Source organism: Podarcis vaucheri (assembly GCF_965113315.1).
Source record: "Podarcis vaucheri genome assembly, chromosome: 3".
NCBI lineage: Eukaryota > Metazoa > Chordata > Lepidosauria > Squamata > Lacertidae > Podarcis > Podarcis vaucheri.
The window spans coordinates 116,929,351-116,990,298 of record NC_138761.1 but is presented as its reverse complement, the minus strand read 5'-3'; the positions used below and the strand labels follow the sequence as shown (position 1 = coordinate 116,990,298).

Genomic DNA, 60,948 nt, shown 5'->3' with positions numbered 1-60,948 from the left:
AACAGTAGCACCAATTTAAAGGTACATAGCAAAGTCTGCAGTGTAGACATATTGGTCCTAGGTTTTCCACCTGGCATCTTCAGGGCGCAAGAAAACAAACTCACTTCAAGTGTGCAATTGAGGCTTTGTAAGTAGAGCAGATTGTTTTAGAGTTACTAGGGAAAACGACATTGTGATAATCAAGACATTCTCATCATTAGAACTACAGTGGTGCCCTGCAAGACGAATGCCTCGCAAGACGGAAAACTCGCTAGACGAAAGAGTTTTCTGTTTTGGAGGTGCTTCGCAAAACGAATCTCCTATGGGCTTGCTTCGCAAGACGAAAATGTCTTGCGAGTTCCTGCAGGTTTCCCCCCCCCCTTTTTCTAAGCCGCTTATCAGCTGATCCGATAAGCTGATAAACCGCTAAAAGCCGCTAATAGTGCTAATCCGCTAATCTGTCAACGGGCTTGGCTTCGCAAGACGAAAAAACTGCTAGACGAAGAGAATCACAGAACGGATTCTTTTCGTCTTGCGAGGCACCACTGTAAATGCTATCTACTTCACAATACATTTTGGTCAGCATCAACTGGGAACCTGAAGGATGGAATATTAATATATAGAAATGATGTGATGTTTTTAACACCATTAAATTACATGGACACAGGACATGTAATAAATATTTTTTATATAGCGAGTAAGGAAATAAACAGTAACATTTTTAGTATATATATTTTTGCATAAAAATCATGTCAAACTAAACTAACCGTTTCGACTAAACAATCAGAAGCACAAAAATAATATTGCCTTTCTTCAGAATGATTTGCTTTAAACTTGAGATTCATTTGCTTGGCCCGATACCAATTAATCCCTCTATTTACTGAAAACTTGGCATCCATGCAACCCTTTGGACCATAGTGCATTTATTTATACATAGTAGTTTATGTGACCATCGGTTTCAACACTTCATTCTTGCACATGTTGAAAAAGGGTATTTCAATAGCATCCTTTGGGATATATGTGTCATAAACTAACTTAAGCAATTTTCTCCGTAAAATCCCCTACCCCATATCTGCATCCCTACAGCAAACTTTCTAGGATAAACCAGCAGAGTTGGAAAACCTGATCAACAGAGTTCTAAATTGCCAATTCCATATCTAATACTGCAACATGAGGATGAATCCTAAGTATGGAAGTGACAAATATAAAGTGGTACCTTGGTTCTGAAACGCCTTGGTTCCCAAACGCCAAAACCCCTGAAGTGTTTCGGTATTGGGATGTTTTTCGGAAGCCGAACGTCCAATGCAGCTGTCGGCTATTGTTTCCGGGGCACCGGCACCAATGAGAAGCTGTGCCTTGGTTTTCGGACATTTCAGAAGTCAAACGGACTTCCAGAACAGATTAAGTCTGGCACTTGTGTTTTTGCTATTTATTTTGTGTTTTTGTTTTTGAGGCTTTTTCAGTTAATTTGTTTTTGTGACTGTGTGGAACCCAGTTAAGCAACTGATTGATTGATTGTGTGACAGTGGAAATGGATAAAAGCCCCCCATCGAAACAATGACTATCATCATTACAGGTAAGAAGAATTTTTTTAAAAATTTTTTATCATCTACAATTCTGTCTTATTTATTTTATAGTACAGTACATTGATTATCGCTTTCATTTTATGCATCAATGGTCTCGTTGGATAGCAAAATTCATGTTAAATTGCTGTTTTAGGGGTTACTTTTAAAAGTCTGGAAGAGATTAATCCGTTTTGCATTACTTTCTATGGGAAAGCACGTCTTGGTTTTGGAACGCTTGAGTTTTGGAACACACTTCCGGAATGGATTAAGTTTGAGAACCAAGGAACCACTGTACCGCATTGATGATTGTCTTGTTAAGAGACCATGATAATTTAATTCCAAACCAGTTTACTTGGAACTAAGTCTCACTGAATTCAACAGAATAAAAAAATTCATTCCAGTAGCACCTTAAAGACCAACTAAGTTAGTTCTTGGTATGAGCTTTCGTGTGCATGCACACTTCTTCAGATACACTGAAACAGAAGTTGCCAGATCCTTCTATATAGTGAGAAGGTGGGGAGGGGTATTACTCAGAAGGGTGGTGGGAATGGGAGATTGGCAGATAGCTGAGATGAGCCTGTTGACGACTCTTAACGACTGCAGTAGGTCTTACAGGAAAAGGCAAGGGGTGAGAAGGTGAGAAATGGCCTAGTCATGTATAATGAGACAAGAATCCAATGTCCCTGTTCAGACCCGGTCTCTCCATGGTTTTAAGTTGGTCTTTAAGGTGCTACTGGAAGGATTTTTTTTTATTTTGACTATGGCAGACCAACACGGCTACCTATCTGTAACTGAATTCAACAGAGTTTACCTTCAAATACGCAAGCTTAGAATTGCAAGCTTGGTGTAGTTTCTCCTGAGAGCGCCTAACAAAAAAAATGCCAGTATTGCTTTGCGTGTTTAGGTAAACTACACTTATTTAGAAATTATGTGCATGAAGTGACCTTCTGAAACATGAAAATGCTATTAAATAATAAAATGCTGCACATACATAATTAGTTGAGATTGTAATTATGACAGACTCTACCTGTAACAACGCAACAACAATCAATTAGCTATGGTCTAGCTGTCTTTCATGGGAACATGGAGAGGTCAACTTCTAATGCTTTAATCTCATGTACCTGAAAAATAAGCCACACGGCTAAGGCATTGTACAAGGATGGTTTCAGAATCAAATCAAGAAGCGTGACCATGTTATTTCTTTTGCTACTTTAATTGCATGAAAAGTGCACTTGGTGCACAACTGAACCCTTCCCAAGACGTTTAAATTTAGACTTCTCAATTACACATCATTTTAATTGGTTCTGTTAAGCTTTTCTGGTCGCATCATCTCAGATTATCAGTATTTTTGCTATATGTTAAATGTGCACATTAAAGCAATTCTAGCAATTTACCCAGCACCTAGTAGTTTTAAAACTTAATGCGTTTTATGCACTTGAGTCGATCTGGCTTATGTTCAGGACAACTTGGATTTGAGCAATGCTGTCAAGATGCAACTAGAATTTTGACCTCAGCATGTTTTGAACTGACACAGCACAGGGTTTCTGAAGATGCCATAGCTTAATACACACATGGTTGGCCTTTGGAACTCAAGATGGGTTGGGCTGCAAATCTCATCATCCCTGAGGCTGTGCTGGCTACAGGTAATAGTTCTGGTCTAACCAACACAACAAGGAGGTCCACCTGTTCCCCGCTCCTGATTTAGTGCAATGAAGGACTTTAATTCAAGGTGCTCTATTGGCAAGAGCCACAGGATGGGCATTGTGACACTATGTATGCTTGTTACTGTTAGTTTAAACCTACCACTTAGTTACTAGAGAGGTAGTTAACCTGTGGCCCTCCATATGTTGTCTGGAGTCCAACTCCCATCAGCTCCTATAGGTAAGATGGGAGTTGTAGTCCAACAATATCCTGAGAGCCACAGGTTAGCCACCCTTGGTGTAACAGAATGATCTCTTGCCATGTCAGCTGATCGTATCCAGCAATTAGCTGCCATTCATTCTCTGCTCTGCATTCCTTATTCTCTTAGCCTAGCCATCCAATTATGCTGCCACTAAATTGCTTTTGTTTCACCCTGTAAGCTTAATTCACTCCAATGCATTGCAGAGAGCATTTAGGTAGGGTGACAACAGTCACGGCTACACTGAAGCTATATTTACACAGCTATACTACACTGATCAATATATGGGATGTATGAAGTCAGTAAACATTCTTAAACACTTAGAAACAAACCGCTGTTCATTAAATAAATCAACTGAAATCATTAAGGCTGTTTCTTTCAGCATTATGTTTAAGCGGTTGCTGCAATCTAAACCTTTTTAAATCAAATGACTATTTTGGTCATCAAGAATAAGTGATCATCTGCAAGTCACTTCAGGTATCATCCATTCTTTTAAACTAAGCAATGTTTTCTAATTCTGCATCTTCCTTGCGCTGGAATGCATTTTAGGTATCAACATAATCAAAGTCACATTGAGTAACCTGGAGAGCCTCATATATGGTCAGAGAACTAGGAAGCAAATTCACCTTACAGACAAGTGTTTGGGCAACCCACATGGAAGCCTGATACACTAACAACAAGAAACAGATAGTGCATATTTTTAAAATGCTTTTTCTAGACAAGTCAGCACATCCAAAATAAAATTTGTAGGTTTATAAACTTACACTATTTGTGGCACTGGGAGCTGTGCTGTTTACATGTTGCAGATGTGCACTAGGCAACTGCAAGTACCGTATTTTTCCGTGTATAAGATGCCCCATTTTGGGGGACTCAAAATTAAGAAAATGGGGGGAGATTGTCAAGACTTGTTTTTTGGGTGGGGTTGCTGAAAAATGCTCACCCAACTCAACACCGATTAAAATAAAAAGCGACGCAAAAGCTGCCAATCACCCGCCCAATTGACGCAGGGGTAGCTAATTGACAACAGCCCTTGACACGCCCACAAATCAATTGCCCAATAGCTGTTGACAATCTCCTGCTCGCGACTGCAACCAATTGCCCGTCCCCCCTCTGCACTATCCATGAATAAGACAACCCCAAATTTTTAATATAATTTCTTAATAAAAAATCCTCGTCTTATACACAGAAAAATATGGTAAGCACCTCCGATGTGTTCTTGTATGCAATCTATGCATTCAACCACTTCAAAAATAATGGTGTACTGCATGTATATGAAAGCGAATTCTTCACTGATAATAATGGAAGCTGCCTTATATCTAACGAGGAACTACTATAGGGTTTTAACAGAAAGCTTTGAATTACATGGCTGACTAGCTTGTGCCAACAAAGACCAAAGCATGCCTTAGATTAACTAAAATCTGTAAGCACATACTACTGAAACACAAAAATTGTATCTGTGTACAGTGTGCCTTGCCTAGCCAAAAGTTAACACCTCTCATCGACACCATCCCTGCATCTAGTACAAAATCAAAGTTACGTGATTGTCATGGCTTCAATCTGAACATTAAAAAAGTATCTTCCACAAATTACTGGCCCTAAAGACAATGACAGCAAGCAGCCTTCCGACACAAAGCACGGATTTAGCTGTAACAGTTTACAGGTCAAGCGTTTGGCTTCAGCTGCAATCAAGGATGGTCCCCGATGCTTCTTTGGTCCAGATAAAAGTACATACACAGCTAATTGCACTATAGTCCATCAGCCTCCCCCTGGTTTTTACGTTGCCTTAGAGAGCTTTGCTCCACTTTGTCAGGTGCACAGTGCTCAGAGTCATTTTCAGTCTCGGATCCTTCAACTGCAGAGTCCTCCGAAGAGTTTCCCTGAGACTCATCTTCCTCATCTTCTCCATCAGACAAACCTTTTTCTGCAACTGGTTCTTCGGCTATATGCTCTACTGTCTCCTGTTGCTCCTCTGTTTTATCATCACTGCGGTCCACCAAGTCTGTTGGCAGGAAGAATTGAGAAAAAAAACCCTGATATACATTATGTTAAAGTTGCTGTTACACTTAAAATCTTCAAAAGCCTCCATCTGGTGGCTCTCCTATATTCTGTCATTCTTCTTATGTTTGCTGTAAAGAAGCAGACTACATGTATTTGCTAATGGGATTACATGTTAACTGCATCAGCTTGTATCAAGGCCTTCTGGGAAACGATATATAACAAACTGAAAAAGGTACAGTTTCAGGTTAAGTACGGACCTCCGGAACAAATTAAGTACTTAACCTGAGGTACCACTGTAATGTCTTTTTAAAATGCAGATTATTAATGTGCCACAGATCTTGAATATCCCAATTGCCCAAGCAAACTATTTACCTTCAACTCCACTCTATTTTTATAAATGCACACACTTCTTCATACTTGGTTAGGAAGACCCATTACACATTTCCAGTGTCACCAGCCCAATAGCTGTTCTCATGCTGCTTACAGTACTTGAAAAACATTGCACCAATTTGGAAAAGGACTCATCTCTTCACAGGCCCAATGTCACTTGCTTAATATAATTAACTGGTATCCCACAATTCAAGTACTATTCAAACCTTCATATCAAAACCTGGCCGTGTCAACTCCTTTAACACTTGTATACAGAAATCTGATCACTTTACATGGACAGCTGAAAACATTACATTTTAGGTTATCTATCTTTAATTAATGATGCAGTTTGCCTTGCAAAATTGTACACTGAGCTTAGTTTTTTATTACATGCTTACCAGAATCTTCCAATTCGGGCTTAGGTGGGAAAATGCAGTCTGTAAGTAAAACCAGTATCTGAAGGAAAGGAAAAAGTATTACAAAGGCAACCCACAAGATCTCCAGCCATAACCAGGTTTCTTCATGTCTGAATGCTATTCTTTAAGAAGTTGTTGGAGTTTTACCATTCACCTCTATCTAAGTGCTACATATCCACAGAGGTGCAATGGCTGCATCTTTAGCACACTTGTAATTTAATTTTATAAGGGATGCAGGTGGCGCTGTGAGTTAAACCACAGAGCCTAGGATTTGCTGATCAGAAGGTTGGCAGTTCGAATCATAGAATCATAGAATTGGAAGAGACCACAAGGGCCATCGAGTCCAACCCCCTGCCAAGCAGGAAACACCATCAGAGCACTCCTGACATATGGTTGTCAAGCCTCTGCTTAAAGACCTCCAAAGTAGGAGACTCCACCACACTCCTTGGCAGCAAATTCCACTGTCAAACAGCTCTTACTGTCAGGAAGTTCTTCCTAATGTTTAGGTGGAATCTTCTTTCTTGTAGTTTGGATCCATTGCTCCGTGTCCGCTTCTCTGGAGCAGCAGAAAACAACCTTTCTCCCTCCTCTATGTGACATCCTTTTATATATTTGAACATGGCTATCATATCACCCCTTAACCTCCTCTTCTCCAGGCTAAACATGCCCAACTCCCTTAGCCGTTCCTCATAAGGCATCGTTTCCAGGCCTTTGACCATTTTGGTTGCCCTCCTCTGGACACGTTCCAATTTGTCAGTGTCCTTCTTGAATTGTGGTGCCCAGAACTGGACACAGTACTCCAGGTGAGGTCTGACCAGAGCAGAATACAGTGGCACTATTACTTCCCTTGATCTAGATGCTATACTCCTATTGATGCAGCCCAGAATTGCATTGGCTTTTTTAGCTGCCGCGTCACACTGTTGGCTCATGTCAAGTTTGTGGTCAACCAAGACTCCTAGATCCTTTTCACATGTACTGCTCTCAATCCCCGCGACGGGGTAAGCTCCTGTTGCTCGGTCCCTGCTCCTGCCAACCTAGCAGTTCGAAAGCACGTCAAAGTGGAAGTAGATAAATAGGTACCGCTCCGGCGGGAAGGTAAACGGCATTTCAGTGCGCTGCTCTGGTTTCTCCAGAAGCCGCTTAGTCATGCTGGCCACATGACCCGGATGCTGTATGCCGGCTCCCTTGGCCAATAAAGCGAGATGAGCGCCGCAACCCCAGAGTCGTCCATGACTGGACCTAATGGTCAAGGGTCCCTTTACCTTTAATTTAATTTTATTCAGTTGCTGGGGGAAACCATGAGCACAACTGACAATTATGCACATTATACTGTGCTGTTGCTTGCCCTTATGAGCATGACATTTTCAACTGCATACAGATTGGGATGCTCTGTTTGAACAAGCTTCCATCAAATTGCCGGTGTTACAAGAATGAGCCATGATGAGCCCTAGGCTCACATGACCTCCACCCTTTTGCATGCAACGGGAGGTGATCTAAAGCATTCCCCTTAAATTGTTCCATTTTTTGCTGGGTTTTAACAACTCCAGGTGCATCAGCAAAAATTAGATACAAACCAAGCTTACCCAAATCCCTACATATTAAAAATGCAAAAGTTCTACTAATTTTAGCCTTCATGCGCCTTACTTCTGCAACAGAAGAAGAACATTAACATTTGTGAAAGCATTTTATGGTATCCTCTAGAGAGGAAAAGTGGGGGTTTTACAGGAATGAAGCAACATAACATTAAATCAGGTACATATGACAAGGACCACAGGAAATAAGGAGAAATGATTCATAGTAAGTGGAATGACTTATTCTAATGTGCAACTCACAAATCAATTCCTGCAGACTACTCCTGTAGAAAAAGTTTCCACAGGCAGAGTAAGCTGCCTCCTTCCAACTTCGCCCTCAACCTCATGGAAGATGGCAAGCAAAGGTAAAGTAAAAAGGTAAAGGACCCCTGGACGGTTAAGTCTAGCCCAGGCTTCCTCAACCTCAGCCCTCCAGATGTTTTTGGCCTACAACTCCCATGATCCCTAGCTAGCAGGACCAGTGGTCAGGGATTATGGGAATTGTAGTCTCAAAACATCTGGAGGGCCGAGGTTGAGGAAGCCTGGTCTAGCCAAAGGCGAATATGAGGTTGTGGCACTCATCTCGCTTTCAGGCCAAGGGATCCAGCGTTTGTCCATAGACAGCTTTCCAGGTCATGTGGCCACATGACTAAACCGCTTCTGGTGCAACGGGACACCGTGACGGAAACCAGAGCTCATGGAAACGCCGTTTACCTTCCCACCGCAGTGGTACCTATTTATCTACAATGCAATGGTGTGCTGTCGAACTGCTAGGTTGGCAGGAACTGGGACAGAGCAACAGGAGCTCACCCCATCGTGGGGATTCAAACCGCCGACCTTCTGATTGGCAAGCCCAAGAGGCTCAGTGGTCTAGACCACAGCACCACCCGCATCCCTGATAAGATGGCAGACAGAGCAATGCAGAGGGTATGGCTCGCAGTGTGTTTGTCCCTTGCTCTCGTGTAGCATTTAGAGGCAAGCATCCGTCTGGCATCAAGAGCAAACTTCCCTAGGGAGTTTCTAAGTAGGAATGTGGCAGTACAGTCAATCCTAGTGGTGCACCAATCAACTCTTCAGTGCTGTCAGCAAGCCCTACTTGCCAAGGAACAATGAGGAGTGCACACTCCTTACTGTTCCTTTGCAGCCACATCTTCCATTGCCCCACCCAATGTCACATATGACTTCAGGTGTGGGGCAGGTGGGCCTGGCTTAGGGGAAATGGCTTCATGGGCCAAACTGACCCCCGCTGTACCCAACTTGGCCTGCAAGCTGGAGGGTGCCCAAGCCCCCTTGAACTCTCCTGAAAGGCTACACTTTGCTTTAAAATGGTAGGCTGAATAATTTGCAATCCTATGCATGCTTATTTGGGAAATAGTCTGACTCGTTTTTTAGGGGGGAAATGAACACAGGATTCAGTTGTTAGATGTCAATTTAAGGTGTTCTAGCCTGGAGTTTGCCCATTTTGTTTCAGGGACAGCACATGGGGAAAGTGTGTCAAAACTGTCTCAAGCCTGTATCTGCGCTTGATCTTCTGACATTTCTTGTGACAAGGACCAAGTGCATGGAATCGGCCTTTCTCTTACTCCCCTAATGAACTGAGGATCTCTTCTTCCTCTCTAGTAAAGTGTCAGTATTCTAGACCTCATGTATCTTCCACAATTCTTATTTGAATGGTAGGATGGAAGGTGAACCGTAACACTTAAAAATCACAAATGGCTAAGCCCACTACAAACTTCCAGGTTGATGTGACTGCTATATTATCTACAGTAAAGACTGCCTACAATTCTGTTTAATAGTATATATAAAAAAATCTTACCAAGCCCAGGATTAGACCAATCAATAAAGTGGCCAATATGAAGACTGCGTAAGAACCCCAAACGTGAATTCCAAGAGTGACTGTTAAGTAGTTGTGGATTTGCTATAAAAGGAGACAAACAAACAGCTTAAAATAAAAGTGGAATTTTAGTACTGGACATGACATTCAGACAAATCAATTGATCGTCTTTACTTTCAAAAAAATCCTTAGTCACTAACCAAAAGAGAAAACAAATTCTTACTAGTCTGAAGCAGTTTCAAATGAGTTGCACACAGTCTGAACATCCATTGAAAACTAATATTTGCTAGGATGACTGCAAAGTAATGTCATTTTGGCATTTCTGTGATGCAAAGCCTATATACTTTGCAGACAGAGTGGAAAACCAGTTCTTTTAGACCAGAAATACAAATTGGGACTCAGATTATATGCAAATCTATTCTTTTTTCTTCTGGGTCTTTAGTCTTTTGTCTCCCTAACGAGGCTTTTTGATTTTTTAAGTAATCCCTGAGGACTTCATTCCCCCCAATTCATCATTAACAATTAATATCAATCAATATCAAGCTGACCATCTCCATCCTAAGAAACAATCTGAAGTAGCAATTCATGTGGTTACAGAACACATTTGTAGAATTCCACATTCCCTCTAACTTAAAGCGGTTTAAATGCTATCTCACAGACAACAGGAAACATAATAGTATCAATACAGCTGGTGTTAGTATTCATCATCTTACTCAATATACAAATGTGCAGCTTATAGGTAAAATGCTTCCTTACACCTCATCTGTTGTACTATGGTCCAACCGTTCAACACCAACTGGAAAACAAGCTGATCTAAACCCTGAATTTGCATGCAAGCGCCATCACAGTTACAATTTGCCAGAAAATTAATCTGACCGTAGGCAGGCCAGAATGATGTAGTGGTAGATTTCTCTATCGCCTCAGAAAGCAGTGACAAGCTCTGCACTTATTATAATTATAATTTCATGCCATGCAATTTTGCCTTCGGGCCTGTCTAAAAATGTCACATGGTTTACATTCCACAGATAAGAATAGAAACCATATATATTTACTGATATTTCCCATATTATGTTTTGGATGGATGGCAAGACTTCTTTCACAAAAACAGCTATCACAATGAAGTCATCTGAATAAGCATTTCTGCTTGCTGGGGGGGGGGGGGATCATGACCATGTTTTCCGTTGCAACTTTAATAGTACAAAGAATTCTAAATTTAAACCCCAGGAGGCAGTGGAAGACAGGAGTGCCTGGCGTGCTCTGATTCATAGGGTCACGAAGAGTCGGACATGACTAAACAACTAAGCAACAACAACATGCAGTAAAACATACATTGTGCGTGGAAGTACAGTTAGCAGGTCTAGCAAAACCATGCAGTCCAAGTCCATGCTGCTCAGATATAAATTTTACTATTGTTATCATACAGACTTAACACATCTCTGCTGCCGAGGCTTTAAGGATGGCTCACATTAGCAGACAACCTGTGCTGAAACCTACTTGTGTAACAAGACTTCCCTTTATTCTCCCAAATCTGTGGAGGGGTTACAAGGGCAGGGCTGGAAGGAGAGGACAGGAGAGGAAAGGCATTTTTTTCCCCACTCGTGGATTGACATAACTGGCTATACCCACATTTTTTAACTTACCGTATTTTTCCGTGTATAACATGCCCCCATATATAAGATACCCCCTATTTTGGGGGACTCAAAATTAAGAAATTGGGAGGAGATTGCCCCCATGTATAAGACTACCCCCCTTTCTAAAGATATTTTTTTAGTAAAAAAAAAACCTATTCATACACGGAAAAGTATGGTAAATAATAAAACCTAAGCTACTCTATCTGGATGGACAGCTGCTGTGTTAATTTGCATGGTTTATTTTCTATTTTTTTGCAGCATTGTCATCAACAACAACATCAACACTCCAGTCTTCCTTTCTCAGAGTGCAACATGATAAAATGTAATACAGCAATAATATTATTTTAAAAAATAACAACTCAACAAGCAGCTAAAACAGCAAAAGATAAACAACAGTCTCTGTAGTAAATTCTTGCCTACATTATCTACCAAGAGCCTGGAAAAACAGGCATGCCTTTAATTTCCACCTAAAACCTAACTATGTCAGGACTACCCATGTCTCCCCGTGATTGTTTCTTACAGCGCTGTTAGCCTTCCTGGGAACATAAACTTACACTGAAGGTCACGATATAAATTATGAAAATAAATGCAGTTTGGTAAAAAATTAAAGCCAGTTACAAAATAGTTAATGTCACTGCACACTGTAATTATCAGAGTGGAAATTGTACTTCTTGCTTTTTTAAAAAAAGCCTCTTGCAGCATATTCTGGTGACTAGAATTTAAGCATGCAATATGGTAAGTAAGAGTCCTTTCCAAGGGTTTGCTTGTGACAGCCTCATAATTTTCCCATTCCAACAGCTAGTGTTAATTACTAGAGTACAGACATCCTGATATGATAACCCGCCACCGTTTTGAAACTTACTATATAGCTGAAATAAAGTAAATCAACCAACAGCGTATGAACTGAGTTCTGAAAAGCACAAAAGCTTCTCCACGAGATACAGAGCTAACCTCACATTTCATTAGCATTAATCATGGGGTTATACCATTAGTTTCATGACAATGCCATTGACAATGCATTGTGCAAGCTACTTATGATATAGAATTAATTGGGGAATATTTACTCACCCTGATCCATGCAGATAAATGGAAGAGTCCTGCCATTCCATGCATCCTAATAAAGAACAAACATCCGGTTTATACCAATGTCAATGGATAAAGCACGACAAATTAAGTATTCTTGCATGTTCTATGTCACATCCTTCTTGATCTGCACAAATCTTTGACCATCTACACCATAATTTAACAGTGTAGTAGGGGATAATGACAGAAATTATGTGTTTTGACCATTATAAGAGCTAGGCCCCCTTCATGGATCACTGCCTTGCCATGGCAAAGGGGCTTGAATAACTCAGAGAAGCTATGAGCTATGCCGCGCAAGGCCACCCAAGATGGACAGGTCATAGTGGAGAGTTTTGACCAAACGTGAGCCAACTGGAGGAGGAACCGGCAAGCCACTCCAGTATCCCTGCCAAGAAAACTCCATAGACAAAAACAACAGGCATATAAAAGTTATGATGCTGGAAGATGAGCCCCTCAGGTTCATCTTCTTTTCTTGGAAGAAAAGCAATGACAAACCTAGACAGCATCTTAAAAAGCAGAGACATCACCTTGCCAACAAAGGTCCGTATAGTTAAAGCTATGGTTTTCCCAGTAGTGATGTACGGAAGTGAGAGCTGGACCATCAAGAAGGCTGATCGCCAAAGAATTGATGCTTTTGAATTATGGTGCTGGAGGAGACTCTTGAGAGTCCCATGGACTGCAAGAAGATCAAACCTCTCCATTCTGAAGGAAATCAGCCCTGAGTGCTCACTGGAAGGACAGATCGTGAAGCTGAGGCTCCAATACTTTGGCCACCTCATGAGAAGAGAAGACTCCCTGGAAAAGACCCTGATGCTGGGAAAGATGGAGGGCACAAGGAGAAGGGGACGACAGAGGACGAGATGGTTGGACAGTGTTCTCGAAGCTACCAGCATGTGTTTGGCCAAACTGTGGGAGGCAGTGGAAGACAGGAGTGCCTGGTGTGCTCTGGTCCATGGGGTCACGAAGAGTTGGACACGACTAAACGACTAAACAACAACAACAACAAGAGCTAGGTGATGTGCTCTAAAGACAGTCATTTGACTGTATGTAATAGTTCATAGATCACTGTAGAAGGTTCTTACCATCCTATGACAGTTTCGCGCAAAGAGTTAAACATATTTTCACAGAGAAGCGGCCGGTTTCTCAGCTCTTACATAAAAACTGCTACAACGGTGCCTCATTACTCAATTGTGCTCTACTGTGCTTCATATTTTATCATTACCATTTTATCACCATATTTTATCTACATTGGGTCTCACTACCCAAAATTAATACACTTAAAGGTAGTAAAAGAATTTTGGGAAATGATATATAATGAATTGAAAAAAATGTTTAAAATAACTTTTTCTAAAAAACCTGAAGGCTTTCTTTTAGGAATTCTAGGTGCCAAAATCCCAATGGAGCAAAAAAGATTATGTATGCGACCACAGCTGTGCGGATGTTACTGGCCCAGAGATGGAAAGAAGATAAAGTCCTGGCTACATAAAATGGCAGATGGATTATGCCGAAAAGGCAAAAATGACTGGAAGAATCAGAAATCAGGAAGACCAAAATTTTAATAAGGAATGGGGGAAAATTATAATTTATTTTAAATACCATTGTAACAGTTAAAATTGATAGCAGGAGTGGAATAGCACTTGTAGTTTAATGGTGAATTTTAAATATAATGGAGATGTAAAACATTTGGATTATAATAAAAGATGCAGCAGAAAATAATTAACAATAGGAGCCACAAAGGGGAGGAGGCGAGTCCAGGGGATTCTTTGACATCTTGTTTTTAAGATGTATGTTGAATATCTGATTGTAAAACTTTAATTTGAAAAACCAAATGAATAAATTTATTAAAAATAATATTAATCCACTTAGTTGCTACAAGCACATGGCTACTGTCCGATCAGCAAGTGAACGTTCAAATCACTCATTCCATGACATCTAGAACAATTACCTCTTTTCTGATGTCACAAGGGCGGCACATTCCCTACCAGTGAGTGGTAGCCAATGATATGGGCTGGTAAAATACACACCACAGAAAGTCACCCTAAATGTTAAGGAGCTAAACCATGGGTAGGCAAACTAAGGCCCAGGGGCTGGATCCGGCCCAATCGCATTCTAAATCCGGCCTGCGGACAGTCTGGGAATCAGTATGTTTTTACATGAGTAAAATGTGTCCTTTTATTTAAAATGCATATCTGGGTTATTTGTGGTGCTACCTGGTGTTTTTACATGAGTAGAATGTGTGCTTTTATTTAAAATGCATCTCTGGGTTATTTGTGGGGCATAGGAATTCGTTTATTTTTTCTCCTTCAAAATATAGTCCGGCCCCCCACAAGGTCTGAGGGACAGTGGATCGGCCCCCCCACTGAAAAAATCTGCTGACCCCTGATTTAAACCATGGGTAGGCAAACTAAGGCCTGGGGGCTGGATCCGGCCCAATCGCCTTCTAAATCTGGCCTGCGGAGGGTCTGGGAATCAGAATGTTTCTACATGCGTAGAATGTGTCCTTTTATTTAAAATGCATCTCTGGGTTATTTATGGGGCATAGGAATTTGTTTATCCCCCCCCAAAAAAAAATATAGTCCGCCCCCCCACAAGGTCTGAGGGACAGTGGACCGGCCCTCTGCTGAAAAGGTTTGCTGGCCCCTGAGTTAGAATAATTAAAGCTAGTTTTCAACTCCCCCACCCCTGCAAAAATATATAAAGATGCAATTTCAACAAGACAAAGTGCTGTAACGCAATTACGTGATAGATGAGGGGGACTTCCATCCAGCCACAGGTTCTACAGCTTCCCACTTTCTCTCCAGGATATAGGTTTCTAAATCCTCCAGCGTCCTCAAGCCACGGTATCTTCGAAACACTCCATCCTTTGCGCTGAAAACAAAAACAGGTATAATAGTATAATTATGGCGCCGCACCTAAAACCAAAACACACAGAAGGAGCCATTGTTGCCCACCTTCCACACATGGAAATGAATCTCGTGGCAGTCATAGAATCATAGAATCATAGAGTTGGAAGAGACCACAAGGGCCATCGAGTCCAACCCCCTGCCAAGCAGGAAACACCATCAGAGCACTCCTGACATATGGTGGTCAAGCCTCTGCTTAAAGACCTCCAAAGAAGGAGACTCCACCACACTCCTTGGCAGCAAATTCCACTGTCGAACAGCTCTTCAATCAAAGGCCAACAACCACACCTTGGGGCCCCCTCTCACTGCCCATGTAAACCAACAAACGTACAGAAGAAAACCTACCCAATTGATGCTGACATAAAAACCTCACACATATAGCAAGTTGGAAAAACACGGGGGGGGGGGGGGGAATAGTGTGCAAATTTATCACCCACTCTCTCCTTCTACCTCTGGATATCATATTATCTTACATTGAAAGTAACCAAAAGACTTTATAATCTGATAAAAAAGAGAGAGAGATTGCATGTTCTTTTGTAGTTCATGAAAATCTTTAATAAAAATCATTTTTTGAAGAAGGAGGAGGAACTATTGTGTCGCTTCATCTGCAGTGTTAATAGAAGTTGCTGCAGGGAGAATCATTTGTGGTCCCTCATTGTAGCACAGTGAATTCAGTGCTGCCTCATCTTCACATAGCTACTTTATTTAAAGGGATTCTTGTTTTATCTGCACCAGGAACTGTGGAGAGAACAGTGCACCTTTGAACCTGAAAAACCTTTAATTCCAACACACCCAGAGCCTCAGCTATAGTTCCAATGAGGAAATGATAATGATAATAATAATAATTTATATATACCTCACCCTCCCCGGCCAAGACCGGGCTCAGGGCAGCTAACACTGAATATAAATACATTAAAAATAAAAGAGTTGATCAAAATATAAGTTAGAATACAGTTTAAAATGCAGCTTACAATGCAGCCTCGTTTTAGTGGTAGCCTATAGATCAAAGCCAAAAGGGGAGAAAACGTCAAATATTCACCGGGGCCAACTATCCATGCTGGTCCTACATGGGTCAGCAAAAAGAGCCGAGGGAAAATTTATATACAAAATCCCATATAAGGGGTTCCATCCAAAAAAATAAAATAAAAAATGAGAGGTGGGTTTAGACTGAGTCCAGCCCAGAGGCCAGGCGGAACAGCTCCATCTTGCAGGCCCTGCGGAAAGGTGTCAAATCCCGCAGGGCCCTGATCTCTTGCAGTAGGGCATTCCACCAGGCCGGGGCAGAGCTGAAAAGGCCCTGGCCCTGGCTGAGGCCAATCTAACCTCCTTGGGGCTCAGGACTTCCAAAGTGTTGTTATTTATGGACCTTAAGGTCCTCCGCGGGGCATACCAGGAGATAGTTGCTACATTCTCCAGAACACCAACAGTTGGCCCACGTTTTTCAATGTCCTCTGTTGTTCTGCTTATCCTCACAATATCCCAAACCCCCAAAACTGGCACAGACAGATACTGTCTTCCAATAGCAAACAGTTGCCATTTTCAGAGAAATGAAATGAGATACTTACTGGTAAATAGTGGGGAGTGTCGTAACGAAGAAGCGACCGCTTACGCCTAAGGAAGTAAAAAAGTATTTTCAGTAGTTTCCCCCCAGGACATTATTTTGCTTTCCTAAACACAGTCGTATAACAAACCAAATTAATACTGTCACTTTACGCTGTGTGTGAAACTGGTCCCCAAAAATAGTTGTCCATTTCGGTTTCCAGCCTGCGGATGATTGAGCATAACTACTGTTTAGTACATCAATACTGTAACACGGGGACGCGGGTGGCGCTGTGGGTTAAACCACAGAGCCTAGGACTTGCCGATCAGAAGGTCGGCAGTTCGAATCCCCGCAACGGGGTGAGTTCCCGTTGCTCGGTCCCTGCTCCTGCCAACCTAGCAGTTCGAAAGCACGTCAAAATGCAAGTAGATAAATAGGTACTGCTCTGGCGGGAAGGTAAACGGCGTTTCCGTGCGCTGCTCTGGTTCGCCAGAAGCGGTTTAGTCATGCTGGCCACATGACCTGGAAGCTGTACGCCGGCTCCCTCGGCCTGTAAAGCGAGATGAGCGCCGCAACCCTGTTGGACTATAATGCAACTTAAATAGAAAACTGTCTTGAGAAAGATTTTTTCCTGTAAAAGCATTTTATTTTAAAAATTCAATTTAAATCAAAAAAATCTGATTTAAAATTTTAAAAATCTGGTTAGAGTCAATCAGTACATTATAGATTTGTATGGGCTGACTTAAAGCAGGCCACACAGATTGCTATTAAACTGAGCGACAGCAATTGCCTTCCAAAGGAGGGGTGGAACTATAGCTGCAGCTACTGCACATCTGGTTTTATCTCTACAACAAACGGAACAACAAATCTCATAAACAAACGGAACAAAAAACTAATAATTAGTGACATGAAGTGGAATGGCTGAAAATGTTAATCACCATCACCCAGGGAGGAGCAACAAGTGAAGTTGGAGCATGAATAACCAATCACTGAATTAAATGCAAAGATGTTATCAGTATGTGTTTTTGTGAGCTACCTGCAGCAGCATGTATGGCTAAGGGAAAAGACAGGCACACCCAGCAAGAACTTTTGCTAATCAAAACTCTTTTAGCTTCTCTTGAAATTCATACTGATTTTTTGCCCAAGCCTCAAAACCTCACTTATAATTAGGTGACAACTCCTACTTTTCAGATTCAATTATTTCCTCATTTTAATGGATAATTTTTAAGATGTCCTCCAGCAAAACCCTGAACATCCTCTAGTTAGCATGCATAAAAGCACTGCTAACTTTAAGTGAGCAGATGAGCAGTAGCACAACTCAGGTCAAGGGTAGAAAATTTACATAAAGGGTTCCCAGACCTCTTGCCATCTGGGGCAAATTGAATACATCAAAGAACACCGTGTTCCAGCTCGTCCAGCCAAACGCTCAAGTTAACTTGTAGTTAAGTTATCATATTCCCACAATAGCAGCAATGTTCCAGTACAGACTTAAAATATGTCTAGTTAATAATGCATGCAGTAGTACAGAGTTGGGGACCTGGCTGCTTCCCCCAACCGCAGCATGCCACTTTGGACAGTTGGATGGGGGCCTGCCCACCTGTCAATCACGACACTGCTTTGAGGCCAGATGACCAGTTTGTCCTTTGCAATATGGCTGCAAAAGAAAAGCCAAGTCAAGAAAGCCTATCAAATCATCGCTGGTGAATTTAAGCCTGCAAAAGTTCTCCGTGCATCAATTGCCATTGCACATTCAAAAGGGCACTTTAAGGTTCATGATTGCATATTTGCAGTTGCATCTCTATCTGCCCCAGTCTAATTTGTCAACGCCTAAATGATATTGAGTGTCAGAACAACTGGGCCACAATATGGAAATTTAGCCCATGGTGTGGCCATTTTCTGTCCTCCCAATTTGACTCTCTGGCACCCTATCTGTAAAGGTAAAGGGACCCCTGACCATTAGGTCCAGTCGCGGACGTCTCTGGGGTTGTGGTGCTCATCTTGCTTTACTGGCCGAGGGAGCCGGCGTACAGCTTCCGGATCATGTGACCAGCATGACTAAGCCGCTTCTGGCGAACCAGAGCAGTGCACGGAAACGCCATTTACCTTCCCGCCGGAGCGGTACCTATTTATCTACTTGCACTTGACATGCTTTCGAACTGCTAGGTTGGCAAATATAAACACGCATGACTGAATGTATTGCCCTCGGCTGTACATGAGGGACGATTCCAACAGATGCCACACGAAAAATGCTTATGTCCCTGCGGAGATGGCAGTACCGAATCAGTGGCACATGCCCTCCTGGTGTGCACTCTTTACAAAGACCTGAGGAATGAGATTACCACCCCTCTTTTATTGTCCATTCTGGGTCGCCCAACCACTGTCACAGTGTCCTTTCTCCTGGCAGATCAAGAGGAACAGATGACAGCAAAGGTTGCAAGGTTTTTAGCTGGAGCAATCAGAACAAAGTCCACTATTTGACGGCTGATTCAGGACCCTAAACTGTGTTTTATATAAGCGACTTTTTATTTTGTTCTGTGTATATCACAGTGTTCTTTTGTTATGGCCAATGGCTGACGCAAAGAAAGTTTCATTCATTCATTCTATTGGCCCCACCTATGACAAAAAAAGCAGCTGTGGTTTGGGAGAAATACGCTCCCAGGCCAGATGGGAACCCATGTCTGCAGCTACAGGTTTGCCACACTGACTGAAGAAGTAACGTCTAGAATTTGACAGCAAATGCTGGATTTTCAGTTCCATAAATTGACAATGCATAAGGAATACCCTATTGAAAACAAGCATGTAAATATATTTGTATTAAAGTTCCCCACTAAAAAGATAATTTTGGCTTACCTGGTTCTTGAGTGACATCCACCTTGCCCACACTGAGTTCATGGTCTTTGCTGTTTTCTGCAAAAGCCTCCCATGCCGATTCCATCTCTTGACAAGCGGGACACCAAGGGGCATAGCTAAGGAAAGTGACAACATGATTTAATGATTGCACACATTTCCATATCTGGAAAGTCTGCAATGTATCACCAATGGGAAATTCCCTGAGGAATATCAGTCACAGGCAGAGAACAATTTAGGCACGCCCAATGTGTGCGCTACATCACACCAAACCTGGAAGTGGCCCGAAAACATCACAAAAATGCCACAAAACGAGATGGAGTGTGGTGTTTCAAATATATGCGATCTCACTTAAACGCACAGTGCTTTGGAACATAACCCCCGCGTAAATTTGGAGCAGTCTGTATATTTCCGCCACATTACTCCAGACTACGTTACTGTCATGTTTGCTGCCTTTAAAAATAGTCCTAAAACTGCCACCTGGCACAAAATGCTTCCTGGCACTAGAAGCAAGAAAGCAAGCAATTCCAGTCTTGTATCACCTGAATGGATTGCCCATTTGTTTCCTGGCCTGTTTCAAAGCCCTGGTGTTTGCCTTTAATGGCTTTAGACCAGGCCACCTCAGAAATAATCCCATAAGAACCTGGCTGGCCTTTTAGGCTCAGCTGTGGTGTCCATTCATATAAGACTGGCACAAAGGGGGGCAATGTGTGACCCTCCAGCTGTTGCTGGACCATCATCACTGACCCATCTCCCATCATCACTGACCATTGGCCAGGCTGGGGCTGATGGGAATTGAGTCTAACAACATCCAGAGGTTCCCCAGCCTGAAAAAACGAGATCCCACAGGCAGGCACAAGAACAGGGCCATCTCATTGGTGGCAGCAAGACTGCAAATCTCCCTCTTGATGAATATACACTTGGAGCCCTATTTGCCCATCTTCAGACTGTTAGCAGCTGCCTCTCACATATCAAAAGCTATCTATTGGATTTTTTAAACTAAGTTGCTGTATTCTAATTGTTTCCACTGCGGCTGAATCTAGTGTACATAAGAGAACGATAGTTAGAATTCTTGTTTTGGTGTAATGTAAGCCACTTTGTCTTGACAGAAGAAACGTATATGGTAAGCAAACTACACAAGCTAAACTAAACAAACAGAAACATAACTTTCTCTGCCTTCTTTCTCTACACGCACTCCCCATGCAGTTCTTGGAATTTCCAAAAAATAAAGGATGGGAAATTTATTTCTAGGTCATTGTATCGGCATCCAAGACAACTGACTATTTCTATGATGATGACCCATGGCCTGGGCTCTCTTCCAGACCCAAAATGTCAACACTTGTTTCAGACGCTATTATTATTATTAGTTTCTACTGATTTATTGGTTTGTTTGTTGCTTGTATAGGATATTTTGTTTTTCAATGTTTGGTGTTTATATAGTATGTATCTGGGGCCAAGTGGGCTGCTGGGTGACGTGAGCACGACCAAATCCTCATATGCTCAGTAATGTACAGTTGGATAATACATGATGGGCTGCTGGTAGGGTAAGGTGAAACAAGACCTGGGAAATAAATGTATGAAAGAGCATGCATGCTCTCAGCTACACATTGCCAGAATACAGATCAGTGGCATCCACATACACACCTGCAACGTGCTTTGCTGCAGACGTACATTCTGTGAGCTCTAGCAAGGAGGGTTTCTACTTTGAAGCAAATTATTGAGAAAGTGTGTGAGTGAGAACACACGCTTATGAATTGCTACAGTCTCGCCTGGATTGACCTTCAACCATAGTTACCATTGTGTATCAACAGAAGCAACACTGATTTGGTAGGAGTACCATTGTGGGAGGCAAGCTGAACTGGCAAATTCATGTCTTTTAGACTGTAACCCTGAATGCTGAGAATGTCTTTGTTATTGATCTTTGAGAAACCTTTCGGCCAAAGAGCATGCCAAAGATTCCTTTGACTGAAAAAGAATTTGAGAATAAATAGTGGGCTCCCAATTTTAACCTTTCAGCTTAAGGATATTAATGTCGCCCTGAAAATTTTTAATGAGCAAAGCTATCCCCCTGCTGCACCAATACATCACCATTTTGCAATTCTTCCTTTACATTCATTGAATTAGACAGTTCCCACCTCCAAATTCCTCTTCTTCAGTATATATCCCACCAAAATTGCTAACATCTGAAGCTCCCTACCCATGCAGAAAGTGTCAGGATAATATGCTGCTGGACAGAGGCCAATGTTAATGTCCCCTTAAGGCCAACTATTCTGTTATAATATAATAAAATAAATAAATAAAGAACATGCCTGTCAATATCCTCTTTGTGTACAAAGTAAACTAACATGAGTTCAAGTTTACCAAAGGATTTACTGCTATTTAATACCAGCGTTTGTGTTGCACACACTTTCTAGGAACTGTCCATCTAGGAATAAAGACAAATTTAGAGGACAACTGCAGCAAACTTTGGATTCCAAACTACAGCCGCTTTCAGTGCCTTAAAAACTGGTATACAAAAATATAACTCTGGGCAGTCTAACTAGATTCAGTTCATAGATCCTGATCCAAGCAGGAACACCATAAAGGGGCCATATCCTCTTTATACTCATAAAACACATTTCTTCAGATGTGGTTGTCATTTCTTTGCTAGAAAACAGCTAAGTTCTTGAACGTGTAGCTTCTAACACAGTATTTTATTTTTTTTTGCTTTTAAACTGTAGTAGATCCCTCTCTTGAATTGCTATTATTCAATTTATCTTTTTTTAAAAAAAAATTTAAAAATCAACGGGAGCTGTAAGCAGATTGTCAGTCTTCCAGTTTCTGACAAGTGGTTTTACAACACTTCAGCAGTTTCCATACACATTAGATTCCATCCTATGAAGGCCTAAAATTTGCAAAAGGAAGCTCTGCTCGAGTTACCAGCTGCCATGTTAACAAACATCCTCTAGAAAATGTGTATGCAAATGGTTCAGCTGAAACATTTTTTAAGCTGTCTATTGCTCTCTTTTTATTTTTATTTTTAAAAAGTTATCTATGCCTGCATGGCCTAAACTAAGCCTTCTGTGTCCCAGTCAGATATACACAATGACCAGTTATAGCACAGATCTCTTAAAGCAGCAATCTCTGCCATAAATTCATAAAGTAAGTGGCCATTTGCAGACCCGCCTTTCTTCGTCCGTCTAACCTCTAATCTGCAATACAGAGATATAGTTATTTACTTTACAAAGTTGGCAGAATGACTACAGAAGCTCTACATACAGTTACACCCTAAATGCAAAGAAAAAGAGAGAGAATGTGGAGATCAATGGTTTCTACTCACAGTAGCAGAGGCAGAATATGCCTTTGACTACTCATGACTGGGGAGCAAATGGGGGTGGGGAGTGCTGTTTCTTTCATGTCCAGGGGTTTCCCATAAGCAACTGGATGTCACAGTGGGAAACAGGGATGCTAGATTAGTTGGACCATTGGCCCGACCCAATGGGGCTCTTCTGTAAATTCCTAAAAAGGTGTCTCCTTTTTCAATACGCCTCCAACCAACCTACCAAGGCAAGAGAAAAGCTGTGCCGCATTATTAGGTAGCTAAGAAGCTATGGGAGACGCAGGTGGCGCTGTGGTCTAAACCACAGAGCTTAGGACTTGCTGCTCAGAAGGTCGGCAGTTCGAATCCCCGTGACGGGGTGAGCTCCCGTTGCTCGGTCCCAGTTCCTGCCAACCTAGCAGTTCGAAAGCATGTCAAAGTGCAAGTAGATAAATAGGTAGCGCTCCGGCGGGAAGGTAAACGGCGTTTCTGTGCGCTGCTCTGGTTCGCCAGAAGTGGCTTAGTCATGCTGGCCACATGACCCGGAAGCTGTACGCCGGCTCCCTTGGCCAACAAAGCAAGATGAGCGCCGCAACCCCAGAGTCGTCTGTGACTGGACCTAACAGTCAGGGGTCCCTTTACCTTTACCTTCAAGAAGCTATGGGTGGGATTTGACATCCCTAAAATTAAAAAAGCCATGGGCATACACATCTCTAAATGCCATGAAGATTCATAGGCAGGACTGGCCTAATACATTGAGCACCTGTGGCAATTGATCCCCCACAAAAGAGCACCCTCCCCAACAGGGAAGAAGGAGCGAGTGAAGATTTACATCAGGAACACAGGCGGGATGGTGAGATTGAAATTGGGAATTGCTGTCCCTGTGGATGCTACTGTCCTGAGGCCATCACCTCACCTGGCCTCCTGAGTGGGCCAGCCCTGAGATGGGTGCACAGGTAAGAAACGCAAGCCATCCCACCAGGTGAGAGGGATGTTGCCTGATAATCAGTGACCAGCAAACAGAACAAGACCAACAATGCACCATAAAAAACCCTGGAAGGGCAGGATGTGAGGAACATTTGAGGGAGTTACCTGTGTTTACCCTTGAAAAGAGGTGAGATAGGATAGCCATCTTCTAGTATCTAAAGGGCTGTCACATAGAGGATGCAGCAAGTTTGCTTACTCCTGCTCTGGAAGCTAGGGCCTGAACCCATGGATTTACAAGAACGGAGACTCCGATTCAACATCAGGAATAATTTTCTGACAGTAAACGCTGTTCGACGGTGGCAAGGACCCCCTTACAACTCTACAATTCTATGACTCTAAGTTGGACACCTCTTAGAACCCTAGAACTGTAGAGCTGGAAGGGATGAAAAAGGATCACCTAGCCCAGCGATGTCCAACCGGTTGACCACAATCAACAGATAGATCCCAGAGGGATCTTGGTCAATTGTGGTATCCTAATCAACCATGGGATTAAAAGCCCCACCCCCACACTCTGTCCCTAAAGGTAAAGGGACCCTTGACCATTAGGTCCAGTCGTGGCCGACTCTGGGGTTGCGGCGCTCATCTCGCTTTATTGGCCAAGAGAGCTGGCATACAGCTTCCGGGTCATGTGGCCAGCATGACTAAGCCGCTTCTGGTGAACCAGAGCAGTGCACGGAAACACTGTTTACCTTCCCGCCCAAGCAATACCTATTTATCTACTTGCACTTTTTGAGGTCCTTTCGAACTGCTAGGTTGGCAGGAGCAGGGACCGAGCAATGGGAGCTCACCCCGTTGCGGGGATTCGAACCGCCAACCTTCTGATCGGCAAGTCCTAGGCTCTGTGGTTTAAGCCACAGCGCCACCAGCGGTATCCTAATCAACCATGGTATTAAAAGCCCCGCCCCCACACTCTGTCCCTATGTAGCGTCAATAGGGTGATCTGTTTTAGTTTGCTTCCCCCCCCAAAAGCTCAAAATCCTCCCTCCTTCAATCCACCCACCCCACCCCCCTCCCTCCAGTGACAATGGGTAGATCACTGCCAGTTTTTTTATACACTACTGGGAGTAGATTGCAGTCTCTTGGGAGTTGGACGTATCCGATCTAGCCCAACCCTCTGCAATGCAAGAATATGTAGCCATCCCATACAGGGATCAGAACCTGCAACTTTGCCGTTATTAGCACCACGCTCCAACCCACTGAGCTATCGAGGCTGACTTGTCGGGACGGATTCCACAGTTTTCTTCTTTTAATCCCCAGCAGCCAAACAAGAAAACTATGAACCTTTGTGCCCACGCCACCTAAAGGAAAATGACCTTAACTGTATTGCAGAAGACAATCAGAGAGTCTGAATCAACTCCAGAAGAAGGGTCTAGTATGGTTTTGAATCGCATGCGGGCCGGCATCTTAAGAGCCCTGCAGGGCAGTGGGGAGCGGGCTGGACTAGATGACCTGCTGCGGTCCCTCCCATTCCACCAGGTATAAATTTAATCAATGTTTTTTTAAAAAAAAAATGTGCCCGTTGAAGGCCAAAGGAGCCAGAGGGAGGGAGCCTCCAAACTGCCACCCACCAGGGTCCAGCTTCCTCCATTGAGATCCTGAGCAATTCTGAGACCAGCCTGCTTGGTGGTGTCCCCGCCCTGCCCTTCCTGGAAGCTTTGGACTACAACTCCCAGCAGCCCCGGAGGGCCGCGCACGCGCAGGGGCCGACGGGAGTCGTAGTCCGAGAGCCCCCGGAGAGCCGCAAGCGACGCCGCCGCGACTCACAATTGGACCATCCACTGGCCTTGCAGCAGGACGCTCCAGTTGGACCCGCTCAGCTCCCTCACTGGCCGCCCCGCCGCGCCGGGGTCCTGCGAAGCCGAGGCGACGGCGGCGACGGCGGCCGCCAACGCTACCAAGGCCGGAGCGGCCGCCGCCGCTGCTCTCCTTCCCGCCGTCCCGTCCCAGCCAGAGCGGCTGCGGCGAGAGCCGAGCGACTGAGGGAAAGCCGCCGCCATCTTGGGAGCAATCAAACCGCCGCCAAAAAAAACCCAAAACCCCGTAGAGTTCCGCGCTCCAGCGACGCAGTCCCCCTTCCGGTTGCCATTGGGCGGCCTCCGCCATGTGCGGGGAAGCGAGTGGCGGAAGTGCCTATTCGTGCGATGCGCTTGGAGTGAGGGGGGAAAAAGGGGCTTGAAGAGCAGCGCGCCTCTCCTCTCTCTTTGTGAGGACCAGGCTCCTGCGCAATTAACTGCGAAGATCTAGCCCGGCATGGTTTTTTTTGGACGGTGGTATATAGGACCGTCGGCTGCGCATGGGTACCGGACGTCTCGGCGTTTGCGTGACCTTGGTGGCAGGCGGGGCTTCCGTGCTGTTACCCAATGCTTTCTTCCTTTTAATTTGATTTTATTTGCATTTTCAAGAATAGAGAGCGTCTTTAGTCCCCTCCCCGTGTCCCATTTGCAACTTCGTGCCAAATACATGATGTCTACATATGACTTCCCTTCCAGCCTTTTCCTGGTTCCTTTGCTTTTCTGCTAGTCCCTGTAATCCGCATCTTTTCAGTCATCCAATTCGTCATCTATTAAAAACTCTTATGTGTTTCAACTCGTCTGGATTTGTCATCTATTCCAAACTTATCTATTTCAACTCTTCTGGATTTCTTCGAGACCTGCTAAGCTATGTATTTGACTATATTGGTTCTTAATATATTCAATAAACATTATCCATTCCTCCTTGTATATTCCTCCTCATCTTCGTTTTCTCTTATCCTGTTCATCAGACCAGCCAGTTCAGCATGTTGTTGTTTAGTCGTTTAGTCGTGTCCGACTCTTCGTGACCCCATGGACCAGAGCACGCTAGGCACTCCTGTCTTCCACTGCCTCCCGCAGTTTGGTCAAACTCAATGCTGGTAGCTTCAAGAACACTGTCCAACCATCTCGTCCTCCGTCGTCCCCTTCTCCTTGTGCCCTCAGTCTTTCCCAGCATCAGGGTCTTTTCCAGGGAGTCTTCTCTTCTCATGAGGTGGCCAAAGTATTGGAGCCTCAGCTTCACGATCTGTCCTTCCAGTGAGCACTCAGGGCTGATTTCCTTAAGAATGGATAGGTTTGATCTTCTTGCAGTCCATGGGACTCTCAAGAGTCTCCTCCAGCACCAGAATTCAAAAGCATCAATTATTCGGCGATTAGCCTTCTTTATGGTCCAGCTCTCACTTTCATACATCACTACTGGGAAAACCATAGCTTTAACTATATGGACCTTTGTTGGCAAGGTCATGGCTCTGCTTTTTAAGATGCTGTCTAGGTTTGTCATTGCTTTTCTCCCAAGAAACAGGCGTCTTTTAATTTCGTGACTGCTGCAGTGATCATGGAGACCAAGAAAGTAAAATCTCTCACTGCCTCCATTTCTTCCCCTTCTATTTGCCAGGAGGTGATGGGCCCAGTGGCCATGATCTTCGTTTTTTTGATGTTGAGCTTCACAGCATATTTTGTGCTCTCCTCTTTCACCCTCTTTAAAAGGTTCTTTAATTCCTCCTCACTTTCTGCCATCAAGGTTGTGTCATCTGCATATCTGAGGTTGTTGATATTTCCTCTGGCAATCCTAATTCCAGCTTCAAATTCCTTCAGCCCAACCTTTTGCATCATGAATTCTGCATATAAGTTTAATATGTAGACATGATGTCTACATATGCCATATGACTTCCCTTCCAGCCTTTTCCTGGTTCTTTGCTTTTCTGATAGTCCGCATAATCTGCATCTTTTCAATAATCCAATTTGTCATCTATTAAAAACTCTTATGTGTTTCAACTCGTCTGGATTTCTACGAGACCTGCTAAGCTGTGTATCTGTCTATATTGGTTCTTAATATATTCAATAAACATTATCCATTCATAGAATCATAGAGTTGGAAGAGACCACAAGGGCCATCGAGTCCAACCCCCTGCCAAGCAGGAAACACCACCAGAGCACTCCTGACATATGGTTGTCAAGCCTCTGCTTAAAGACCTCCAAAGCAGGAGACTCCACCACACTCCTGGGCAGCAAATTCCACTGTCAAACAGCTCTTACTGTCAGGAAGTTCTTCCTAATGTTTAGGTGGAATCTTCTTTCTTGTAGTTTGGATCCATTGCTCCGTGTCCACTTCTCTGGAGCAGCAGAAAACAACCTTTCTCCCTCCTCTATATGACATCCTTTTATATATTTGAACATGACTATCATATCACCCCTTAACCTCCTCTTCTCCAGGCTAAACATGCCCAGCTCCCTTAGCCGTTCCTCATAAGGCATCGTTTCCAGGCCTTTGACCATTTTGGTTGCCCTCCTCCGGACACGTTCCAGTTTGTCAGTGTCCTTGAACTGTGGTGCCCAGAGCTGGACACAGTACTCCAGGTGAGGTCTGACCAGAGCAGAATACAGTGGCACTATTACTTCCCTTGATCTAGATGCTATACTCCTATTGATGCAACCCAGAATTGCATTGGCTTTTTTAGCTGCCGCATCACACTGTTGGCTCATGTCAAGTTTGTGGTCAACCAAGACTCCTAGATCCTTTTCACATGTACTGCTCTCAAGCCAGGTGTCACCCATTTGTATTTGTGCCTCTCATTTTTTTTTGCCCAAGTGCAATACTTTACATTTCTCCCTTTTAAAGTTCATCTTTTTTGTTTTGGCCCAGTTCTCTAATCTGTCAAGGTCGTTTTGAAGTGTGATCCTGTCCTCTGGGGTGTTAGCCACCCCTCCCAGTTTGGTGTCATCTGCAAATTTGATCAGGATGCCCTTGAGTCTATCATCCAAGTCATTGATAAAGATGTTGAATAAGACCGGGCCCAAGACAGAACCCTGTGGCACCCCACTAGTCACTCTTCTCCAGGATGAAGAGGAACCATTGATGAGCACCCTTTGGGTTCGGTCAGTCAGCCAGTTACAAATCCACTGAGTGGTAGCATAGTCAAGACCGCATTTTACCAGCTTCTTTACAAGAATATCATGGGGCACCTTGTCGAATGCCTCCTGAAATCAAGGTAGGCTACATCCACTGCGTTCCCTTCATCTACCAGGCTTGTAATTCTGTCAAAAAACGAGATCAGGTTAGTCTGACATGACTTATTTTTCAGAAATCCATGCTGACTATTGGTGATCACAGCATTCCTTTCTAGGTGCTCACAGACTGTTTGCTTAGTGATCTGCTCCAGAATCTTCCCTGGTTTTGATGTCAGACTGACTGGGCGATAATTATTTGGGTCCTCTCTTTTCCCCTTTTTGAAAATAGGGACAACATTTGCCCTCTTCCAGTCTGCCGGGACCTCGCCTGTTCTCCAGGAATTCTCAAAGATGACTGCCAGTGGTTCTGAGATCACATCTGCCAGTTCTTTTAATACTCTTGGAAGCAGTTCATCTGGCCCTGGAGACTTGAATACATCTAAACTAGCCAAGTATTCTTGTACTATCTCCTTAGTTATTCTGGGCTGTGTTTCCTCTGCTGAATCATTTGCTCCAAATTCTTCAGGTCGGGCATTGTTTTCTTTATCGGAGAAGACTGAGGCAAAGAAGGCATTGAGGAGTTCAGCCCTTTCTGTGTCCCCTGTTTGCATTTCACCATCTTCTCCTCTGAGTGACCCCACTGTTTCTTTGTTCTTCCTTTTGCTACGGACATTCAGCCCTTTCTGTGTCCCCTGTTTGCATTTCACCATCTTCTCCTCTGAGTGACCCCACTGTTTCTTTGTTCTTCCTTTTGCTACGGACATACCCATAGAAGCCTTTTTTGTTGCTTTTAACCTCTCTAGCAAGCCTGAGTTCATTCTGTGCTTTAGCTTTTCTGACATTGTGTCTACATGTGCTGGCTATTTGTTTGAATTCCTCTTTGGTGGTTTCCCCCCTTTTCCATTTTTTGTACACATCCTTTTTTAATCTTAACTCGGTTAAAAGTTCTTTAGATAGCCACCCTGGCTTCTTTAGGCACCTTCCATGTTTCCGTCTCATTGGTATTGCCTGAAGTTGTGCTTTTACTATCTCCCTCTTAACAAACTCCCAGCCATCATGAACTCCCTTTCCTTTTAGTATTACTGTCCATGGGATCTCACCCAGCACTTCCCTAACTGGCACATTCCTCCTTGCATATTCCTCCTCATCTTCGTTTTCTCTTATCCTGTTCGTCAGACCAGCATATTTCAAACATTTTAACACTGCCATTCTTCCTTAGTGGGTACTAGACTTTTTCTCCATCTTTGTACCAATAAGGTTCTAGCTGCGGTGGTGGGGTATAGTAATAAACTCTTGTGCGGTTCTTTTCGACCTCCGTCGTCACCATCCCCAAGAGGAAAATCTCAGGTGTTTTGGGGAAAGTCTATTTAAGTCTCTTTTAAAATTCATTATATATAGTTTCCCGATATTCCTTAATTATTTTACAGGACAACCACATGTGGATAAATGATCCCTCAATTTCATTCCATTTCCAACATTCACCTTTTGGGTTTTTTTTAAAAAAAACATTTTCGCCAATCTGGTGGGTGTTAATTATCCGTGGGCTGTTTTCATCATATTTTCTTTTATCTCACAACTTGCCGCAAAATTCATGTTTATTTTCCACAACGTTTCCCATAATTGTTACTGTATGCCAGTGGTGTCCAAACTTTTCTCAAAGAGGGCCAGATTTGATGAAGTTGTTGAGCTTTTTTTAGGATTTTGCCCAAAAGTTGAGCTTTTTTTAGGATTGCTCCCCACACTTAGGTATTGAGGAGACAGACTTTGGACATGTCTGCTGTATGCTTTCTAACCAAATGCCAATCCTGTTTTAGTGCCCCAAGAAGTTCCCTGCTGAGCTGGTTTAGGCTTTCTAAATAATTATATTATCTTGACACACCCCCATCCACACCAATGGTCTGAATAAATTTTCTTTTTATTACCGATGAATTACTTATCAGATATTTATTCCATTTGATTAATTAGTTACCTTTTTAAATTATAATTCATTAAAGTTCATATGAATAATTCATTGTAAATAAAGTTCTAATGCATTATGTAAATGATCTTCAATCAAGGCAGATATTTAATTTTTAAGATATCAATTCAATTCTAATTCTAATTAATTTTATCACCAAATCACTTTAGAATTCATTAGTTAGTTCATTAGTTAATTTTCAGCATTAATCATATGTATTTCTCGCTTAGATAGTGTTAACATTGCATCCCCAATATGCAAAAGTTTAATATAGTCAATTCTTTCTTTAACTTGCCAACTACTCTTTCCTTTTCCTTTAAAACTTAGCACACACAGTTCAACCTTCAGCCCTCTTCTTTCCAAACAGCTTTCACTAATAGTAGTAGTAATAATAATAATAATAATAATAATAATAATAATAATAATTTATACCCTGCCCATCTTGCTGCGTTTCCCCAGCCACCCTGGGCGGCTTCCAACAAAAGATTAAAAATACATTAAAACATCAGTCATTAAAAACTTCCCTAAACAGGGCTTCCTTCAGATGTCTTCTAAACGTCAGATAGTTGTTTATTTCTTTGACATCTGATGAGAGGGTGTTCCATAGGGTGGGCACCACTACTGAGAAGGCCCTCTGCCTGGTTCCCTGTAGCTTCATATCTCGCAGGGAGGGAACTGCCAGAAGGCCCTCGGTGCTGGACCTCAGTGTCCTGGTTGAACGATGGGGGTGGAGACGCTCCTTCAGGTATACTGGGCCAAGGCCGTTTAGGGCTTTAAAGGTCAGCACCAACACTTTGAATTGTGCTCGGAAACGTACTGGGAGCCAATTTGGGTCTTTCAAGACAGGTGTTATATGGTCTCGGCAGCCGCCCCCAGTCACCAGTCTAGCTGCCGCATTCTGGATTAGTTGTAGTTTATGGGTCACCTTCAAAGGTAGCCCCACCTAGAGTGCACTGCAGTAGTCCAAGCGGGAGATAACTAGAGCATGCACCACTCTGGCAAGACAGTCCATGGGCAGGTAGGGTCTCAGCCTGCATACCAGATGAAGCTGGTAGACAGCTGCCCTGGACACAGAATTGACCTGCACCTCTTTGGACAGCTGTGAGTCCAAAATGACTCCCAGGCTACACACCTGGTCCTTCAGAGGCACAGTTACCCCATTCAGGACCAGGGAATCCTCCACACCAGCCTGCCCCCTGTCCCCCAAAAACAGTACTTCTGTCTTGTCAGGATTCAACCTCAATCTGTTAGCCACCATCCAGCCTCCAATCGCCTCCAGGCACTCCAGTTCTGTTGTTTAACCACACAGCATCTTGTCTTGCTGCCTCACTTATTTCCAGGGCAGTTTGCCAAAACGGCAATCCCCTCTGGCTTTGGTCCTCCAGCTGTGCTGGGTGCGGACAGCTGTCTGGATATTTATAGAAGCCAGCCAGGACCCATTAGGTAACACAAACTGAGTCTTCTCCTAGTTCCAGAGAAAGTCTTGTCCTGCTTCAGTGGCTGTGAAGCAGGCAGATGGTCACGGTTTCGCAAAGAGCAATTCGCTTGAAAGCGGCGCCAAACACCGGCAAATGGACCCCTGCAAGGTTTGGCAGTGCAAACCCAACATTTCACAGTAGGCTGTAAAATGAGCCCTTGGCGCCCTAATTTGAGAGGTCACTGTTTTGCCCAAATCCCAACGTGGTCCAATTCACTCAAAAGTGATGCCAAACACTGGCAAATGCCCCCCCCCCTGCAACGTTTGGCAGTGCAATCTGCACGTTTCGCGGTAGGCCGTAAAATGAGCCCTTGGCACCCTAACCCACAGGGTCACAAAACCCAACGTTGTCCAATTCACTCCAAAGCGGTGCCAAACACCAGCACATTGCGTTCTACAATGGGGGGGTTTGGGGGGACACACGATTCTCCTAACAGCTCTCAGCACCATTTAACAAACTACAGCTCCCAGGATTCTTTGGGGGGAAGCCATGATGTAGGGCCACAAGAACCCCTCGGAGAGCAAGGCTTTTTTCGTCTTTCTTAGATGTTACAGTGAAAATAGGCCTCTCATGGGCCTCTCAAAATGTTTATTGTTCAAGGTTGTAAAGAGATAAGCAGACTCAGGAAGGCACGCTGTCATGGTGTTCTGGGGCTGTTAAGTTGTGGGTGAACATGTCAGACGACACAGCAATTCTTCAAGCAGCTCTTGTTTATTCATAGGCCAGAACAGAACTGAACTGAAGGGTTCAGTCAGGCTTCTTATATAGAGCTCCAGTACAACGTAACTGTAACAATTTTCTAAAACTAGCCAATCACTGAATGTCACTTTTGATCCCTTATTTGCATAACTATCTACAGTATCCCCCTGCTGGCCCAGGGTGAGAACTTCAGTACATAACAGGGGCCATGGCAGGGAGGAGGGAGATTGCAGGAAGGAGGGATGCCAAGACCTTACATGGTAATAGGAACTAACTTTAACTTTCGATTTCCCAGAAATCAGGTGGTATTGTATTCTGTAAATGTATAAAAAGCTGGCACGCTCAGAATTGTGTGTGCAGATTGCGAGCTTATTGCGCTGTGCCTTTGTTCTGCACATGCATTTCAAATAAATCCTGTTGAATCCTGCAAGGTTGGCTGCCACTTTGTGTGAATCTGTGCTCCGGGGACCCAATAGCAGATAAGGAACAGGTCCTACAATGACATTGACGTGGTACAACATTGCTTTATCCCACGTTGCCTCTGGTTGGTCTAAGTTGGCCTCTAGGCTTTTTCTGGTACCTGGTTTGCTTTGCTCCCTCCAACTCAGTTATGGCAGCTGTTCTGTTGGGACTCACAGTTATATTGGCTATTTATGGTAATGCTAATAATCATCAGCCCCCACTGTCTCCTTCATCTAATGTGAGAGTAACTGGGCAAGGTTGTGAGCCCACCAAGAGCTAGCTGTAGGGCAAATTAACACTGAAACATTTGCTTTCTCCCTTGTAGGTCGGGCTGTTGTTTCACTGACTCTGGGCATGCCCTGACCTTAGTTTTGTTTCTGAAATGGCTATTACTTCTCATGTTTTTGTAGACACATTATAATTTGCTCCTCTGGAGTTTTTCTCCTCTTGAAAACAGGAAGATACAGGCCACTTCCAGACTGCCGCAGTTTTTAGGTGGGATTCAATCACATTTTGTCAAATTCTGAGTGTTCAGGGTCTCTCTCTCAGCCCTGTTGCCTGAGGTCCCTTTTCAAACTGGAGGTCCCAGGGATTGAACCCACACAATCTGACTGCTGTGTCCTATACCATGTGAAATATACTCGGAGTCGAGTGTGGATTTCATGTTCTTTATTCAGCTCATAGTAGTGAGGAATGAATGTTCCCCCACAATATCTGCTTTATATACATTATTTACACAATGGGCCGCACGTGATTGCCTAATTCTGGGATTCTCCTGTAGGCCAATCAGGTTGCGGATTCACTTCCACCTGGATCTGGATTGGGTGGCTCCTGCAGACCAATCATACTGCTGCATTGTTCTAGGACCAATTAGACTGCTACATTCTGAATCCTATTGTTCTAGGACCAATCAGACTGCTGCCTTTTGGATCCTATTCAACTCAGTACATAACACCATGGATATATTTTCCCCTCCTCATGTCTTGGGAGTATCCTCCTCCGTTGTACATAAATACAGCAGCAGCACTTCCATTTAGCTGCCTCTTCTCCAAATATTCAGGATGGCTTTACTTAGAATTTTCATTTCATGCTAATGACAGCTCTGCAAGGCATTTTGGACTAAGAGGTTGTGACTGCCTTAAGGTCACCCAACAAAGTGGGGAACTGAACACAAGTTTCACCCATCTTGTCATTTTACCAGAGTCCCCCCTGTTATTGCTCCTATGCCTTCTAGACTGGAGTTTCTAGGCAAGCAGTTGACTGCATGATTATATTTCCTCAGCATACTTGCTGGCAAATCACATTTTCCCTGCCATGTGACTATAAGAATTGTCTCCTCTAATTTGATAAATTAAATACTGGAGCTGAGCAATAATGTGAAGCCTTCCCCCGTTCCTCCTGCACACCCCACCCGTGCTTGGAGTCTATTAAATTTGCCAGAATTTATCTTGAAACTTCTTGGATCTAATAATTTTATTGCAATATAACCTAATTACACTCCAAGAGAAAGGAAACAAAACAGATATATTTTATACATTCAGAGCTTCACTCTGTATGCTACAGGAACAAGAAAAATACAAAATACATATCAGCACTAGTGTGTTTTCAGCTACCACACAAATGGGGGGGGGCAGGATGAAGCCTTGCTTGCTGCAGCAAAGTTTGTACCCAACTTTCAGACTTTTGGGTCCCTTCAGCAGTCTACATGAGCCGTGTCTGCCAGCAACCATTGCATCTATGCAGTGAAGCTGCTCAGAAGCTGATACTTAATAATGTTTGTTTGTTTATACCCTGCCCATCTGACTGGGTCTCCCCAGCCACTCTGGGCGGCTCCCAACAGAATATTAAAAATAGAATCAAACATTAAAAACTTCCCCAAACAGGGCTGCCTTCAAATGTCTTCTAAAAGTAAGATAGTTGCTTATTTCCTTGACATCTGATGGGAGGGCGTTCCACAGGGCAGGCGCCACTACCGAGAAGGCCATCTGCCTGGTTCCCTGTTGCTGTCATGTGTCCTATGCAAGCCACCTTGAGAGAGTTTTGCTTTGAAAAGCATTTGTCTGCTTTTTGAAAGGCAGTCTATTCTTTTAAATAGATAAATAAGATATATAGAGTAATTGGAGATCTCTGGCTTCTTGATTGTAACTGCTTGATTTTTTTAAAAAAAATTAGTGTATGACTCCTCATTATTTGAATATGAATAGCTCGTATGTCCTTTACCTTTCCAGACAGAGCAGCCAACAAGGAAGATTCGTTGTGAAAAGCTCATGTGTCCTTTACCTTTCCAGACAGAGCACCAACAAGGAAGATTCGTTGTGAATAATTTTGCCTGTTCTCTTTGCAATTTGCATCCTCCTTGTCCCTGTTGCCTTTGGTGGTGGTGGGAACATTTCTGCTAGGAACATATCACAATTCAGGGGCCAATACATACACATGACAAAGCCACTCTGTGCCAAACTTTCAAATTCTTCTACCTTTTGGTGTGCTATGCACAGGGCTGGATTTAGGTTTGATGAGGCCCTAAGCTACTGAAGGTAATGGGGCCCTTTCTATGCCCAGCTGTCCTTTGTCAACAACAAATTGCCGCTGTGTTTTGTGTTGAATATATGCTATATGGTAATTTATGGACCTAATAGGTATCTAAAACCATTTGCACATGTTGCCATGCAACCCGTCCATACAGAATGTAGGCACCCTATACAGTGGTACCTCAGGTTAAGTACTTAATTTGTTCCGGAGGTCCGTACTTAACCTGAAACTGTTCTTAAGCTGAAGCACCACTTTAGCTAATGGGGCCTCCTGCTGCCGCCACGCTGCTGGAGCACAATTTCTATTCTCATCCTGAAGCAAAGTTCTTAACCCGAGGTATTATTTCTGGGCTAGCGGAGTCTGTAACCTGAAGCGTATGTAACCTGAAGCATATGTAACCCAAGGTACCACTGTATATTAAAATGAGCAAACCAGTGATATTTTAGGGAGCAGGCTAGCAGGTGGAGCCCGTTACTTACATCATAGGAACCTACACAACACAAAACACTGTTGCTGTATGTAGGCTTTATTTTATTTGTTTTTTATCTTATATTTTGGAAATGTACATGGAGTTTTTTCCCCTTTAATTTTTTGGGGGCCCCCAAGAGAGTGGGGCCCTGAGCTATAGCTCGTTCAGCTTATATGTAAATCTGGCACAGGCTATGCATACACAAACTATGCTTGATCTTATCTCCATCGCTGTTTTTGGTGTGCTCATTTTGTTCCTTCTCAAGAAAGAAGCGTTTCAAATTTCAGCCGAAGTGCTAGTGACTGAGTTCAGTGGAATGGTGCTTCTCCCCTTTTTGGGTAAGAAATCGTAGCCAAAGTCTTCTAACTTGACCTCTTCCCAAAATAGCATCTTTTAAAGTATCAGTATGTGAGGAACCATAGGACGAGCATGTAGGCTATCAGGTTCAAACTCTGACATGTTTACATGCTGTTACTACTCCAGAGTCTGAATACTAAAAATACAGGAGACCTCCTGCCTTGATACCATCCATCACCAACAGGAAATGAAATGTATCTGCCTTGGCTTTTGCTGTGCCCAGATGTGGCTAGTTCTCTCGCTGAGCCCTGGCATGTTCTGAATCTGCCATTTGTGAATAGATAGCATCACCAACACATTCTGTCATTTGTGTTTTATATAGAAAGGTCTTCATCTGTTTCAAAGGGGGAACCTATTTTATCCATTCTGCAGTCTCGGTGGAGGGGGTCTGCTCAGAAGTAGGTCCCATGGAATTCATTGAAGCTTATTCCCTGGTACATTGGGTCAGGACTGCTAGTTTAAGGAATGCAGTGGTACCTCAGGTTACATATGCTTCAGGTTACATACGCTTCAGGTTACAGACTCCATTAACTCAGAAATAGTTCCTCGGGTTAAGAACTTTGCTTCAGGATGAGAACAGAAATCGTGCTCCAGCAGCGCGGCAGCAGCAGGAGGCCCCATTAGCTAAAGTGGTGCTTCAGGTTAAGAACAGTTTCAGGTTAAGAACGGACCTCCAGAACGAATTAAGTACTTAACCCAAGGTACCACTGTATTTGAAAAAAATATGTTAATATTGAAATCTTAGAATAGCTTTGGAAGTGGATATAGGCAAAGGGTTAGAAGTAGAAGATAGTGTATTTTATGTGATAAAATGTGAAGCTTTTTATGGTTAAAGTAAGCGTGTTAAAAAAAAAGATAGTTAGAAATTATGATACAGTGGTACCTCGGGTTAAGCACTTAATTCGTTCCGGAGGTCCGTACTTAACCTGAAACTGTTCTTAACCTGAAGCACCACTTTAGCTAATGGGGCCTCCCCCTCCGCCGGAGCACAATTTCTGTTCCCATCCTGAAGCAAAGTTCTTAACCTGAAGCACTATTTCTGGGTTAGCGGAGTCTGCAACCTGAAGCGTATGTAACCTGAGGTACCACTGAATATGTAAACTGCTAAAGATGAATTAAAATGAAAATCAGATAGGGGGGACTTGGGGAAGCCCACTTAACAATGTTTAGGAAAATAAGGATATGACAAGAATTTGTTTGTATTGTTTGTCTTTTCTGTTTGTGTTTTTTATTTGTGTTATAAAATGAATTTAAAAAAATTGGGGGGGGGGAGGACTGCAGCCTGTGCAGAGCAGCATCTGCGTTTGACGAAGTGTCCTGGATGTTGCTCTGAACATGAGCTCTCGTTGTATCATTGCTCCACTCACAACATGTTCTTGGGGTTCTTCGTGTCACATCAATGCTCAATTCCACCCAGCATGGAATGCATTCCTACCACAACTTTCCGGACTGCGGGACCTCAAAAAGTTTTGCAATCATGCCAATAAAATGCTGTAGGCGGTATCGTGACATCATGGCGGAAAGTGGTATGTTTTTGGGGTTGGTTTGTTTTTTTACGTTTCCACTTTTGGCTTCCCCCTTTTATGATGCATATTCTAGGCAGAACACAGATTCACAGAATTGCAAAGTTAGAAAGCACCATTAGGATAATCCTGTCCAGCCCCCTGCAATGCAGGAATCCTTTTTGCCCAACATACAACTCGAACCCATGTCCCCGAGAGTCTCATGCTCTTCCAACTGAACTACCTTAGGTGCTTAAATAACTAATAAGCTTAACATCTGCAAAGCCAAACAGTTTTTGACTGCTTTAGCTAGGCATTGTTTGCTTTCCCAAAGTCTGCTAAGAAAGTCTGTGGCTGTTCACTGAACAGTCCACAATATGCAGTTGTTTTCTGACAGCAATGTAGGCCTCTCTCTCTCTCTCTCCCTCTCTCTCTCTCTCCTTGTTCATTTGCAGAGAGGTACCAGTAGTTCAGGGACGCGGGTGGTGCTGTGGGTTAAAACACAGAGCCTAGGGCTTGCCGATCAGAAGGTCGGCGGTTCGAATCCCCGCGACAGGGTGAGCTTCCGTTGCTCGGTCCCTGCTCCTGCCAACCTAGCAGTTCGAAAGCACGTCAAAGTGCAAGTAGATAAATAGGTACCACTCCAGTGGGAAGGTAAACGGCGTTTCCGTGCGCTGCTCTGGTTCACCAGAAGCGGCTTAGTCATGCTGGCCACATGACCTGGAAGCTGTACGCCGGCTTCCTTGGTCGATAAAGCGAGATGAGTGCCACAACCCCAGAGTCGGCCACGACTGCACCTAATGGTCAGGGGTCCCTTTACCTTTACCTTTTACCGGTAGTTCAGCAAGGAACAGTCATCCTGTATTCATCTTGATTTGTTTGCGGAGTGTTCACACACCTTCCCATTAGTCATTTCTCCATCACTTTCCTAACAGGAAAAAGTTAGTATCTCTTTAAAAACAGATTTGTTGTGATTGGGTGACACAACACTAATTCACTTGAACTGCACAAACCCAATGTTCAGTTGTGAGTGAACATATCTGACGACACAGCGATTCTTCAAACAGCTCTTATTTTTTCACAGGCCAGAACAGAACTGAACTGAAGGGTTCAGCCAGCCTGCTTATATATAGCTCCAGAACAATGTAATTGTAACAACTTTCTGTAACTATCCAATCACTGAACGTCACTTTCGATTCCTTATTTGCATATGTGGACCTGAACTATCTACAGTATCCCCCTGCTGGCCCAGGGTGAGAACTTCAGTACATAACACCCACGTTTCTCAGTATGGACATAAATACCTCTTGCCAAATACTGACAGTCTGGAGGTGTCCTTAGAAGTAATGTAGAATGAACTGGAATTTCTAGTGCAGTGATCATATGTTTAAATTTCTTTGTTCACCCTTCTGCCATCCCTATGAAATGGTAACACTTCCACTAAACCCTGGCAATGTTAAATCTTCTGTTATAACAGGGCATCCTATTTTCTGGACCTCAATTTTTGCAGGTGTTTGAATCCCTATTGAGTATCTCTCGCCCAACAAATTCTGGATATATGGGTGCTAGCGTTATTACATAAGGCTTTCGGTTTAAAGATAAGGCACAACAAGGAAGCAGGGTATAGAGATGTTAACAGTAATTACTAGTAGAAATTACATGGTCTCCTGCTGCCTCTGCCCAGGGCTTCCTGCCATTTCACCATGCTTATTGATGTTTTTCCTGTTCGAGTTAATGCTACAATTTTTTTATAGCAAAATAAAATAGAAGGGGCAGGCTCTGCAGAAACGAAGTGAATTTAGAGGTTCCTGTTGGATGAAAAGGAAAGAAACAATCACAGTATGACAAGCAAAACTTCTCAGGAGTGCAGCCCTATATGGGGAAGTTTTTAATGTTTGATATATATTTTTTGCATTTGATGTTTTCATTTGTTGGAAGCCCCCCAGAGTGGCTGAGGCAACCCAGTCAGATGGGTGGCATATAGAAATATATTTTTGCCATGTGTCAGGGAACTGACATCAGAGGAAAGGGAGGTGGTAGGGCTCCCAGAGACTGGGAGAGAGTCAGCAGCTAAAGCAGGGACAAGGAGGGGGAGCGAGGGGTCTCTGGAGGAGGATCTCAGTAATGCTGAGAGAGACGCAGCAGCCCAGGCAGGAAACAGCAGGGGAGAGAAAGGGGTGAGAGACACTTCCAGCGAAAATAGCGGGGAGGTGTCAGAAGCAACTGCAGGGAGACCCATGCTTCGCCGGAAGCTGCCACGTCGTGAGTCCAGGAGACGCGTTTCCGTTAAGGAACTTCTTTGCTGGAAGCGCTTCCGCAGGCAGCCACTGTCAGACTCTACTAGTGACTAGAGCAGACATGTCTGAGGAGCTCTGTCACACACAGAGGTTTGTGGGGCCGCACAAACTCTGAAGGGGCACAATTTTAAGCACAAGCAGCTAATCATCCCCTGACACCATGCATTGAAACAATGGTTCTGTTTTGATTTTATGTATTTTATATTTTATGTGACCCACCCTGACACCTTTGGTAATAAGGCAATATAGAATTATTATTATTATTATTATTATTATTATTATTATTATTATTATGTCTTGCCATTCACTGGAATTGATTGAAACAGAAATAACATTCTTGGCAATACATTCATCTTCATAGTCAACACTACCTAATAGTGAAAGATTCATTCTATTCCAAATTTCCATATTTCTTTTAATATCTTCCCAAGTTTTTAAACAATTATCTTTATACAAATTTATATTATCTGCTGTTACCCATAGCCCTAAATACTTAACCTTTCTTTCAGTCTTTAAACCAGATACATCTTGTGATTTGTCTTTACTGTCATCATTCATATTTTTAACCAAGAGTTTGGTATTAATAATAATAATAATAATAATAATAATAATAATAATTTATTTATTTTTAGTCAGATGGGTGACATATAAATTGTTGTTGTTGTTGTTGTTGTTACACACTTCCTACCTTTTGAGTTTGGGTTTTAGTTTTTTAATGCATTTTTAAACACTGGGAGAGGATCCCATCCTCCCGTCCCTCTATTTCTTTCAGTTGGCACTGGAGAAGGCAGTGAGTTAAATAAGCTCTATCACATTCCCCACCTAAAGTAACATCATTCAAGATTTTCCTGTTCTTTCACTTTGTTCCATGACTCATTTATTTTTCTCCAGGCAAGGCAGAGTTCTAATTTCTTCAAAATAGCTTCAATTCTACCAGTGGTCAAGAACATCAAAAGAGCTTGTTTGCTTAGGCCAATAGCCCATCTAAACAAGCATCTTGTTCTCAAGGGGCAACCAGACGTGCTTTGTGGGAAGCCTGCAAGCACAGGAGCACCTTCCCGTCTGGCCGTTCTCAGAAACTGGTATTCACAGGCGTAAGAATAATAATAAGAAGAAGAGTTTGGATTTGATATCCCGCTTTATCACTACCTGAAGGAGTCTCAAAGCGGCCAACATTCTCCTTTCCCTTCCTCCCCCACAACAAACACTCTGTGAGGTGAGTGGGGCTGAGAGACTTCAGAGAAGTGTGACTGGCCCAAGGTCACCCAGCAGCTGCATGTGGAGGAGCGGGGAAGCGAACCCGGTTCACCAGATTACGAGTCTACCGCTCTTAACCACTACACCACACTGGCTCTCAATAACACTCAATAACAATGGAGGAAAAACATAGCCATTATGTCTAGCAGTTGTCATGGATGGGTTGGACACAGAGGAGCAGCCCCATTCTCCTGCAAAGCGTGTCAGCTCCCTAGTTCTGAGGATGATACAAAACAAAAGAAAGAAAAAGGTAAAAGGTAAAGGACCCCTGTACAGTTAAGTCCAGTCAAAGGTGACTACAGTGGTACCTCGGGTTACATACACTTCAGGTTACAGACGCTTCAGGTTACATACTCTGCTAATCCAGAAATATTACATTGGGTTAAGAACTTTGCTTCAGGATGAGAACAGAAATCACACGGCGGTGGCACGGCGGCAGCAGGAGGCCCCATTAGCTAAAGTGGTACCTCAGGTTAAGAACAGTTTCAGGTTAAGAACGGACCTCCAGAACGAATTAACCCGAGGTACCGCTGTATTAGGTTGCGGTGCTCATCTCACTTTCAGGCCAAGGGAGCCAGTGTTTGTCCATAGACAGCTTTCTGGATCATGTGGCCAGCAGGACTAAACCACTTCTGGTGCAATGGGACATCATGACAGAAGCCAAAGCGCACAGAAACACTGTTTACCTTTGCACTGCAGTGGTACATATTGCATTGACTTGCTTTCGAATGGCTAGGCTGGCAGGAGCTGGGACAGAGCAATGGGAGTTCACTCGGTCACGGGGATTCAAACCGCCGACCTGATGGGCAAGCCCAAGAGGCTCAGTGGTTTAGACCACAGCGCCATCCACATCCCTGGGTGATACAGTCATACCTCAGGTTTAATGTGCTTCAGGTTGAGCACTTTCGGGTTGCGCTCCGCGACAACCCAGAAGTAACGGCATGTGTTACTTCCAGGTTTCACCGCTCGCGCATGCACAGACACTCAAAATGACGGCATGCACGGAAGCGGCAAAACGCGACACGCGCAGACGCTCCGTCACGTCTTATATTCCATTCAGGATGTGAACGGGGCTCCAGAACGGATCCCGTTCGCATCCCGAGGTACCACTGTACAGTAACCTGTGTGGGATGTGGAAAATTTGCCACCCTGTAGACTGAGAGTTGTGTCAGGCTTCCTTGGTCTTAATTGGACATCAGGGCTAATTTGCTGGCAAAACATCTGTTGTAATGGCAGATGTTGTTGAAGGCAGGTCACCCATACAGCAGGTTTTAAGAGCTGCGCAGAACAGTATTGCTACTCCCCTGGCGGCTGTAACAAGGCTGAAATATTTTCCAGCCTTTTAAAATCCCACCTGAACTAGAAATATCAGCCTTCAAGCTCTCTTTGACAGTTTAGCAGCAGGTAAACATAACAGCAGCGGTACTCCTGGGGGTTGAGCAAAGCCTTTATGATTGGCACCGCATGTGCTTGAGGTCTCACCTTTCATTTAGGCTCCCAGGAAAAATGTGGTTAGAAGTCAGCCTTCAGAGGACTGCCTGGGAGGACAAACAACTTGAGAAAAAAACACCTGAAAGCAAATGCATGGCAGTGAGTAGCTCTCAAAAACAACAAAAACCCCTCTGACTTGGTGTACAACTGAACCATACATGCAGGGCAGTTTGTGTATCGCCCCGCTCAACAGCAAAACTTGAATGTTTGTTTCTAGGCCAAAAGTGTGTGTGGGGGGGAGTCGAGGGGAGTTTCAAGGCACAGAGTCAGTCCTGAATTTAAGACCTACTTGTAGCGTTCAGTTGGTGAAAAGACCTTGTTGGTTCAGAACAACTAACCTTCTTAAGATCAAGTGTGAGCTAGTATGGCCAGCTTGATCACTGTAAGTGAATTTTAAGGACTTGAATAAAATAATGTTCAGGTTTCATGACCAAAACTGTTTTCTGAATTGTTCATTCTCCTTCACTGGTGAGGTCAGGTTTCAGACCAGTGCTCTACAAGCAGGGAGGGACAGAAACTATACAGTGGTACCTCAGGTTAAGTACTTAATTATCACAGGACACGAAATCAGCCCTTGACAACTCAACCGGCAGAAAAAGATTTTTTTTGAAAAAATCCCTAAGCCCCGGGGTCACAATTTAAGAGAAAATCTGACTTTTAGCAATTCACTCAAAAATGGTGCCAAACGGTTGCAAATGGTCCCCTGAAAGCTTTGGCGGTGGAAACAGAAGGCTTTTTATCACAGCACTAGAAATCAGCCCTCGACAACTTAACCGGCGAAAAAAGATTTTTTTTGAAAAAATCCCTAAGCCCCGGCGTCACAATTTCAGAAAAAATCTGACATTTGGCAATTGACTAAAAAACGATGTGAAATCGTTGCAAATGCTCCCCTGAAAAGTTTGGCGGTGGAAAGAGAAGGCTTTTTATCACAGCACTAGAAATCAGCCCTTGACAACTTAACCGGGGGAAAAGATTTTTTTGAAAAAATCCCTAAGCCCCCGGGGTCACAATTTCAGAAAAAAACTGACTTTTGGCAACTTACTAAAAAATGGTGCCAAACGGTTGCAAATGCGCCCCTGAATGGTTTAGCGGTGGAAACAGAAAGCTTTTTATCACAGGACAAGATATTAGCCCTTGACAACTTAATCGGGGGGAAATATTTTTTTGAAAAAATCCCTAAGCCCCGCGGTCACAATTTCAGAAAAAAACTGACTTTTGGCAACTTACTAAAAATGGTGCCAAACGGTTGCAAATGCTCCCCTGAAAGGTTTGGCGGTGGAAACAGAAAGCTTTTTATCACAGGACAAGAAATCAGCCCTTGACAACTTAACCGGGGAAAAAGTTTCTTTTGAAAAAAACCCTAAGCCCCCGGGGTCACAATTTCAGAAAAAAACTGACTTTTGGCAACTTACTAAAAAATGGTGCCAAACGGTTGCAAATGCGCCCCTGAATGGTTTAGCGGTGGAAACAGAAAGCTTTTTATCACAGGACAAGATATTAGCCCTTGACAACTTAATCGGGGAAAAATTTTTTTTGAAAAAATCCCTAAGCCCCGCGGTCACAATTTCAGAAAATATCTGACTTTTGGCGATTCACTCAAGAAGGTGCCAAATGGTTATAAATGCTCCCCTAAAGGTTTGGCGGTCGAAACAGAAGGCTTTTTATCACAGGACAAGAAATCAGCACTTGACAACTTAACGGGGGGAAAAGATTTTTTTTGAAAAAATCCCTAAGCCCCGGGGTCACAATTTCAGAAAAAATCAGACTTTTGGCGATTCACTCAAAAAGGTGCCAAACGGCTGCAAATGCTCCCCTGAAAGATTTGGCGATGAAAACAGAAGGCTTTTTATCACAGGACAAGAAATCAGCCCTCGACAACATAACCGGGGAAAAAGATTTTTTTAAAAAAATCCCTAAGCCCCGGGGTCACAATTTCGGAGAAAATCTGACTTTTGGCGATTCACTAAAAAATGGTGCCAAACGGTTGCAAATGCTCCCCTGAAAGGTTTGGCGGTGGAAATAGAAGGCTTTTTATCACAGGACAAGAAATCAGCCCTCGACAACCTAACCGGGGAAAAATATTTTTTTGAAAAAATCCCTAAGACCCGGGGTCACAATTTCAGAGAAAATCTGACTTTTGGCGATTCACTCAAAAATGGTGCCAAACGGTTTCAAATGCTCCCCTGAAAGGTTTGGCGGTGGAAATAGAAGGCTTTTTATCACATGACAAGAAATCAGCCCTCGACAACCTAACCGGGAAAAATATTTTTTTGAAAAAATCCCTAAGCCCCGGGGTCACAATTTCAGACAAATATCTGACTTTTGGCGATTCACTCAAAAATGGTGCCAAACGGTTGCAAATGCTCCCCTGAATGCTTTAGCGGTGGAAACAGAAGGCTTTTTATCACAGGACAAGAAATCAGTCCTTGACAACTTAACCGGGGAAAAAGAATTTTTGAAAAAATCCCTAAGCCCCGGTTTCACAATTACAGAAAAAATCTGACTTTTGGTCATTCACTCAAAAATGGTGCCAAACGGTTGCAAATGCTCCGCTGAAAGGTTTGGCGGTGGAAACAGAAGGCTTTTTATCACAGCACAAGAAATCAGCCCTTGACAACTTAACCGGGGAAAAAGTTTTTTTGAAAGAATCCCTAAGCCCCGGGGTCACAATTTCAGAAAAAAATCTGACTTTTGGCGATTCACTCAAAAATGGTGCAAAATGGTTGCAAATGCTCCCCTGAAAGGGTTGGCGGTGGAAAGAGAAGGCTTTTTATCACAGGACAAGAAATCAGTCCTTGACAATTTAACAAGGGGGAAAGATTTTTTTGAAAAAATCCCTAAGCCCCGGGGTCACAATTTCAGAAAAAATCTGACTTTTGGCGATTCACTCAAAAATGGTGCCAAAAGGTGGTAATTGCTCCCCTGAATGGTTTAGCCGTGGATACAGAAGCCTTTTTATCACAGGACAAGAAATCAGCCCTTGACAACTTAACCGGGGAAAAAGATTTCTTTGAAAAAATCTCTAACGTCACAATTTCAGAAAAAATCTGACTTTTGGCGATTCACTCAAAAATGGTGCCAAACGGTTGTAAATGCTCCCCTGAATGCTTTAGCAGTGGAAACAGAAGGCTCTTTTATCACAGGACAAGAAATCAGCCCTCGACAACCTAACCGGGAAAAAGATTTTTTTGAAAAAATCCCTAAGCCCCGGGGTCACAATTTCAGACAAATATCTGACTTTTGGCGATTCACTCAAAAATGGTGCCAAACGGTTGCAAATGCTCCCCTGAATGCTTTAGCGGTAGAAACAGAAGGCTTTTTATCACAGGACAAGAAATCAGCCCTTGACAACTTAACCGGGGAAAAAGATTTTTTTGAAAAAATCCCTAAGCCCCGGGGTAACAATTTCAGAAAAAATCTATATTTTGGCGATTCACTCAAAAATGGTGCCAAACGGTTGCAAATGCTCCCCTGAATGCTTTAGCGGTGGAAACAGAAGGCTTTTTATCACAGGAAGAGAAATCAGCTCTCGACAACTTAACCGGGGGAAAAGATTTTTTTTAAAAAATCCCTAAGCCCCGGTTTCACAATTACAGAAAAAATCTGACTTTTGGTCATTCACTCAAAAATGGTGCCAAACGGTTGCAAATGCTCCGCTGAAAGGTTTGGCGGTGGAAACAGAAGGCTTTTTATCACAGGACAAGAAATCAGCCCTTGACAACTTAACCGGGGGAAAAGGTTTTTTTGAAAGAATCCCTAAGCCCCGGGGTCACAATTTCAGAAAAAAATCTGACTTTTGGCGATTCACTCAATAATGGTGCAAAATGGTTGCAAATGCTCCCCTGAAAGGGTTGGCGGTGGAAAGAGAAGGCTTTTTATCACAGGACAAGAAATCAGTCCTTGACAATTTAACAAGGGGGAAAGATTTTTTTGAAAAAATTCCTAAGCCCCGGGGTCACAATTTCAGAAAAAATCTGACTTTTGGCGATTCACTCAAAAATGGTGCCAAAAGGTGGTAATTGCTTCCCTGAATGGTTTAGCAGTGGATACAGAAGCCTTTTTATCACAGGACAAGAAATCAGCCCTTGACAACTTAACCGGGGAAAAAGATTTCTTTGAAAAAATCTCTAACGTCACAATTTCAGAAAAAATCTGACTTTTGGCGATTCACTCAAAAATGGTGCCAAAAGGTGGTAATTGCTCCCCTGAATGGTTTAGCCGTGGATACAGAAGCCTTTTTATCACAGGACAAGAAATCAGCCCTTGACAACTTAACCGGGGAATAGGATTTCTTTGAAAAAATCTCTAACGTCACAATTTCAGAAAAAATCTGACTTTTGGCGATTCACTCAAAAATGGTGCCAAACGGTTGTAAATGCTCCCCTGAATGCTTTAGCAGTGGAAACAGAAGGCTTTTTATCACAGGACAAGAAATCAGCCCTCGACAACCTAACCGGGAAAAATCACAATTTCAGACAAATATCTGACTTTTGGCGATTCACTCAAAAATGGTGCCAAACGGTTGCAAATGCTCCCCTGAATGCTTTAGCGGTAGAAACAGAAGGCTTTTTATCACAGGACAAGAAATCAGCCCTTGACAACTTAACCGGGGAAAAAGATTTTTTTGAAAAAATCCCTAAGCCCCGGGGTAACAATTTCAGAAAAAATCTATATTTTGGCGATTCACTCAAAAATGGTGCCAAACGGTTGCAAATGCTCCCCTGAATGCTTTAGCGGCGGAAACAGAAGGCTTTTTATCACAGGAAGAGAAATCAGCCCTCGACAACTTAACCGGGGGAAAAGATTTTTTTAAAAAAATCCCTAAGCCCCGGGGTCACAAATTCAGAAAAAATGTGACTTTGGGCGATTCACTCAAAAAGGTGCCAAACGGTTGCAAATGCTCCGCTGAAAGGTTTGGCGGTCGAAACAGAAGGCTTTTTATCACAGGACAAGAAATCAGTGCTCAACAACTTAACCGGGGGGAAAAGATTTTTTTGAAAAAATCCCTAACCCCCGGGGTCACAATTTCAGAAAAAAGCAGACTTTTGGCAATTGACTAAAAAATGGGGCCAAACGGCTGCAAATGCTCCCCTGAAAGGTTTGGCAGTGGAAATAGAAGACTTTTTATCATAGGACAAGAAATCAGCCCTTGACAACTTAACCGGGGAAAATATTTTTTTGAAAAAATCCCTAAGCCCCGGGGTTACAATTACAGAAAAAATCTGACTTTTGGTCATTCACTCAAAAATGTTGCCAAACGGTTGCAAATGCTCCGCTGAAAGGTTTGGCGGTGGAAACAGAAGGCTTTTTATCACAGGACAAGAAATCAGTCCTTGACAACTTAACCGGGGAAAAAGATTTTTTTGAAAAAATCCCTAAGCCCAGGGGTCACAATTTCAGAAAAAATCTGACTTTTGGCGATTCACTCAAAAATGGTGCCAAACGGTTGCAAATGCTCCCCTGAAAGGTTTGGCGGTGGAAACAGAAGGCTTTTTATTACAGGACAAGAAATCAGTGCTCGACAACTTAACCGGGGAAAAAGATTTTTTTGAAAAAATCTCTAAGCCCCGGGGTCACAATTACAGAAAAAATCTGACTTTTGGTCATTCACTCAAAAATGGTGCCAAACGGTTGCAAATGCTCCGCTGAAAGGTTTGGCGGTGGAAACAGAAGGCTTTTTATCACAGGACAAGAAATCAGCCCTTGACAACTTAACCGGGGAAAAAGGTTTTTTTGAAAGAATCCCTAAGCCCCGCACAATTTCAGAAAAAAATCTGACTTTTGGCGATTCACTCAAAAATGGTGCAAAATGGTTGCAAATGCTCCCCTGAAAGGGTTGGCGGTGGAAAGAGAAGGCTTTCTATCACAGGACAAGAAATCAGCCCTTGACAACTTAACCGGGGAAAAAGATTTCTTTGAAAAAATCTCTAACGTCACAATTTCAGAAAAAAATCTGACTTTTGGCGATTCACTCAAAAATGGTGCCAAACGGTTGTAAATGCTCCCCTGAATGCTTTAGCAGTGGAAACAGAAGGCTTTTTATCACAGAACAAGAAATCAGTGCTCGACAACTTAACCGGGGAAAAAGATTATTTTGAAAAAATCCCTAAGCCCCTGGGTCACTATTTCAGAAAAAATCTGACTTTTGGCGATTCACTCAAAAATGGTGACAAACTGTTGCAAATGCTCCCCTGAAAGGTTTGGCGGTTGAAATAGGAGGATTTTTATCAAAGGACAAGAAATCAGCCCTCGACAACTTGACCGGGGAAAATATTTTTTTGAAAAAATCCCTAAGCCCCGGGGTAACAATTTCAGAAAAAATATATATTTTGGCGATTCACTCAAAAATGGTGCCAAACGGTTGCAAATGCTCCCCTGAATGCTTTAGCGGTGGAAACAGAAGGCTTTTTATCACAGGAAGAGAAATCAGCCCTCGACAACTTAACCGGGGGAAAAGATTTTTTTTAAAAAATCCCTAAGCCCCGGGGTCACAAATTCAGAAAAAATGTGACTTTGGGCGATTCACTCAAAAAGGTGCCAAACGGTTGCAAATGCTCCCCTGAAAGGTTTGGCGGTCGAAACAGAAGGCTTTTTAGCACAGGACAAGAAATCAGTGCTCAACAACTTAACCGGGGGAAAAGATTTTTTTGAAAAAATCCCTAACCCCCGGGGTCACAATTTCAGAAAAAATCTGACTTTTGGCGATTCACTCAAAAATGGTGCCAAACGGTTGTAAATGCTCCCCTGAATGCTTTAGCAGTGGAAACAGAAGGCTTTTTATCACAGGACAAGAAATCAGCCCTCGACAACCTAACCGGGAAAAAGATTTTTTTGAAAAAATCCCTAAGCCCCGGGGCCACAATTTCAGAAAAAATAAGATTTTTGACGATTCACTTAAAAAGGTGCCAAACGGTTGCAAATGCTCCCCTGAAAGGTTTGGCGGTGGAAACAGAAGGCTTTTTATTACAGGACAAGAAATCAGTGCTCGACAACTTAACCGGGGGAAAAGATTTTTTTGAAAAAATCCCTAACCCCCGGGGTCACAATTTCAGAAAAAATCTGACTTTTGGCGATTCACTCAAAAATGGTGCCAAACGGTTGTAAATGCTCCCCTGAATGCTTTAGCAGTGGAAACAGAAGGCTTTTTATCACAGGACAAGAAATCAGCCCTCGACAACCTAACCGGGAAAAAGATTTTTTTGAAAAAATCCCTAAGCCCCGGGGTCACAATTTCAGACAAATATCTGACTTTTGGCGATTCACTCAAAAAGGTGCCAAACGGTTGCAAATGCTCCGCTGAAAGGTTTGGCGGTCGAAACAGAAGGCTTTTTATCACAGGACAAGAAATCAGCCCTTGACAACTTAACCGGGGAAAAAGATTTTTTTGAAAAAATCCCTAACCCCCGGGGTCACAATTTCAGAAAAAAGCAGACTTTTGGCAATTGACTAAAAAATGGGGCCAAACGGCTGCAAATGCTCCCCTGAAAGGTTTGGCAGTGGAAATAGAAGACTTTTTATCATAGGACAAGAAATCAGTCCTTGACAACTTAACCGGGGAAAAAGATTTTTTTGAAAAAATCCCTAAGCCCCGGGGTCACAATTACAGAAAAAATCTGACTTTTGGCGATTCACTCAAAAATGGTGCCAAACGGTTGCAAATGCTCCCCTGAAAGGTTTGGCGGTGGAAACAGAAGGCTTTTTATTACAGGACAAGAAATCAGTGCTCGACAACTTAACCGGGGAAAAAGATTTTTTTGAAAAAATCTCTAAGCCCCGGGGTCACAATTACAGAAAAAATCTGACTTTTGGTCATTCACTCAAAAATGGTGCCAAACGGTTGCAAATGCTCCGCTGAAAGGTTTGGCGGTGGAAACAGAAGGCTTTTTATCACAGGACAAGAAATCAGCCCTTGACAACTTAACCGGGGAAAAAGGTTTTTTTGAAAGAATCCCTAAGCCCCGGGGTCACAATTTCAGAAAAAAATCTGACTTTTGGCGATTCACTCAAAAATGGTGCAAAATGGTTGCAAATGCTCCCCTGAAAGGGTTGGCGGTGGAAAGAGAAGGCTTTCTATCACAGGACAAGAAATCAGTCCTTGACAATTTAACAAGGGGGAAAGATTTTTTTGAAAAAATCCCTAAGCCCCGGGGTCACAATTTCAGAAAAAATCTGACTTTTGGCGATTCACTCAAAAATGGTGCCAAAAAGTGGTAATTGCTCCCCTGAATGGTTTAGCAGTGGACACAGAAGCCTTTTTATCACAGGACAAGAAATCAGCCCTTGACAACTTAACCGGGGAAAAAGATTTCTTTGAAAAAATCTCTAACGTCACAATTTCAGAAAAAATCTGACTTTTGGCGATTCACTCAAAAATGGTGCCAAACGGTTGTAAATGCTCCCCTGAATGCTTTAGCAGTGGAAACAGAAGGCTTTTTATCACAGAACAAGAAATCAGTGCTCGACAACTTAACCGGGGAAAAAGATTTTTTTGAAAAAATCCCTAAGCCCCTGGGTCACTATTTCAGACAAATATCTGACTTTTGGCGATTCACTCAAAAATGGTGACAAACTGTTGCAAATGCTCCCCTGAAAGGTTTGGCGGTTGAAATAGGAGGATTTTTATCAAAGGACAAGAAATCAGCCCTCGACAACTTGACCGGGGAAAATATTTTTTTGAAAAAATCCCTAAGCCCCGGGGTAACAATTTCAGAAAAAATATATATTTTGGCGATTCACTCAAAAATGGTGCCAAACGGTTGTAAATGCTCCCCTGAATGCTTTAGCGGTGGAAACAGAAGGCTTTTTATCACAGGAAGAGAAATCAGCCCTCGACAACTTAACCGGGGGAAAAGATTTTTTTTAAAAAATCCCTAAGCCCCGGGGTCACAAATTCAGAAAAAATGTGACTTTGGGCGATTCACTCAAAAAGGTGCCAAACGGTTGCAAATGCTCCCCTGAAAGGTTTGGCGGTCGAAACAGAAGGCTTTTTATCACAGGACAAGAAATCAGTGCTCAACAACTTAACCGGGGGAAAAGATTTTTTTGAAAAAATCCCTAACCCCCGGGGTCACAATTTCAGAAAAAAGCAGACTTTTGGCAATCGACTAAAAAATGGGGCCAAACGGCTGCAAATGCTCCCCTGAAAGGTTTGGCAGTGGAAATAGAAGACTTTTTATCATAGGACAAGAAATCAGCCCTTGACAACTTAACCGGGGAAAATATTTTTTTGAAAAAATCCCTAAGCCCCGGGGTCACAATTTCAGAAAAAATCAGACATTTGGCGATTCACTCAAAACTGTGCCAAACGGCTTCAAATGCTCCCCTGAATGCTTTGGCGGTGGAAACAGAAGGCTTTTTATCACAGGACAAGAAATCAGCCCTTGACAACTTAACCGGGGAAAAATATTTTTTTGAAAAAATCTCTAAGCCCCGGGGTTACAATTACAGAAAAAATCTGACTTTTGGTCATTCACTCAAAAATGTTGCCAAACGGTTGCAAATGCTCCCCTGAAAGGTTTGGCGTTTGAAATAGAAGGATTTTTATCAAAGGACAAGAAATCAGCCCTCGACAACTTGACGGGGAAAAGATTTTTTCGAAAAAATCCCTAAGCCCCGGGGTCACAATTTCAGAAAAAAATCTGACTTTTGGCGATTCACTCAAAAATGGTGCCAAACTGTTGCAAATGCTCCCCTGAAAGGTTTGGCATTTGAAATAGAAGGATTTTTATCACAGGACAAGAAATCAGCTCTTGACAACTTAACCGGGGAAAAGATTTTTTTAAAAAAATTCCTAAGCCCAGGGGTCACAATTTCAGAAAAAATCTGACTTTTGGCAATTGACTAAAAAATGGTGCCAAACGGTTGCAGATGTTCCCCAGAATGGTTTGGCCGTGGAAACAGAAGGCTTTGTATCAAAGGACAAGAAATCAGTGCTCGACAACTTCACCGGGGAAAAAGATTTTTTTGAAAAAATCCCTAACCCCCGGGGTCACAATTTCAAAAAAAATCTGACTTTTGGCGATTCGCTCAAAAATGGTGCCAAACGGTTACAATTGCTCCCCTTATAGGTTTGGCGGTGGAAATAAAAGGCTTTCTATCACTGGAAGAGAAATCAGCCCTCAACAACTTAACCGGGGAAAAAGATTTTTTTGAAAAAATCCCTAAGCCCCGGGGTCACATTTCAGAAAAAAATCTGACTTTTGGCAATTGACTAAAAAATTGTGGCAAACGGTTGCAAATGCTCCTCTGATTGGTTTAGCGGTGGAAACAGAAGGCTTTTTATCACAGGACAAGAAATCAGCCCTTGACAACTTAACCGGGGAAAAAGACTTTTTTGAAAAAATCTCTAAGCCCCGGGGTCACAATTACAGAAAAAATCTGACTTTTGGCGATTCACTCAAAAATGGTGCCAAACGGTTGCAAATGCTCCCCTGAATGCTTTAGCGGTGGAAACAGAAGCCTTTTTATCACAGGACAAGACATCTTCCCTTGACAACTTAACCGTGGAAAATATTTTTTTGAAAAAATCCCTAACCCCCGGGGCCACAATTTCAGAAAAAATAAGATTTTTGACGATTCACTTAAAAAGGTGCCAAACGGTTGCAAATGCTCCCCTGAAAGGTTTGGCGGTGGAAAAAGGAAGGCTTTTTATTACAGGACAAGAAATCAGTGCTCGACAACTTAACCGGGGGAAAAGATTTTTTTGAAAAAATCTCTAAGCCCCGGGGTCACAATTACAGAAAAAATCTGACTTTTGGTCATTCACTCAAAAATGGTGCCAAACGGTTGCAAATGCTCCGCTGAAAGGTTTGGCGGTGGAAACAGAAGGCTTTTTATCACAGGACAAAAAATCAGCCCTTGACAACTTAACCGGGGAAAAAGGTTTTTTTGAAAAAATCCCTAAGCCCCGGGGTCACAATTTCAGAAAAAAATCTGACTTTTGGCGATTCACTCAAAAATGGTGCAAAATGGTTGCAAATGCTCCCCTGAAAGGGTTGGCGGTGGAAAGAGAAGGCTTTTTATCACAGGACAAGAAATCAGTCCTTGACAATTTAACAAGGGGGAAAGATTTTTTTGAAAAAATCCCTAAGCCCCGGGGTCACAATTTCAGAAAAAATCTGACTTTTGGCGATTCACTCAAAAATGGTGCCAAAAGGTGGTAATTGCTCCCCTTAATGGTTTAGCAGTGGATACAGAAGCCTTTTTATCACAGGACAAGAAATCAGTGCTCGACAACTTAACCGGGGAAAAAGATTTCTTTGAAAAAATCTCTAACGTCACAATTTCAGAAAAAATCTGACTTTTGGCGATTCACTCAAAAATGGTGCCAAAAGGTTGTAAATGCTCCCCTGAATGCTTTAGCAGTGGAAACAGAAGGCTTTTTATCACAGGACAAGAAATCAGTGCTCGACAACTTAACCGGGGAAAAAGATTTTTTTGAAAAAATCCCTAAGCCGGGCCAGGGGTCACAATTTCAGAAAAAATATGACCTTTGGCGATTCGCTCAAAAATAGTGCCAAACGGTTACAAATGCTCCCCTGAATGCTTTAGCGGTGGAAAGAGAATACTTTTTATTACAGGTCAAGAAATCAGCCCTCGACAACTTAACCGGGGAAAAAGATTTTTTTGAAAAAATCTCTAAGCCCCGGGGTCACAATTTCAGAAAAAATCTGACTTTTGGCGATTCACTCAAAAATGGTGCCAAACGGTTGCAAATGCTCCCCTGAAATGTTTGGCGGTGGAAACAGAAGGCTTTTTATTACAGGACAAGAAATCAGTGCTCGACAACTTAACCGGGGAAAAAGATTTTTTTGAAAAAATCTCTAAGCCCCGGGGTCACAATTACAGAAAAAATCTGACTTTTGGTCATTCACTCAAAAATGGTGCCAAACGGTTGCAAATGCTCCGCTGAAAGGTTTGGCGGTGGAAACAGAAGGCTTTTTATCACAGGACAAGAAATCAGCCCTTGACAACTTAACCGGGGGAAAAGGTTTTTTTGAAAGAATCCCTAAACCCCGGGGTCACAATTTCAGAAAAAAATCTGACTTTTGGCGATTCACTCAAAAATGGTGCAAAATGGATGCAAATGCTCCCCTGAAAGGGTTGGCGGTGGAAAGAGAAGGCTTTTTATCACAGGACAAGAAATCAGTCCTTGACAATTTAACAAGGGGGAAAGATTTTTTTGAAAAAATCCCTAAGCCCCGGGGTCACAATTTCAGAAAAAATCTGACTTTTGGCGATTCACTCAAAAATGGTGCCAAAAGGTGGTAATTGCTCCCCTGAATGGTTTAGCCGTGGATACAGAAGCCTTTTTATCACAGGACAAGAAATCAGCCCTTGACAACTTAACCGGGGAAAAAGATTTCTTTGAAAAAATCTCTAACGTCACAATTTCAGAAAAAAATCTGACTTTTGGCGATTCACTCAAAAATGGTGCCAAACGGTTGCAAATGCTCCCCTGAATGCTTTAGCAGTGGAAACAGAAGGCTTTTTATCACAGAACAAGAAATCAGTGCTCAACAACTTAACCAGGGAAAAAGATTTTTTTGAAAAAATCCCTAAGCCCCGGGGTCACAATTTCAGAAAAAATCTGACTTTTGGCGATTCACTCAAAAATGGTGACAAACGGTTGCAAATGCTCTCCTGAAAGGTTTGGCGGTGGAAACAGAAGGCTTTTTATTACAGGACAAGAAATCAGTGCTCGACAACTTAACCGGGGAAAAAGATTTTTTTGAAAGAATCCCTAAGCCCCGGGGTCACAATTTCAGAAAAAAATCTGACTTTTGGCGATTCACTCAAAAATGGTGCAAAATGGTTGCAAATGCTCCCCTGAAAGGGTTGGCGGTGGAAAGAGAAGGCTTTTTATCACAGGACAAGAAATCAGTCCTTGACAATTTAACAAGGGGGAAAGATTTTTTTGAAAAAATCCCTAAGCCCCGGGGTCACAATTTCAGAAAAAATCTGACTTTTGGCGATTCACTCAAAAATGGTGCCAAAAGGTGGTAATTGCTCCCCTGAATGGTTTAGCCGTGGATACAGAAGCCTTTTTATCACAGGACAAGAAATCAGCCCTTGACAACTTAACCGGGGAAAAAGATTTCTTTGAAAAAATCTCTAACGTCACAATTTCAGAAAAAATCTGACTTTTGGCGATTCACTCAAAAATGGTGCCAAACGGTTGCAAATGCTCTCCTGAAAGGTTTGGCGGTGGAAACAGAAGGCTTTTTATTACAGGACAAGAAATCAGTGCTCGACAACTTAACCGGGGAAAAAGATTTTTTTGAAAAAATCTCTAAGCCCCGGGGTCACAATTACAGAAAAAATCTGACTTTTGGTCATTCACTCAAAAATGGTGCCAAACGGTTGCAAATGCTCCGCTGAAAGGTTTGGCGGTGGAAACAGAAGGCTTTTTATCACAGGACAAGAAATCAGCCCTTGACAACTTAACCGGGGAAAAAGGTTTTTTTGAAAGAATCCCTAAGCCCCGGGGTCACAATTTCAGAAAAAAATCTGACTTTTGGCGATTCACTCAAAAATGGTGCAAAATGGTTGCAAATGCTCCCCTGAAAGGGTTGGCGGTGGAAAGAGAAGGCTTTTTATCACAGGACAAGAAATCAGTCCTTGACAATTTAACAAGGGGGAAAGATTTTTTTGAAAAAATCCCTAAGCCCCGGGGTCACAATTTCAGAAAAAATCTGACTTTTGGCGATTCACTCAAAAATGGTGCCAAAAGGTGGTAATTGCTCCCCTGAATGGTTTAGCCGTGGATACAGAAGCCTTTTTATCACAGGACAAGAAATCAGCCCTTGACAACTTAACCGGGGAAAAAGATTTCTTTGAAAAAATCTCTAACGTCACAATTTCAGAAAAAATCTGACTTTTGGCGATTCACTCAAAAATGGTGCCAAACGGTTGTAAATGCTCCCCTGAATGCTTTAGCAGTGGAAACAGAAGGCTTTTTATCACAGGACAAGAAATCAGTGCTCGACAACTTAACCGGGGAAAAAGATTTTTTTGAAAAAATCCCTAAGCCGGGCCAGGGGTCACAATTTCAGAAAAAATATGACCTTTGGCGATTCGCTCAAAAATAGTGCCAAACGGTTACAAATGCTCCCCTGAAAGGGTTGTCGGTGGAAATAGAAGGCTTTTTATCACAGGACAAGAAATCAGTCCTTGACAATTTAACAAGGGGGAAAGTTTTTTTTTTGAAAAAATCTCTAAGCCCCTGGGTCACTATTTCAGAAAAAATCTGACTTTTGGCGATTCACTCAAAAATGGTGCCAAACTGTTGCAAATGCTCCCCTGAAAGGTTTGGCGGTTGAAATAGGAGGATTTTTATCAAAGGACAAGAAATCAGCCCTCGACAACTTGACCGGGGAAAATATTTTTTTGAAAAAATCCCTAAGCCCCGGGGTCACAATTTCAGAAAAAATCTGACTTTTGGCGATTCACTCAAAAATGGTGCCAAACTGTTGCAAATGCTCCCCTGAAAGGTTTGGCGTTTGAAATAGAAGGATTTTTATCAAAGGACAAGAAATCAGCCCTCGACAACTTGACCGGGGAAAAGATTTTTTCGAAAAAATCCCTAAGCCCCGGGGTCACAATTTCAGAAAAAATCTGACTTTTGGCGATTCACTCAAAAATGGTGCCAAACTGTTGCAAATGCTCCCCTGAAAGGTTTGGCCTTTGAAATAGAAGGATTTTTATCACAGGACAAGAAATCAGCTCTTGACAACTTAACCGGGGAAAAGATTTTTTTAAAAAAATTCCTAAGCCCAGGGGTCACAATTTAAGAAAAAATCTGACTTTTGGCAATTGACTAAAAAATGGTGCCAAACGGTTGCAGATGCTCCCCTGAATGGTTTGGCCGTGGAAACAGAAGGCTTTGTATCAAAGGACAAGAAATCAGTGCTAGACAACTTCACCGGGGAAAAAGATTTTTTTGAAAAAATCCCTAACCCCCGGGGTCACAATTTCAGAAAAAATCTGACTTTTGGCGATTCGCAAAAAATGCTGGCAAACGGTTACAATTGCTCCCCTTATAGGTTTGGCGGTGGAAATAAAAGGCTTTCTATCACTGGAAGAGAAATCAGCCCTCAACAACTTAACCGGGGAAAAAGATTTTTTTGAAAAAATCCCTAAGGCCCGGGGTCACATTTCAGAAAAAAATCTGACTTTTGGCAATTGACTAAAAAATTGTGGCAAACGGTTGCAAATGCTCCTCTGATTGGTTTAGCGGTGGAAACAGAAGGCTTTTTATCACAGGACAAGAAATCAGCCCTTGACAACTTAACCGGGGAAAAAGACTTTTTTGAAAAAATCTCTAAGCCCCGGGGTCACAATTACAGAAAAAATCTGACTTTTGGCGATTCACTCAAAAATGGTGCCAAACGGTTGCAAATGCTCCCCTGAATGCTTTAGCGGTGGAAACAGAAGCCTTTTTATCACAGGACAAAACATCTTCCCTTGACAACTTAACCGTGGAAAATATTTTTTTGAAAAAATCCCTAACCCCCGGGGCCACAATTTCAGAAAAAATAAGATTTTTGGCGATTCACTTAAAAAGGTGCCAAACGGCTGCAAATGCTCCCCTGAATGGTTTGGCGGTCGAAACAGAATCCTTTTTATCACAGGACAAGATATCTTCCCTCGACAACTTAACCGGGGAAAAAGATTTTTTTGAAAAAATCCCTAAGCCCCGGGGTCACAATTTCAGAAAAAATCTGACTTTTGGCGATTCACTCAAAAATGGTGCCAAAAGGTTGCAAATGATCCCCTGAATGCTTTAGCGGTGGAAACAGAAGGCTTTTTATCACAGTACAAGAAATCAGCCCTTGACAACTTAACCGGGGGGAAAGATTTTTTTGAAAAAATCCCTAACCCCCGGGGTCACAATTTCAGAGAAAATCTGACCTTTGGCGATTCGCTCAAAAATGGTGCCAAACGTCTGCAAATGCTCCCCTGAACGGTTTGGCGGTCGAAACAGAAGGCTTTTTATCACAGGACAAGAAATCAGTGCTCGACAATTTAACGTGGGAAAAAGATTTTTTTGAAAAAATCCCTAAGCCCCGGGGTCACAATTTCAGAAAAAAATCTGACTTTTGGCGATTCACTCAAAAATGGTGCCAAACGTCTGCAAATGCTCCCCTGAAAGGTTTGGCGGTGGAAACAGACGGCTTTTTATCACAGGACAAGAAATCAGCCCTTGACAACTTAACCGGGGAAAAAGGTTTTTTTGAAAAAATCCCTAAGCCCCGGGGTCACAATTTCAGAAAAAAATCTGACTTTTGGCGATTCACTCAAAAATGGTGCAAAATGGTTGCAAATGCTCCCCTGAAAGGGTTGGCGGTGGAAAGAGAAGGCTTTTTATCACAGGACAAGAAATCAGTCCTTGACAATTTAACAAGGGGGAAAGATTTTTTTGAAAAAATCCCTAAGCCCCGGGGTCACAATTTCAGAAAAAATCTGACTTTTGGCGATTCACTCAAAAATGGTGCCAAAAGGTGGTAATTGCTCCCCTGAATGGTTTAGCAGTGGATACAGAAGCCTTTTTATCACAGGACAAGAAATCAGCCCTTGACAACTTAACCGGGGAAAAAGATTTCTTTGAAAAAATCTCTAACGTCACAATTTCAGAAAAAATCTGACTTTTGGCGATTCACTCAAAAATGGTGCCAAACGGTTGTAAATGCTCTCCTGAATGCTTTAGCAGTGGAAACAGAAGGCTTTTTATCACAGAACAAGAAATCAGTGCTCGACAACTTAACCGGGGAAAAAGATTTTTTTGAAAAAATCCCTAAGCCCCGGGGTCACAATTTCAGAAAAAATCTGACTTTTGGCGATTCACTCAAAAATGGTGCCAAACGGTTGCAAATTCTCCCCTGAAAGGTTTGGCGGTGGAAACAGAAGGCTTTTTATTACAGGACAAGAAATCAGTGCTCGACAACGTAACCGGGGAAAAAGATTTTTTTGAAAAAATCTCTAAGCCCCGGGGTCACAATTACAGAAAAAATCTGACTTTTGGTCATTCACTCAAAAATGGTGCCAAACGGTTGCAAATGCTCCGCTGAAAGGTTTGGCGGTGGAAACAGAAGGCTTTTTATCACAGGACAAGAAATCAGCCCTTGACAACTTAACCGGGGGAAAAGGTTTTTTTGAAAGAATCCCTAAGCCCCGGGGTCACAATTTCAGAAAAAAATCTGACTTTTGGCGATTCACTCAAAAATGGTGCCAAACGGTTGCAAATGCTCCCCTGAATGCTTTAGCGGTAGAAACAGAAGGCTTTTTATCACAGGACAAGAAATCAGCCCTTGACAACTTAACCGGGGAAAAAGATTTTTTTGAAAAAATCCCTAAGCCCCGGGGTAACAATTTCAGAAAAAATCTATATTTTGGCGATTCACTCAAAAATGGTGCCAAAAGGTGGTAATTGCTCCCCTGAATGGTTTAGCCGTGGATACAGAAGCCTTTTTATCACAGGACAAGAAATCAGCCCTTGACAACTTAACCGGGGAAAAGGATTTCTTTGAAAAAATCTCTAACGTCACAATTTCAGAAAAAATCTGACTTTTG

At 42.8% G+C, this 60,948-nt stretch overlaps 1 protein-coding gene across 2 annotated transcripts; it reads right to left on the bottom strand.

Moving 5' to 3' along the window:
- Positions 1–650: 650 nt before the first annotated feature.
- TMX4 (thioredoxin related transmembrane protein 4) lies at positions 651–25,933 on the bottom strand. 2 transcript variants are annotated; one of them, XM_082216499.1, is made up of 10 exons: positions 25,686–25,933; positions 19,640–19,755; positions 16,815–16,860; positions 15,086–15,214; positions 12,332–12,377; positions 9,615–9,716; positions 6,210–6,267; positions 3,478–5,443; positions 2,326–3,374; positions 651–1,902 (listed from the first exon to the last, which is right to left on the bottom strand). In XM_082216499.1, exons 1-8 carry the CDS (start codon positions 25,916–25,918, stop codon positions 5,190–5,192), a joined length of 984 nt encoding a protein of 327 aa, XP_082072625.1. In that variant the 5' UTR covers positions 25,919–25,933; the 3' UTR covers positions 651–1,902; positions 2,326–3,374; positions 3,478–5,189. The 2 variants fall into 2 exon arrangements, with proteins under 2 accessions (XP_082072625.1, XP_082072624.1); XM_082216498.1 differs by having other exon boundaries at positions 2,326–5,443.
- Between the last annotated feature and the right edge of the window lie 35,015 nt (positions 25,934–60,948).

What these genes read in the sequence shown, in the direction of transcription:
- TMX4 (XM_082216498.1), bottom strand. Translation starts at nt 25,918, where the DNA reads ATGGCGGCGGCTTTCCCTCAGTCGCTCGGCTCTCGCCGCAGCCGCTCT. An exon ending in AAGTCCCCCTCATCTATCAC is followed by an intron (nt 12,378 to 15,085) that starts GTAATTGCGTTA and finishes GTTCTTTATTAG; the next exon opens with GATGCATGGAATGGCAGGAC. An exon ending in ATTTATCTGCATGGATCAGG is followed by an intron (nt 9,717 to 12,331) that starts GTGAGTAAATAT and finishes CTCCTTTTATAG; the next exon opens with CAAATCCACAACTACTTAAC.